The sequence below is a fragment of the Megascapheus bottae genome, chromosome 27 (genome assembly GCF_031878675.1).
Source record: "Megascapheus bottae isolate mThoBot1 chromosome 27, mThoBot2.hap1, whole genome shotgun sequence".
NCBI lineage: Eukaryota > Metazoa > Chordata > Mammalia > Rodentia > Geomyidae > Megascapheus > Megascapheus bottae.
Window position 1 is genome coordinate 7,644,967 of NC_143535.1, and position 72,089 is coordinate 7,717,055.

The window sequence follows — 72,089 nt, forward strand, 5'->3', positions numbered from 1 at the left end:
AGAAAGCCCAAAGACAGTGCCCAGGACCTGAGTTCAAGCCCCAGGGCTTGCAAAAACAAAAAAAAGAAAGAAAGAAAGCACTGACTTCTCAGATAACCACGAAGGCTATAACATATGAGGCACTGTGATAGGTGGACAATATCCATTCCTTTCCTCTGGGGGCTCATGGCTTAAGGAGCAAAGATAAGAAATGCATATAACGTGAATAGACTGTGACAAATGCTGTCAATGAGGTATGCACAAAAAGTAGCCTGGATATGTGAGTGAAAGGACAATTAATTTTTTTCTTCAAGGACTAAGGAACCATTAGATGAAGGAGATGGATTTGAACTTGAGTTGAGCCGCCTGCTCATCAGTTGAAGATGTCTGAATTGTCCTTACTACTAATTGGTTGTTGTTAAGTCCTTCACATTAGCTGTAGCGCTCACAAATTAATCTGTGCAGAGTTTTCAAGGGTATCCACACTACAGAAAGGTAGCCGGATCCTGAACGGGCTTCCAGAAACTTCTCTTCATAGCACTTATGGCCTTGTCTTCATAAAACTTACAGCCTTCCCATCCCCAGTCAGGGCTCAGAGTAAGTTAAGTCATTATGTCAAGGCCTCACGGGGGCCAGACCCCAAAAGGGCCTCCATGTATGTGTTCCTAAGCCTTAGAAGCTTACTGTGGGACTCTTTAGGGCTCACTTTGTCATGGCTGGTGTTGAGTGTGGTTCTGGATCTATAGCGTAAAGAATTGTTAAAGCTGGGCCAGCATGAGTGCTGGAGGCTGGCTGAAGGATGCTGAAAAGGCTTCTGTTGGCTGTCCCAGGTGTCCTTAAGAGTGAGCAAGAATATGCAGGTAGCATTGAATCTCTAGTGCCAGTATCTCCTCTCTCCCTCATTCTCTCTCTCCCTCTCTGTCTCACTGTGACAGCTCCTGGGGAGGCAATGTCACTTCAGAGGGGACTCTAATGCTCAGGGTCCTTCGTAGTCCTCGAAGGCCTGGTGTGTTTGTGTAGTCTCGCTGATCCACGGCGAGCTCTGGGAACCACATCACCTCTGATGTATTCATATTTACACTTTCATTTATCAGAGGATTTCACCCATGTTGTATAATTCGATTCTCACAGCAGCCTTATGAAGTAGAAAGATGGTAGTTTTTTCCCCCAATACAGTTGAAATAACAAAATGAATTCATATGTAATCTAACTATGTTTGTATGTTGGTACATCTTCCACTTATTTTTGTCCTAAGGCACAAATATACAAACAGATGCCAACTTATGAATCATTCTAGGCTTTAAGAGTCTCATCTAAGATTGGTTAAAATGCCTATTGAAGTATGTCTGAAAATTTCTAAAAGGGCTTATGGACTCCCTTTATCCCACAAAGTTGGAAGCTATGGAAACAAGCAAAAATGAAATAGAATCTATGGAGAGTTCAAATAGTGTAATTTTTTTGTCGGTCATGGGACTTGAATTCTGGGCCTGGGTGTTGTCCTTGAGCTCTTCAACTCAAGGCTACCACTCTACCCCTTGAGCCAAAGTGTCACTTCCTAACCTTTTAGAAAGAGGTTAAAACCCAACAAAATCAACACCAAGAAATGGATAGCTATAAGGAGACCTATAAGGAGGAGGAGGGTGTAGGGGAGAGGGGTGAGTGAAGGAAGGAAGGAAGTGTGTGCAGGGGCAGAATGCCGTCAAAATTCCAATTTATACCACAGAATTAAAACTACGGAAAAGGGTGGGTCAAAGGGGGTGAGAATGTTGAAGGTATGACACTGACCAAGATGTATTTTAGTCATAACTGCTTTTTATATATGGCACCTCTTTTGAACAACTGCTTAAAGATAAGAAAAATTTTTAAATGAGGGGGAAATACAGATATAATCGTATAAAGGATAGAAACCCGAATATCACAAAATAATCAATAGTTGAGTCCTACTGCCTTTATAATAAAGAAACATAAGTTGTTTTGGTTTTTTGGAGGGGGGAGGAGGTTTTTTTTCAATCCACTTGATTCAAATTCTAGAAACACTATCTGATAGCTCCAAAGTATATATGTATCCCTATACAGCTTGACTACAAAAAGACCAAACACCTAGCTTGACAAACCATCTAACATCTATCCAGTGAGGGACAGCTAGTGTCTCAAGCATGAAGGGGAATGTTAAGCATTACCTGTAAGTGGGAGGACAAAAACTCTACTCCAGGTTCACTTGTCTTAAGGATCTATCCATACAGGTGCCTTTAACCAGTAATCTATACAGGCTATCTTTTTGTATATATCTTTCCACAGGATGCTTTCTTTTCTTAATTGCACACTCCCACCAACTCTTTTTTATGAACATCTCAGCTTATACTTTTGCATTCTGAAATATCTTCCTTGACTTCTAATCAAATTATAGGATACATCCTTCTATTTTCCTCAAGGGAACCACATTGGTCTTCTTCTATGAGCTGACTGTTTCTTGAGAGCTTGAATACTGTTGATTTACAGGACCTAGCATAGATCTAACTGCCATTCACGTGGAAGATAACATCCAAACTATGGTGGATTGACTTGTCTCACATGAAAGCAATATCCTCAGAGAATTTGCCTGGAGGAGAAAAGAAAGAAGACAAAGAGAACTGGAATTGATCTCTGAGGACTAAAGACACATGTTTGGGGAGAGTGAAGAACAAGATCATTGGAAGAAGCATCGACCAGACAAAAGAAAACATTCATTCATACACACTGCCCGCCAAGTACCAAGGGCAAAACAGCTGGAGAGGATTCAATCAGTATGGGTATCTTTATAGAACTGGCCAAAGCATGTGTTATGTGGAGTCCAGGAGGCTGGCTTGTAGGGGAGCCCTTAGCAGAGGTGGTCAGTACTTAGAAGCCTAGATTTTGCATGCACTTTCATCTGCAGAAATCCAGGAATGTGGGGAATGGAAAAGGACACATGGACTTTGACAACATCAAGTACCAAAGATAATAGAGTTAAATTTTGTGGGAGCTGTATGATTCAATTTTTTTTTACACTATACCTGAGATCCTCACATCGCATGGGTGATAGGTCACCACCCAAGTTCAAATGCTGAACATTCTCAGGTAAAGAAATCACAGTTCACATTCCTGCTCATCAGGTGCCAGGCCCTGGGCGGAGCACTTTACACACACAGTGTCACTTAAATCCAGTGGGGGTAAAAAACAGCCAAACTTGGTTAATAGACATCGCACCCCCTCTTGGATTACTTCCTATCCCGACGTAGTTGTCTGAAAACTAGGCTTCCCAGGATGCTCTGCAGCTTCAAGTCTGGAGAGGGTTTTGGCTCATCCAGTCAGGTCTCCAAATTCAAATTCCTGGTTAAGGAGTGACGTATGGAACTGCCAGTGAGTTACCTACTTTCCAGATCCAACCAGGGGTGTAATTTGTATAACTGGGACCCCGAGGTTAGCATTTGCAGTAACAGGTTCCACAACACTGCATTTGTTCAGACATTTTTGGAGCCAATGATTCTGGTGTCTTCCTGATCCTTAAATTATACGGAGAGTGATGTAGCCCTGAATTTGGAGATTTGGATCCTGACATTCTATTTCCCAGCTTTCTGACTGACAGATGTAGGAGTTCTCTTAGTTGGAAGGAGGAGCAGTATTTTAGAACTTGTTTACAGAGCTTGAACCTACAACTTGGCCATCCTGTCTTTGCACAATTTCTAAGTTCCCGATTCCCTGCAGTCAGTCCTCTTCTGCTTAAAATACTTGGAGAAATTCATGTTATTTACAGCAGAACCCTGATTGAGCCAAGCAGTAGTTTTCCCATTTCATACATGAGAACACCGAGACAGAGAATAAATTCCTTTTTTTTTACAGTAATAATATTTATTTTTTTATTGTAATTAGTAAAAGGTTACATGATATTTGCCAGATAGAAGGTGCATTAATTCACATACATTGATACCCTTTCACATGTCTTGGTACCCATTTCCCTCCCCCCCCACACCCCCCACCCGTTTTGGTTTTCCCCCTTTCCCTATCAAATTTCAAATATCCAAATACAAATAAGTTCAATATATCAGATAACAAAGTGAGATACTATACCAATATGAGATAACCAAGGGACAGCAAAGGAGATGAGAGACAACATAGTACATTAAGGACAACAATCATTCATTATATGGCTTTTGTTTCACTATCCTGGAGGTCCTTTCAATTAGCTTCACATTATATGTCCTTATGTATCAAGATTTTGCTCTATTGCAAATCTCTGCTAGTAGAGCCCAAGGTTTCTACTGATTATGACGAATGAGGGAAACCATTGAGCCTAAGTTCCTTTGAGTCTGGCTTACTTCACTTAATATGATTTTTTCTAAGTCTTTCCATTTCCTAACAAATGGGGTGATGTCATTCTTTCTGACAGCAGCATAGAATTCCATTGTATACAAATACCACAACTTGTTGATCCACTCCTCAACTGAGGGACATCTAGGTTGGTTCCATATCTTTGCTATGGTGAATAGTGCTGCAATGAACATTGTTGTGCTAGTGGGTTTAGTATGTCCTTGTTTCTGGATGGTTGGGTAAATGCCAAGTAGTGGAATTGCTGGGTCATAGGGGAGTTCTATGTTTAGCCTTTTGAGGCACTGCCACACTGCTTTCCATAGTGGTTGAACAAGTTTGCACTCCCACCAACAGTGTAGTAGTGATCCCTCCTGGCCACATCCCCTCCAGCATCTGTTGTCATTCGTTTTCCTGATCTTGGCCATTCTAGCTGGAGTGAGGTGGAATCTTAGAGTTGTTTTGATTTGCATTTCTTTTATGACCAGAGATGTTGAGCATTTCTTCATGTGTCTATAGGCCATTTTTGTTTCTTCTTCAGAGAAGACTCTCTTTAAGTCTTTGGCCCATTTTTTAATGGGATGGTTGTTACTTTGGAGGTTAGTTTTGGAGTGATTCAATTTTTTGAGTTGTTGATATATTTTAGATATGAGGCCTTTGTCCGTTGTTTGGTTGGTGAAGATCTTCTCCCACTCTGTAGGCTTCCTGATTAGTTTACTAGCTATGTCCTTTGCCATACAAAAGCTCTGCAGTTTAATGCAGTCCCACTTATCCAGCCTTTCTCTGATTTGTTGTGATTCTTGGTCTTTATTAAGAAAGTTTCGACCTGTGCCAAGGAGGCCTAGTGTATCTCCTATTCCTTCCTGTAGAGTTTTCAGTGTGTCAGCTTTTACCTCCAGGTCTTTGATCCATTTGGAGTTAATTCTAGTGCAAGGTGACAAAGAAGGATCCAGCTTTAGTTTTCTGCAGGTGCTTAACCAGTTCTGCCAGCACAACTTGTTGAAGAGGCTGTCTTTCTTCCATTCTATTTTTTTGGCTCCCTTGTCAAAGATTACCTGGCCATAGGTCTGTGGTTTAATATCTGGGTCCTCAGTTCTATTCCATTGGTCTTCAGGCCTGTTCCTGTGCCAGTACCAAGCTATTTTGAGAATTATAGCTCTAAGATCATAGAACCATGAGGTGTGGACTTGGGTTTTGAATGTGCAAGTTAGCCTGGGCTTGAGATACCCATTGACACCATTCTATGCATTGATTGTTTCAGGTCCCACAATTATCTCTTAATACCTTCTGTGTGCCATGTAGTATGTAAATCTCAGGATGTTATGCTATAAAACAAACTGGAAAATTATTTGAGTTCTTCTCATTTGTAATAGAGAGCAAGACAGTTATAAGGATATTTAAATAACGATGTATTTTGCTACAGGCTTGTATTGGAAAGAGGCGCGTAGCATTTAAAAGCAGACAGTCTTCATCAAAAGCCAGTTGTAAAGGAGCTGGTTGCTGAAGTGATTTGATTCAAATTTGCATACAATTCAGTAAACACGATTGAGAAGAATGAAAAGACGAAGCTAGGAAGAATGGAAGGAATAAGTGAGTGGATCTTTTTTCTTTCATGAAGCTCTCAGATGGGTCCCCTGACTCCTTCCATCCCAGACCAGAAGCATTAAATAGCTTTATTGCTCTCATTCCCATTTGGGTTTCTGCCCCTATGGACAGGAAGAAGGTGAATGATGAGCAGGGAACTTGAAAGGAGTGAGCTTCCTCACACCCCCCACTGCCCGTCTCCCACCCCCCACCCCTGGAAATCCCTTTCTAGTGTTAAGATGGAGAGAACTCAGTGGCTGGGTCATAAGAAGCATCTGCTGACTGAGAAGGAAAAGATCTTCCCAGCAGAGGCATAATCTGCTGCTGGCAGAAGGAAGACTCCAGGGACATGAATGTCTAGAGGAGTCCCAACAGCTCCGGAGCTGTAAATAAGCCCCGAGAAGGAATTTTTTTGACTCCCAAGTTTCAACATTGAAAGTGACTTGAAAGAAATGTACTCAAGGTTAAGGATAAAATCCCAGGGAGAACTAATCAATAATAATGAATAATTAGAGACAGACCCAAAGTTTCCTAGGGGAATTTTTTATTTTCTTTAAAGCCTTGCACTTTTGGACTATCGATGCCTCTCTTCGCCATGTATTTATTTAAAGACTCATCTCTTACCAGAGTAAAGAGATATATCTAATTGGGTGTCCAGATGTGCAGGCCACACGTTTACCCCCTAAGGGAACGAGGAGACATTGAGTCCTAATTGCTGTGCAAGACCCTGGGAGGAAAAGAAGGTAACATGTGTTGGCTTTTGTGGCTCTATGTGGGGAAATGGCAACTATCCCACAGATTCTGCAGAAAAGTTTAAGGAAGATCTTGAGGCAAGTAAGAACTTGGAATATAGTCAAGGAAAGCATATGTGCCAGGTAGATGGCTTCATTTGTTTTAAGAAGCAAGGATCTATGAGCTTGGCTGTCAATTCATCTGTTGACATTCTCAGACACAAGCTATATATCATGAAGGAATTCTTCCACCAATCACTCTACGCAATGCAAAATGTAGAGCTGTGGTGAGCCCCTACTATCTATCAATCAACTATTTATTCACGTCCTACTGTGTGCTAGCTTCGAGGAGATATGTCAGTCAGATGACTTGACACTGGCAAGCAAACATAACTGAAGGTTGAGTGACTTAAACTTCTCATGCCCCACCCTTCCCTGAAGAATTGGTCTTTCTCTCCCCCACCCCCCATCACTCCCCATTTGAGCAATGAAATATAAGGGAAAGTGACATCCAGAAGGAAGTTTTAAGAGCTAGTTCTTGCTTTTTTTTCTTTACTCTCTTTCCTTTTGCTAAGATGCCTGTCATGTTACAGTAGTCTCTCCTTGGTCAACCTGATTCCTAGAGTAAAGCAACGTGGAACTGATTCCTACCTGTGTTATGAGAAATTTTTTGGCTTCGGTTACAAAAAAGAAGAAGAAAATAAAGTAATGTTTGAGGTCACGTCTTGCTATAGCATAATTTAGCCTAATCTGACTTATACAAGACAGCTCTATAAAACTAACATTTATTGAGTACTTGCTATATCCCCGGCATTGTGTTGAGGGCTTTATATGCATTATCTCATTGAAGTCTCATAAAAACCACCATCAGATCTATATTATATGACTTTGGTTTTATAGACGTTGAACTGTGTCCCAAAGCTAAGTGCAAACCATGCTGTTATTTAGAGCCAGGCTAGACTTTCAGAATCTGGTTGGCCTGCACACAGAACTAACACCCGAACGAAGCTATGTATCTTTGTTCATTTTGTGTTACCACGACCAAATATCTGATTCTGTGCAACATATATATATGTATATATATACATATATATAGAGAGAGAGGGGGTATTTGAATTATAGTTCTGGTACCTGGGAAGTCCAAAGAAAGGGTGGTACCACAAAATCTAACCCAATCAGAGATCGGTATGAATCCCTTCACCAGGGGTAGTCGGGGCCATTAGGCCCTGCCCCTTGAAGTTCCTACCATGTCAACATTCTCCCACCGGCAAAACCACGCTACACCAAGTATGCACACATAGCCATTAGGTAAGGAAACTACATCCAAATCATCACTTCTAGGCTGTATTATTGCAGGTCAAAAGGAATTTAGGAGGGAAGACAAGACCAAAAGCCTTCTGGGCAATTTAGAAGTGGGGTGTGCAAGGTGCTTTAGAAGTTCCTGGGCAGAGATTTATAGAACAGGTGAGAATTAAAGCCTGGGTAGATTGCAGAGAGGAGAAAAAGGAAGCTGTGATGTTCTCTGACCTTTGGGGGACGGGGAGGGAAAAGAAAGAGACCTCATCTGTCTGGGTGAAATAAAGTGATACAATGGATGTGCCAAAGCTGGAAATTGGTTTAGTCTGCTCTTAAGAACTTCCCAGTTTGATAAGGGGTTTACCCAAATTACTATCATAATTCAGGCAAGCTCCATTAGGAGGCCTGCTGGATTTCTCTATAACGTGTACAAAGATACACCAAAGCAATATGAAGCAGAAACCTCATCACCCATGCTGGATTTGTACTTGGGGAAAAGCAAAACAAAACAAACAAGAGGAAGCCTTCTGTAGAGAGGGAAGCTTAATGAGCCAGAGGTGGTCCCCCTGCCCACATCTCCTTCCCCAAACCAGAAAGTGTGAATGTGAAAATAACCTAACTTGACTGGTGCAAAATGGCAGAACTGGTTCTCTTAGTGTCAGTGACAATTCCCGGCCACACAAACCAAACCTGCCTCTGGGGTACTGACTCAGGCTGGAGGTTAAACGAAGCACTCCTGAGAGCCCCTATAGGGCACCACAGAGGAAAATATCTCTGGGTCCCTCTCCCGTCACCTCCAGAGAGACTGGTTTAGATCTGGAGTGGCACCCAAGCACTCATATGATTCCATCATCATTGCACCTCATTTGGAAAATCATTCAAGAATAACAACATTAAAGAAAACATTCTTTCCTGGAAGGGAAGGAAGGCGTGCGTTAAAATGAGCTCAAATACAAGGACTAATGTGCTGGATGCCTTCAAAGAAATGCATAAATGCTTTAAGAATTCAGTGATGGAAAGAAACAAGGAATTCACTGATGGGCAAAAGGGAATTGAAGAGAGGTGGTCCATGAACCTCTGAAATGGTATTCAAATGTTGTCTTTGCTCATTTGCATCTTGACTGGAGAAAAACTCAAGTGTTTGCATTAGCTTGCTCAAAGAGACCATACATAACTCAACATGCTTAAGAATCATTAAGTCTGAGGAAGGACCATTACCTGAACTCTGAGGGAGGCTGCAAGGGAAGTTTCAGCAGTGGTAATGATGTGAGCGGAGGGCCAGAGTCAGCCAAGCAGCACACCTGTTTGGCTGCAGTAAGTTTGGAATAAGGTGTGGAAAATACTACTGGAAAGCAAGCAGGAATGAGATCCCAGAGAGCCTTGAATGACAGATACTTGAATAAGTCACCAAGAAGCCATTGAAGGGTTGGGGGCCATTGATTTTGGTTTCAGAAGAATAAATCAGGTATGCAGAATGGATGAAGAATAGAAGTAGCCAGGGGATACTGGACAGCAGGAAGCCCTAGAAGAAGCTTGAATAAGGCTGACAGCAAGAATTCCATTGTGTACAAATACCACATCTTGTTGATCCACTCATGCTGCTGTCAGAAAGAACGACATCGCCCCATTTGTTAGGAAATGGAAAGACTTATAAAAAATCATATTAAGTGAAGTAAGCCAGACTCAAAGGAAGATAGGCTCAGTGGTTTCCCTCATTCGCCATAATCAGTAGAAACCTTGGGCTCTACTAGCAGAGCTTTGCCATAGAGCAAAACCTAGATACATAAGGCCATATAGTATGATGCTAAATGAAAGGACCTCTAGGATATAGAAACAAAAGCCATATAATGAGTGATTGTTGTCCTTAAGGTACTATATTATCTCTCATCTCTTTTGCTATCCCTTGATTATCTCATATTGTTACAGTATCTTACTTTGTTATCTGATATATTGGATATATTTGTATCTGGTTATTTGAAATTGGATAGGGAAGGGGGAAAAAGAAGATGAGGGGTGGGGGTGGGGGGGAGGGAAATGGGGACCAAGACATGAGAAAGGGTATCAATGTATGTGAATTAATGTACCTTCCATCTGGAAAATATAATGTAACCCTTCTATTAATTACAATAAAAATATATGAAAAAAAGAAAAAAAGGCTGACAGCAAGAAATAGAAGATACATTTTTTAAAAAGAATTGACAATACCTTTGCCCTCTACATTCTTGTGTTCCACATCCCCAAATTCAGCCAATCTCTGATGGGGGACAGGGGATATTATATGTATGTATTGAACATGGATATATTTCTGTTTCTTGGCATTATTCCCTAGATAATACAGCATGACAATGACCTGAATAACATTTCCATTGCATTAGGCGTTATAAATCATCTAAGGATGATTTAGTGTATACAAGATAATATGTAGGGTGTTTATAAATCATATACCAGTATATACAAAGAACTTAGACAATCTCAGATTTTCTTATCCACTGGAGTCCTAGGACCCCTATGTATGAAGAGACAATTTTAGTTAACCATAAATTGTATGTAAAGTTGAGGCAACTATAACCAGGAAAAGTTAAGTTAGTTGTGAAAGCAACTAACATCAGTCAGAACAAAATTATGTTCCAGACACCAAATGTGAGCTTTAAGCACCTTACTTTTTTATTTTTTATTGTATTTTATTGTCGGGATAATATATAGAGGGGTAACAGTTGCATTCATCATGTAGCGATTCCCCTTCTCATGTTTTTCGCCCCCTTTCCTTCCTCCCTCCCCCTCATAGTCACCTTGTTTTCCCCCTTCCCTTCCCTATTTCAAATAAACAAATAACTATATATAAAGGATACCAGATAACAAAATCAGATACAGTAACCACATGAGATTAACCATAAGTGGGGAAAAAAGAGAACAGAAATATCTTCACATGGTGTGTTAAGAACACCAGTCACAAAGATAAATCTCTTGTTTCCATAACCTAGAGTTCATTTCATTTAGTCTGCTCCTGTATGACCATATGTACATAGGTTTTGAGGTATTGTGATCCTCCGCTAGGAGAATCCTAGATGAAGTACCTTACTTTTTAAATCTTCTGAAGAGTCTCATGACATAGACACTTTTCCTTTTCTGACACACACACACACACACACACACACACACACACACACACACACGCACTTCTAAGGATCACACAGCTCAGACAGACTGAAGCTAAGCCTGGAACTCACACCTATAAAACTTGGGAAATATTTCCCTTAACCACTAGACTATGCTGTCTGAGTGGAAGTGAGCATAATTTAAACTTAGACCTATCCCAGTATATCCTTTGAACAGCAGCGAAGTGATGTCTGCAGGGCATTTGGGAAAAGGAAACTGGAATTTGATGCCATGATCAGAAACGGACTCAGTAGTTCCCGATACTTACAAGGTAGAAGCAAGAGGATCGTGGCCTGCGGTTGTTCTGAGCTGCAATTTGACAACCTATCTGAAAATTAAGTTAAAATTCAAAAGATTGCTGTTTGTGACTGTAGTGGCGGCACACTTGCTCTCTCTCACTATACAATGGTGGCAGTGAAACAGAAGGCAAGGAGTTACCTCTTCCTAAGGTACTAAGGCAGAAGTTAAGTCCTATTAGAGTGCTATTAAACACGGCTAAGGCACTACTAGTATTCACGAGAAGCCTTTATGGTAAGCATCTTTCTGAATGGTTACTTTTCCTTCAAGTGTGTAGAGATGTAGCACTGGGGAGACTTAACTCTTCATGGACAGGAACACACGAAGACCCAGGTTCAATTCCTCAGTACCACATACATAGAAAAATGCTGTAAAGTGGTGCTGAGGCTCAAGTGGTAGAACTCTAGCCTTGAGAAAGTCCAAGAACAGTGCTCAGGCCTTGAGCTCAAGCCCAGGACTGGCAAAAAAAAAGGCCTTGGTGTTTATAATCATCTAACATTTTTCTCCTCAAAGGTGCTTAATTCTCCACTGTTTTGCTGTAATAAATTCCTTAAAAACAGAATGCACAGATCTACTCTCTCTCAAGTCTGGAGTCCTCTTGAATGGGTTTTTCCTAGGCTTGTATAAAGGTATCAGCCAGGCTGGTTCTTATTTCTTACAGAAGCTCCTGGAGAGGATTTGCTTCCAGCCCCCTATTGTTTGACTGCATCTTGGGACGCATGGCTCTCTTCTTCCATCTTCCAAGCCAATAAGCAGACCATGCACCGAACTCTTCCCATATCTCTGCTTCTGCTGTCTCTACTTCTCTTCCCTCAACCTTACTATGAGGCATGCCTCAGATAAGCCAGGGTAATCCTCCTCTCAAGATCTTTACCTTAATCACCTAGACAAAGTCCCTGTAGCCATGTGAGGCCCACAGGAATGTCCACAGGAATCCAAACCTGGATGCCAGGGAACCTTACTCAGCCTGCCAAACAGAGAAAGGAATAAATATACACTGTGGCAGATACATGTCAATAAATCCATTAGCTGGCATGTATCAAACACCAAGTGCCAAGCTGTGACTGTGGGAGGGGTGGGAAACATCTATCAATGCAAGACATGTTCTCCTCAACAAGGACTGCACAATATTGTCGAGAAGAGGAAACGAACACTCACAGAGCAATTATATTCTGAATCCTGTCGTACGAACCATAAATGTCACGGGGCTACAGAAAACTCGCTTGAATGGTACAGGTTGGAGCAACCCATGAAATTTTCATGGGGGAAAATAATACAGAGACTTCAAATAGATATGAAGAATGTAGACGGAGCAGCAGGAGCCAGTGGGGAAGGAGAAGAAGCGTTTGAAATGGGCTGATGTGCTTGGGCCAAGTATGGCCGCAGGAATGGCATCAGGCTGAGAAACAGAGATTACGCAGATCCAGGGCCATGGGCCAGATTCAGTCCTTCATCTTTTCTTTTGAAATACAAATAAAATTGTTATTGGAAGAGCCATGCTGGGTGGCTACTTTGGTGCTAAATAGCATGGGTGAACAGTTCCAACAGAAATCAAATAGTCCATAAATCCAGAATATTTTATTGGATGGCCTTAACAGAAAAACAATATCCAGCCCTTCCCCAGAAGAAGAGTACCAACTCTGGCCCTTGAACAGGAAAGACACTAGAAACAACTCAAGGCAACAGATACCAGTGAGGAGACCCCTCCAGCCTAGGGCTCTTTCTTCTTTATTCAGAAAGCATACACTGTTTTCTCAAGACTTTGGGCACTAGAGTTTCTAGGTCCTCCTAAATTCCCTGAAATAGGGCTAATGGAGTTGCGCTCGGGAGACAGGGACACACAGGGCAGACATCTTGGGCAGGCATCTTGCAAGGCCAGCTCCTTGGACACCTGTACAAATAAATCATCCTGGAACTCTGAAACTCTGTGTCTCCTTATACCACAGAAGAGGGATCATGCCAACCCTTATCTTTTAGCCTGGCCTCTTAGGAAGGTCGTTGAGATGACAGGTATTTCTGACAGCGTCCTCTCAGTCAGTGGACTGTCACAGCTGGAGATAGAGTTTCATAGTTAATGCAAGAGCACAGATGGGTTTGTGTTTCGTCAGAGGTGAGTGTGTGCCTCCTTTCAGACTGAGGAGAATTTCCTCTCCCATTTCATTCCTCTCAATGTAACTTCTGTGCTCTTTATAATGGTCTTCTATATGTCCAAGGAAGAACTGGAGGAGAGGAAGGGCGTGGATCCGTCATCAGAAACGCTTTCGCTCCCAACATCTGAGTTCATATGTGTTTTTCACAGGCGTTCATTTGGCCCACAGATGATAGAGGAAATAGCAAGACTGCCCTCTGCCACTCCAGAAGCTATGAGACTGGTGGATAGGTCAGAACTAACCTACCAGGAAGAAATACGTGAGAGAAAAGCTCAGCAGTGTGTGGTAAACATGTCAAGGCGAGACAGAGAGAGAGAAAAATGGTGGGTGTGATAGGAGATGCTGCATGCAGAAAGAAGAAGACATATGTGAGGTGGAGGCAACAAAGCATGCAGAGAGATGTCCGGGAGAGGGAGGGGATGACCAGGGAACCACAATGGGTCTGATCTTGAGGGCTCAGTGACTTCGATTGGGAGAGTGGAAAGGAGCAGGGCAAGCACAGTCCTAGAATTCTCCATCTTCCAGTCCCAAAACTGTGTTTTCCAAGGGCGTAGAACTGCAAAGAGACCAGCATTCCTGCTGGTCTTTCTGTGACTGTAAAGTCAGCTCTGGCCGTGAAAATCACAGCCAGAGGCCAACGTGCAGTCATCATCAGATGGGTAACATCGACAGCACTTCCGTGAGAGGTCTTTCCCAGCTGGGATGGTCACAGTTCTGGTGGAATGTCGTTTTTTGTTTCACTGAAGGGTATTGTTGACAGGGAGTACTTGGTTTTTACTGATCACTATTGCTTCACTCTTACTGTGTACGGTAGACAGAGTTTCATAGATGTCTATACATTTTAAGTTTGTTACAGAATGGCTGAAAGAGTAAAGGGAGTTTGTGTTGGAATGAGAAAACAATTTAGGATGTGGGTGCTTGCAATAACAATTATTATTTGCAATCACAATGATTAGATATGCAAGCCTATGAAGAGTATATTATTTTGATTAGGCTGTGAGGAGATGAAATCAGGATCTCCAGATGAGATGGCAGACAGACTCTCTATTGGTGTTAAGTCCTTCCTCACACTTGAAATGTCTCAAGAAAAAATGGACAGTGGTGAGGAAACCATGCATTTCCAATCACCAGAGGTTTTTAAGCAGCGGCTTCATGACTACTTTGTAAGAATGTTGTGGAGAAAACTCACAGAGAATGTGGAGAGTATTAGAAGAAAATAGCTCTGTATAGTCCCTTCCAAACCCAGGGTCCTATGAATAGTTCATTTCATTTTAGGTGAGAGAATGTCAGTGTCTACTTGTTGAGCTATTGATGTCACTGGTGATAACTGTGAAGGAATGAATCTTTGTTAACTGGTGAAGCCTTGCCCTGAATCATCTTGTCAATTCAGTGGCCAGGACTCAATGATTAGAAAGAAATTAAGTAAGGCCAACATCAGAGCAAGGCCAAGGGTAAGTAAGTTAACTTTTATTTTTTTTAATATTTTTTCTTTTTGTTATTATTTTTAAGTACAAGAGGAGTTGCCCTTGAACAAAGCAGCTTGTGACTACAATATATCTGGATCAGTGTCACCCTTACAACATTCTCACCCGTCCCTCCCCTACCTACCCTCTCCTGACTCTTTTTAATTTTGCAGGATATAAATTGAATTCTTAACTGCATTTCCCCCATTCTCCTCGTCATTTGTCTATCCCTTTCCCCTTGATCCCATGCCACAGCTTTTAAGTTTAAGTTAAATTTTAATTGTGACTAGAAAGTCAGGGGGAATGTGGCCGCTAGACTCTCCTCTGGGCCAGTGGAAAGGAAGGGATGAGGTACCAACCTCTGAATCAACCAGCATGTTCTAGCCAGAAAGACAGCCCAGGGCTTCTGTGAAGGAACTGTGTCCTTGAGCTCACTAACAGAAAGAAATGAAAATAAAACCTCTTGGGGAACCTAGTTTTACACAAGTCAAGACACTTCAATACCCACCCACTTGAGAAGAGAAAGTTGGTCTGTGAGTTTCACTGTGCTGCTAGGAAAAGTACCCCAAATTGCATGGCTTCAAAGAGTAATGATTTATTATCCTTCCATTCTGGAGGCCACAGGTCTAAAATCCTGGTTTAAACAGGGCCATATTCCCTCCAAAGGCTTCAAGGGGGAAAAAATAAAACTCCTCTTTTTCTTCTAGCTTTTGATATTTGCCAGGAAGTCTTTGTGTGACTGCACCTCTGCAGTTTCTGTCTCCTCCTTCCTATGTCTCTGTCCACACACAGCCTTCTTATGGATTTACTTCATGAAGGTAGGACCATTCCCGTCCAGTAAGCAAAAATAATTCCATCTACAGAAACTCATTTCCCAATAAGCTTGCACTCTGAGTTTCTCAGTGGACATACAATGTGGAGAGATGCTATTCAATCCAGTACCCTTGGGAGTTTTAAATTCTGTTCAATTACACTTGAAACCAATCTACTGCCTCATACAAACTTAAGTTCTCATTTACTTAATGAATTCTCTTAGTATAGCTTCACAAGGTAGGTGTGATTTTTTACAAAAGAGGGAATGGAAACCAGGTACTGGTGGCTCACATCTGTAACCCTAGCTACTCAGGAGGCTGAGATCTGAGGATCAGGGTTGGAAGCTACCCAAAAAATCGAAAATGGAACTGTGGTTCAGTGGTACGGTAGGAGCTTGTGCAAAAGAGCTCAGGGACAGTGCCCAAGCCCTCCCTAGGTTCAGGTCCCAGGACGGTCACAAACAAATTAAGGAATGGAGGCTTTGAGAGGGGAGATGTCCTGCTTATTTTTACATCCACGGTAACTTCCATAAGGTCTCAAGCCAAGATGCGTGTGACTAAAAGGCTGGTGATTACTGATTAATACATATTTATATTGTTACCTCTCTGAAGTTATGTTTATATTAACATCCTAATTGAGTGCAATATATGCATCCCTCACAGGATTCACAGTTGTCTCTGCTAGGAAGGCAATGTATTCTTTCACAGGCTTGTAATTGGTCCAGCCCACAGTAACTATATATTGAGCTAGAATCACACTGCCTCAAGCATAAGACTGCACTGAAACGTGGGACTCCTTACGCGTGAGTCTTATTATTCCCACTATATTCAAATCATTATCATGGAAAATAGCACTTCCTCCCCCAGGGGGCCTTTGACAATTTTTGTGACAAACTGAGGGAAGATGTTCTCTTCTCTAGTGGGTGGAAGCCAGAAATGCAGTTAAACCTCCTACAGTATGCAGGAGAGCCCCCGCCCCAAACCCCAGCCCTTTCCACACTCACACTGCAAAGAACTCCATGGCCCCACATGTCAACAGTGCTGTGGCTGAGAACCCCTGGTGTAATAGACAGGAATAGAAGAAGAATGCCTCCCATGGGTCTCATTGATGAATACGGGGTCTCTTTTTCTCCAGCCTTTTTACATTTAATAGCATTTTCCATTTATCTTTATGCTTGTTCATGGCGATGGTTAATATTTTTGTTGTTATTATTGAGCTCTTATTAGCCACAAAATACACAGTCCCAGGCTAGCTCAGGCAAAAGCTTGAGACTCTACCTTCAGACTAAAAGCAAAATGACTGAGGGTGCCTCAGAAGAGTGTTTCAAGTGGTAGAGCTTGTCCGTGAGTCCCAGGCCCTGAATTCAATCCCGAGGACCACGAAAAAAAAAGAGAGAAAAGAGAGGGGGGGCTGTTATATACATCTACAAACACATCTATCTATAACTGTGTATCTATATCTATCTGTATGTATGGATATATGTATGGATGGATGTATCTGTCTATCTATCTACCTATTCCAGTGAGAATATGAAGAAGGGAGGCTAGGGAGGCTGTTGGTAGATGATCTCAATGGCACCCTTTTGCCCGCCCCCCCCCCCACACCCACTGCCATAACCATCCATTCCAGGCTAAAGGCTCAGCAGCAGTTGTGAAGTGAACTCTGAAACCCAGAAAGGAGCTTCACCTCCATCTGAACTTAAACAACAACAACAAAAAAAACTCGCACTGTTTTTGCATTCATACTATTTTGAGAGGACCAGCGTTATCGTTTTGTGTACATGGATGTGTGTGTGTGTGCGTGTGTGTGTGTAAGTATAATTATCCATCACTGATTAATCTTCAGACTGAGTCAAGCATTCATTGCAAATCCTTGAAACAAACAAGTCTATTTATATTTTGATTTTTTTTTTGGATTTCGGGTTGATTTGTCTTTCGTCTGCATATTTATGAAGCTGTCGATCCTATGGTAACCTTACCCTTACCTCATGTGAAGTGGAAGGAAGAGAAAGGGAAAAAGACAGAAACAGAGACACCAGCTTTGCCCCTCCTGTTCCCAGACGCCAGCATCCACCATTGCTCTAGAGAACGGAGAGGACAATCCACGAGCAGAGACGGCCTTGCTCAGTTATGGTATCATGAACTAGGACCCCCTCGCCCATGGCTGCCATTCTTCTGTAAAGGTAACCTCAGCTCTCGCTAGAATCTGATTCCACCTCCCTGTTACCATTATCCTCAAGTTTTGCACCTTTATGACACCTGTACTTCTCAAAAAACCCCAGTTTTCTTCCTAATATAACTCTTTCTACAAAATTTGACCAAAGGATTGGAATTACTGGAGAACTTGTGCCATTTTTTTTCTGTGTTCCATAATACACAACTTACAGATGTGAGCAAATACAGATGTGAGGTCAGGGGTACACCTAAACCTCCAGATTAGTAAGAGGCTCCTACTTCCAATGCCAGTCCACTAATGTACACCAGAATGGCGGCATGCATACAACTGGAACTGGTAGCTTAGAACTATGCTAACTCCTGCTTTGGGTTCAATTGTAGATTATTGTTCAACAAATATTCTCTCCTACCAACTTAACCACTATGGAGAAGTAATGGTTCCCCAACCCCTCCAGGTTGAGCCTGGCCATTTCACTTTCTTTAGCTTCAAGGTGGGAAAGGAGAACCATTTCCTATTTCCTATTGTATCCAAGGGGGACCTTAACAGATGTGACACACAAAGAAGAGTGCCCTGTCCTGTGCTTCCGACTGTCCCTGTGGAAAGACTGTGCTCTAGGAAGCTGTGGGTGTCCGAGGAGAATGTATCTTAGCCTGCAGATTCTCAGCCTTCAGCCAGGCTCCACTGAGCCTCTTCTAGATCAGCTGAGCTCTAGCTGACCAAAAGTACATCTCCAGGCAAGAAATGAATGCCTCGTCATTTTATGCAATTCGCATTGGCACATAGATTCAAAGTCTGATGGTCACAAAAATGACATATGATCTTGTTGCGTATTTTGGCTCACACTCACAAATCCCAGCAAGTTGGTAAGTGAAAAAATAGAAATTTAGCAAGGATCTATATTAAAAAAAAACCAACACCAAAAACAAAGGCAAGCCAGGCATAGTAATACATGCTTTTGATGCCAGCTACGCGAGGATGCATAAATAGGAAGATTAACATCAGAGGCTAACCTGGGCAAAAAAAATAAAATAACAACCTTTTTAGAAAACAAAGCTGGGGGCCTGGCTCAAGTGGAAGAGTGCCAATCTAGCAAGAACAAGTCTCCTATCCCCTTACTAAGTACTAGTTTTGACCAAAGGTCTCTGACAACATGTGGATGGAGAATTCCCTTCTGCTTCATGAGTCCTACTCAGAGTCAGCCAAAGCCTCTCTGCCTCATTGCTTAGGAGATGGGAGCTGACATCAGAGAACTTTCTTTATGAAAGATCACGAAGCACATCTTTAAGCTTGGAGGGCCATGCCATCTCTGCCACAACTACTCAAATAAGCACAGACAGTATGAAAACAGCTAGGGACAGTCTACAGATATGTAGGACAACGAAACCATGCTTAAGAAAGGCAGACAGGAGGCAGGGTTGAGCCACTGGCTGTAGTTTACCTACCACTGGGTTATAGAGAGATGGGAGCAGACTTGAAAACAAAGTCTGACACCAGTGCCCAAACGAATAATGAGTGTTTTCTTCCTTCTGTCCCTTCTTCATTCTTCTTTTCTCCTCCCTCTTTCTCCCTTACTTCCCCTATTCTTCTAGTCTTCTTTATTCCTTCCTTTCATCATTTTCTTTCCATTCACCTCTCCCTCTTTTATCCTCCTTCTATAATTTTTTTAAAGTTTTGGTCTTTCTTCCTACTTCTCACCCTTTCTTCCCTCCTACCAGCAAATATTTAGAATACCTTTATGCCAGACACTGGACAGATGGAAAGCAGGAGTCTCTACCTTTGCCCTGGGCTATGCTGCTTTTCCTTCTTGTTCCAGCTCCAGGTACCCAGAGGAGCAGAAGGGAGGGGGGCAGGCTGGGGGCAAGGGAGATTGGACAGTCGTGCAGGCAGAGGGGGGCTACTATGTGTCACCCTCTCCAGGAGGTAGTAAGGTACCGGGAGGGTGGGGGGCATCTGCTCCCAGACTCCATTTCAACACTCCTTTCATCTGGAATAAGACTCTTTAATTTGTAAACATTAATAACCATTATTATTATTAAAAAGGAAAGAAAGTGAGTAGCCCTGTAACTAATTACTTTAAGTGTTCTCAACAAGGCACAGTTCAACTCCTTTATAAAACCTCCTGCTGCGAAGACCAGATTGTCATTATGATCAGCTCCTTCCTTAGACCTATTAATTTTACCCAGAATAACAGCAGAACAGATGCAAGAAGAAGGCTAGTCTGATTAACATAATTCTTTTCAAAGACCATTTCCTCCCTAAGGGCCACCGTACTGAGTCTTCTATCTTGTCTCAGATCTAATTACATTCAGGAGAATTCAGACACTGACGGGTGATCTCAGCAGATGTCACTTCTCAGATTTTGAAGCACACTTCAGGATATGAAACCTTATCAGAAAATCAATTGAAATTAACAATTCTCTCTCTCCATCTCTCTTCCCTCAGCCCCTCCTTCTCTCTCTCTCTCTCTCTCTCTCTCTCTCTCTCTCTCTCTCTCTCTCTCTCTCTCTCTCTCTCTCTCTCTCTCCTCCCTCTCCCTCTTTTCTCTTTTCTTTGGCCAGATTAAAGTTGTTTCCAAATACCAACCCTTTCTCCAGAGAAGAGACAGCATTTCTAGGAATTCAATAAACCTGAAACTCAAAACCTAAGCTTACTTTTTGAAGTACTTCACTGCTTCTCTCTGTCTCAACATAATGAGGGTGTGTGTGTGTGTGTGTGTGTGTGTGTGTGTGTGTGTGTTATACTAGCAGTTCTTGAGGAGCTCTATAGGGCATAAAAATACGGTTAAAAAAAAAGAAAAAAGAAAACAGGAGGAACCAGGAGGGGGGTTTTCTGCTGCCCATTGAAAAGATACACACCATAAGCTGCTCTTAAGTATCTGATCTCTCATTGAAACCAGCACTGTTTTGGATCTTTGATGGACAAGAGCTGTGGGTTTACAATGGAATCTCTTGCTGCTTTTAATGAAGTATTTGACTTTTCGCCTGCTGCTTTCAATTGAGCTGTGGGAGCTTTGGCTAGAAACTCATGGGGGAACAGGGAATGAAATGGGGCGGGGGGGGGGGTTGAGGAGACTGGTGCCCGGTGCCTAGGTCAAGATATGGCAGACAAGGAGACCCAGTGGTTTCTACATCTCATATCCTTAGTTTCTCCCGGAACTCCACTGCCTGAGGCTCTGAGGATCTGAAAATGCACACAATGTCATCAGAACAACCAGTGACCTAAATACCATGCACACACTGTTCTGCTGCTCTACGTTTAGGCTCGATGGTAGCAGTCTAAGCCTGGGTCTGCGAAAATAACGTCAGAGACAGGACTGCAGGCAGAAATCATGGCCAAGAGAGATCTGTTTTACATATGGAGGGAGACAATGAAGAAGGACTTTGGGAGTGGGAGCACGCGGTTCTGCATTATGCATTGGCTTTTTGTGGGTTGCAGATGCTGTTCAGGGCCTTGCTGACAAGGAGCTCAAGGCAGCCTGGCCTCCCTGAAGTCCCATTGCAACAGCTGCTCTTGCCTGGCGAGGCCTGGCTCTCATCTCTGTGCTGGTATACCTCTGGGTGGCCAGCTGGGTGTTCTCTTCAGATAGCCCAAAGCCTTGGCACAGGCCCTCAGGGAAGCTGCCAAAAGAAGGGCATTGAAATGGGATAGATACCTTTCGTACTAGGAAAGTTTAAGCTGGAAGAGGGGAATTCAGGGAGGAGAAGGAAGAGGAGGAGGGGAGGGAGCAGAAAAAAAATTATGGAACCCAGGACATCTTTGTCATTTCCTGGTTCGTGTTGTGCATCTTGCTTATTACCCCATAGACAGTGCGGGAGAATTTGACTTTTAAATACCTATCAGTGCTATATGGCCCGTCCATGGTCTGGCCCTGGGAATGACACTTGCAGTGTATGTAATTAATGAGTGAGGAGACCACTGGCTCTAGAGACATGGCTGTGTCTCAGGCTTTGCACCAAGAGTATTTCTAAGATGGTTTAGACTTATGCAGTTATTAGGACAATAAAACAGGAGGAAATATCATCACTATAGTCTGCTCTTGTAGAAGAGAAGGGAAGCTCCTGATGGGGTAGGCAGGCCTGTGGTATGCCGGGGAATTCTTAGCAGTGGGTAGTTTCCTGTACCCTCTGTGCCACCACAAAGCCTGCAGGCAAACAAATGTGTTCAGGTTGGTGCCACTTAAGCCTGGTTGGGCCAGTTAGGTGTCCTTGAGGACAAGGGTGGATCCAGGGCTCAGAGAGAGCCTCAGAAGTCCAGCCTGACTCCAACCTGACTTCTCAAAGTGGTGTGGGATGGAGGCTGAGTTCTCCCGAAAGAGCTTAGGCCTCATGGTGGCTCCGTGGAGAGGCAGTGGAACTTTGTGGGAGGTGAGATATGGAGGTAGTTCTGCAAAGGAACAACGTGGCTCCATCTGTTGTGGTTCAAGATAAGGCTGTCACTATATGTGTTCCCACCATGACTTGTCACTGTGTCAGCTTTTGATAGTGTGGCAAAATACCCAACATGAACAGCTTAATAGATAAATTTTGGTCCACGGTCCTTGGCTCTGTGGGCTCAAAGGGCTAATCCTAGGAATGGAATTATTATGTCTAAATCTATGGGTAATACGAGACAAGTGGTAAGCCCATCTTAGGGGGTTTAAGATTTCCCTTAGCTCTTACCATATTAGGGAGAAGAGGAATAATGCCATGGTCTAGAAATTGTTAGAGCAAAATTATCTCCTAGAAAACTTGTAGGCAGAATATTTAGGAACTGAAAGGCACATACAAAGCTGTGGATTTGTTTGGCTATAGCCAAAGTCTCAAAACACATATAGGCAAACCAAACCTAACTCAAAGTCTCTTTGTAGGCAATGGTTCTAGGCTTCACAGAAGTCTCAATAACAATTTCTTCAAGATCAGTAAATAAAACACACCGAAAAATATCAAATTATGAAGTGCAAAGCATCAAGCAGGGAAGTCAGCCAGCTTCAACAACAGACAATAAAAACAGGCTCAGGGAAACATAATACATTGAGTTACCAGAAGCATTTTGGAATACCTACCTTTATTTAGAGAAAAATAATTATTTAAAAATATCTTCATGGACCAACATAAAGAAACAACTGAGAAACAAATACAATTTCCAGAAATAAACAATTACAGCTTTAGAGACTCAGTGAATGAATTTAATGGCAGACTTGTCAATAAAAGAGAGTCAGGGGCCAGTGGCATGGCCTAGTGGTAGAGTGCTTGCCTAGCATGCACAAAGCCCTGAGCTTGATTCCTGAGTACCACATACACAGAAAAAAACTAGAAGTGGTGCTGGAACACAGCCTTGAATAAAAGTGCTCAATGACAGTGCCCAAGCTCTGAGTTCAAGCCGAGAAAGAGGAGGGAGGGTGGAAGGGGGTGAGGGAGGGAGGGAAGGAGAGAGAGAGAGAGAGAGAGAGAGAGAGAGAGAGAGAGAGAGAGAGAGAGAGAACACTAAAAAGTTATAATGTCCAGAAAGCAGTAGAGAAATGATAAGAAAGGAATAAATAAAAGAAACTAAGAAGATGGAATAAGATCTGATATTTGTTTAATTTAGTTCTAAGTGAAGAGTAGAAATAAGATAAAGTATAGAAAATTTGAAGAAATAAAGGCTGAAAATTTTTTGGAAGTATTTAAAGACAGATTCAAGAGTCTCTAACAACCAACACATAATAAACAAAAAGAAATCTATTCTCCAATACATCATAGTGAATTTCAGGATATCCAGATGGTGAGAAAAATCCTAGAGGAAAAAAATATGTTATCATCAAAGGAGAGGCAGTCATAATGACAGCCAAAAAAGAAAATAAAATCTGCATTTGTAATAAAAATCCTAATTCCTTAGTTTAATTCTAAGATTTTACATGCTCTCCGTCTGGCCTCTTCTGTCTTCCACTGTGCTTCTCTCTCCCTTCTCATTTTCTCTGTGTTGGCCAGACTTTTCTCATTTCCATGGATACCTCACAAACCTTCTCTCTTGGTCTGCACATGGCTCCATCAGTGTAGAGCTTTCATCTACCATTTTCCACAGACCTTCCATCATATGGAATCCTTATTTAGCTCTGCACCAAAATGATACCTCATCAATACAGCCTTCCCCAATTACTCAATCGAGAGTAACTATTCTTTCTTATATGATTTAAGTTTTTTCTTCTCAATTTTGTGCATTTCTTTGAGCTAGAACCACAACCGTTTTGTGTGCCTCTGCTGTTCCTAGCATTCCAAAGAATTCCTCATGAACAATAATTAGGAAATCTTTGTGAGAAAGTATTCTAGTATAAATACTTCTTGTCTTTTCATCGTATGTTCAACTTACAATGGTTCTATATTATTTTCATTTTTAATTTTTACACAGAAAGCGGCATGAGTTTCTTAGGTTTCTGTTTTAAATTTGTCAGTACAACAAGCTATTTCCCACATGGATAAAGTTGGTTTCTGATACATACATGATAGTTCCTTATGGAAACATCATCATCTATTCAACCCACCCACTGTTAATAAATGTTTAGATGAATCAATCATCTTTTCTTATGACCCGAGTCAAAACACAAAGGGGGAAAATACAGGCTTTAGTGCTGAGAAGTCTCTTTCATATATCCACGCCTTAGGAGTTAGTTTCACTACATTAGAGTGTTAACTGTTACCTGGTTTAATATACATATCATTTTGACAGAAAATATGGGAAGTCTAGCCAGACTGGTGGTTAGAACTACTAAGCAGGCAGAGATCTGACAACTGCAGTTCAAAGCCACCCCGGGCAAGAAAGTGTGAGACTAAAGTTTAAAAACCAAAACAAAGAACAAAAAGCCTGGAAGTGGAGCTGTGGCTCAAGTGGTAGAGCACTAGACTTGAGCAAAGCAAGCTCAGGGACAGTGCCCAAGCCCTGAGTTTAATCCCCAGTAGCAACACACACACACACACACACACACACACACACACACACACACACAAACGCTCCTACACATACCCCATACCCTGTGGTGGTAGAGAGTTGGGGCAGGGACAAGAACTTTATCATCAAATTTTCTTTTCCTTCCATATGCTGTGTTTTAATAAATCCAATTTATCCCTAAATTGTCATTGTCACTTACTCGGTTGTTTTTTTTTTCCCATTGAGCAGTATGTCTTATGCATTGCGTAGATTACTGACATAACTTTTAGGTGTTGCATAATGTTGTACTTGTGTAATACATTTGTATTATAAGTAAATTTAATCAGTGTCCTATCATTGGGCAAAGATAAAGTAAATTCCTAGATGTGGCATTTCATAGTTAATTTATCATCCTCAGGGTGTAACTTTTTTTTTTTAATTTCAATGGAGCTTTCCAGCAACACAGAGAAGTGTTATGTCTCCTGACACTTCCAACATTAATACCAGATTTTCAGATGCTCACCCATCTGATCCATGAAAAAATGGTGTCTTATCGCTTCATTTCCTGTGTCTGTTATTATCAATTGTAACCTGGTGCCCTGTTTGTTTGTTGAAGTGCCTTTTATATTTCCTTTTCTTTAAAACTGTTCATATAATCCTCCATTTCCTAGTGGAATAGTGTTCTTTCCCTATTGATTTGTAGGTGCTCTTTACCTGTGAAAGCTCTCATTTGCTTAGATACAACTGTCTGGAACTAAGAAGTTTGGGAAATTGAATTTGGTATAAACTCCACCTAGACTGATATGAAGTTTTTAATCTATTTTATTCAGTGGGGATCCTGCACCTTTTGCCTGTAGTAATAATGTATCTGGCTACAAAATACTGGCCCAGATGCTACAAGAGGCATTCCAGAGCATACAATATATTCACAGTGCTATCTTCCCAATAAAATTAAAAGCCTAAAGCTTCCTGATAAAAACTGGTGAACACTGAGAAAAATTATCACTTTGTTTTTCCAAGTTAGTACTCCTTCTTGCTGCCCTCCACATAGTAAGAGGCAAAATAAACCAGCCAGGTATTGGTGGTTCACACTTATAATCCTGACTCCTCAGAATGCTGAGATCAGAGGACTGTGGTTTGAAGCCATCCTGGGAAGAAAAGTCATGAGACTATTATCTTCACCTAACCAGCACAAAGCTGAAGTATGTGGCTCAAATGGTAAAGCACCAGCCTTGAATGGAAAAAAACAAAAGTGTAAGGCTCTGCATTCAAGCCCCAGTATTAGCACACCACCCCTGAAAAAAGGCAGAGAAAAGTGGCCTGGCATCCAGAGGCTAGTCCATTTTTTGGTGTGGGCTCATAACCTTCCTGTATTATGGCATGTGTATCCATCAAAGTCAGAACAAAGCAGCTGACAGATCCCACAGAAGCCTGTAGACGAAGCTGCTCACAGACATGTTAGTTCGTTATCACCAATGTGGGCTGAATGTGACATGATAATATTTGCCTTGCCTTTTATCACCTAATAAATCATGTATTTACGGAAACAAAATTACAAGACATCATAGCAGAAAGGCTTTCCTTGCTGTGGGATTATAAATGATGCTTCTTGTGTTTTCTCATAGTACTCTTATGGGTTCCTTTTTCAGGTCTGTCTGTTTGAGCCATTTGGAATTTATTTTGGTGTTTGAGATGAGACAAGGGAACAAACTTAATATATAATCAGGTGACTAATGTGTTGTCCCAAATATATCTATTGGATAATTCATCTGCCACTCCATTAATTTGAAATGTCATCTTCATCCCATGCTAAATTGTTAGGTATATTTAAGTCTATTTCTGGGTTTTCTCCATCTGTCCTGTTCGTTGGTCTTTTAGTTGGAACGGCGAGCCTGTGGATTCATATTTGTTCTGTTGCTCTCTGGGAAGAGTCTAACAGTTTACACTAACAATAGCATGTGAGTATCTTGTCATTGGCAACAGCCTTGAAACAGTCTTAAGTCACATCTTAAGCCTCCTTTATTTTGGAAAATAAAGACTAATAGTTGGTTTTATTTGCATTTTTATTACTATCAGGAGCTGCCATTTGTTCTTGTGTATGTAGGTGTTTGGCTTGTGGAATGCCCCATTCTTTTTCCCTTCTTTTGTAAATTAGATATTTGTGTCTTTTGCTCATATTTCTTTCTCTATTTTGCCAGTCCTGGGCTTGAGCTCAGGGCCTGAGCACTGTCCTTGGACTTTCTCAAGGCTAGCACTCTACCACTTGAGCCTAAGCACCACTTCCAGCTTTTTTCTACGTATGCGGTACCAAGGAATCGAACCCGGGTCTTCATGCATGCTAGGCAAGCACTCTACCACGAGGCTAAACTCCCATTTTGCTCATATTTCTATGGAAACACTTACCTTTCTCTCAATGCTAAGTGTATCCTTTTGAAATCTTTCCCCGAGGGGCAACTGAAGTTAAGAACTGACATTAGAAAAGCAGGCTGTGTGAATAGACCCAGTATAAGATGTATCTTTAAGAGAATGTCTACGGTCCGATAGTTTTTCAGATAAGGATGGGAGGGAAGATAGAAATGCTTGCGCTGAGCTCAGTGATTGTGTTGCCTAAATGTGTCTGGGGGAATCTAGTTCCCAATACAATGGTGTTTAAAAGTAAGTACCCTCAAAGGGAAATAAATCATGAGAGATGGGGCTGCATTAGGGTCCCTGAACAAAAAGGGACACTGAGGGCTTGTTTCTTCTGTCTCTGATGTCCCTGCATGGCACACAGCAAGACCAGGGCCTCCTACAATTCAGGAAAACGAAGCTCACCAGAATTTGACCATTCCAGGCTCCTGACCATGGACTTACCATGTCTCCAGAACTGCGAGAAATACATGTTTTTTGTTCATGTGACTCTCTCCTTCGTGTTATCTATGCAACTTGTTTATCGTTCTAACTTACTGGCAAGAGCAGCTAGCATGGACTGACCCTTCCTGTGCCAGTACCGCTCAGCACGTGTTTCTATTCATTTTGTGTCAGATAGAGCTCCCTGAGTCAGGCATTAGCATTATCCCCATTTTCGTGGATAAGGTGACTATAGATTGGTTTTTTAAAATAAGAAACCAAGTGACACAGGACCGTGCCAGGTGACAATGAAGACCCAACCCTTTAACGCTGCAGAGTTCTCCATGTCTGCAACAATGGACTCTGGTCCTACAGTAGCTTCATCTGGTGGAAAAGTCAGATCTATACATCCACAACAGAGTGACATAGACAGTTTGTCTGCAGTGGACTGGGTTCTGTGTCTGTCACCCAGACAGACAGGTGTCTTGTGAAATGCCACCCCATCCCTTCCAGTGTCCCTGTCCTGCTGCTCTCCCTGCGTGATCCAAGTCCTGGCCCATGACACTTATTGGGCCTGTTCCTCAGTCGTAATGGCCTCTGCTGTGTACATATCCTTGAACCCTTCCCTGGTCCCTTCCTCAGAATGCCCCTGGCCTTTGAACTAGAAGCCATGGTTTCTACTAATTGACTCAACCAAATTGGACAGCGTTTTTAATGAATGCCGATGAATTAATTGAAAACTCCCACAGAAGCGAGAGAGGAGAAAGGTGAAGAAACGATTGACCAGCGTTTGCCAGCCAAGCGGTAAACATGAACGTGGGTTTCTAGCTGTGTGGGTTGTCATTCCCTAGGAATTCTTTAAAGGAGAAAAAGAAAACCTTGGCTCCATGTGAAACTGGAAAAAGAGGAAGAAACAACCTGAGGAGTCCGATGGTCGTTGGCAAATGGGTATGCTAAGACTCTCCAGTCTGGCTTTATTATAGCAGGCTTTGGTATCTAAGTCTTCGGACCCACCAAGATCCCTGGCCAGCTCGTGAGAAGGTGGTAGAGGGTAGACTGTTCCCAAAGTGCAAGGACTTCCAATAAGACAGTACACCAAAAGACAAAGCAGAGAGCATCCGAGAGACATATATATGAGAAAGATTTTCGTAGCCGTGCATTCACACGCACAATTTACAACCTCCCCAACTTCAAGACAGGCCTCACTTAAAGCAAGTCTAGATTGCTCCTGCAACTTGGTCACAGAGAGAAAGAAGAAGCTGGACACAAATTAGGGGGCACTCCCGCCTGTCCCACCTCAAATGGCTCTTCCTCTGTAGGAGGACGGAGGGGAGGGCAAAGTGAGTGGTGATCTCTCTATTTCACAATTAGCAAGGATAATCCAGTGCTTTCAGAGATGTTTGCTCAAGGCTCCAGGTTTATTCTCCAGACTTCTTGCCTCTGATCATGAGAGACGCCTGTGAGGTCTGCACGACGCACAGTTCTGAATCCATTACCGACACAGCAGCTTCTAGACATGAAGTGAGAATCTAAAGATGAGCTCTGGGGTCCTCTCCAGCCAGCTGCTTCTGCAATTGCATCTGACTTCAGCTCAAGTGATGAACTGCTTTCAGAATAGAGAATGAGAAAGGATTAATTAGGCTCAATTGAATACAAACATCATAAAGCATCGCCACTTACATTTTTTTTCCCTTAGGACTGTGCCTTTTTGCCCTCTTGAGGTGCTATAAAAATTTCAAGGCTCTCCTAGGTTAAAATACCCATACCATTAGTACCTGAAATGGGTAAGAAGTGTACTGCTCCCGCTTCTTCTCACAGAAGAGGAAACTGAGGCTTGGGGAAGCCCAAGAGTTTGACCAGAAACCCAACAAAAGTCCCTGGTGAGAAGCCATTTCCTCTGGATTGGCTGCTTTCCCCCACTAAAACCCTGTCTACCAGAGTGGGTTTCTTCTCCAAGCCTCATTTAGAAGACAAATACTGGGACTGGCAGGTAGATTTCCATTAATAAAGAAAAGATACAAATGAAGCCCTTCTCTTGGTGATTCTAGAACAAGATTCGCTCCCTCTTCCCCCACCCGCTAGGAATCCAAGAGCACATTTTTTTCCAACAACCAAAGAAAATTGAGTACCTGATGCAGTTAGCACTAGCCCCCATGGGGGCTGAGGAGACCAGGGGAAAAAAGAGCCTATTATTTAATTTTTTTACACCTGTTCTGTGCAATAGCTGATTGTGCAGCAGTATTTACTTAAAAGGCAGAGGAGGAAACCATTATTTGCTCTTAGTCCTGTGATTCCCATGGCTACGCTCTTTGAAGGAAGTATTTTATTTTATATTTCTTATTTCCCCTTCTCCCATGCTTGAGTTGCAAGAGGTAAAAGTGGCAGTGCCTGGTGAATAAGATATGGAGATTCAGTACCAAGGCCAGGATGGGAGCTTAGCAGATGCTGGCTCTGTTTGCCTTTCATGTCTGGACCGCTAAGAAGGGAAATGAGCTCAAAGAAAAAGCTACTCTCTCTCTCTCTCTCTCTCTCTCTCTCTCTCTCTCTCTCTCTCTCTCTCTCTCTCTCTCTCTCTCTCTTCCTTCCTCTCCATGTATCTCAGGGCTGCATGTACACCTTATACACACCCTAGACAGAGCACGCAGACATTAGCTACATATGTATTCTTAGATACACATACCTTCTTATAAACAAGTACATGTATGACACCCATTATATGAACATGTTTTTACTTTACTATATCACGAAGCATACACATAAACATACTCCCTTCCTCCCATGTAGAAGAGCTAAGGAACACCAAAAATGATTAAAAACATACAACTTGGGGCAAATAAAGAAAAGCAAAAGCCCCCATTTTAAATGTTCTAAGTATCCTCCGGTTACTAATGTCTTTCCCTCTAAATGGCTGTGTTTCTCCAGCTGGAAATTGGCAGCAATCAGCTTCACAAGTGTTGGGGAAAGATTTATTTGGGCAGATGAAAGAAAATTATCCCCTCCTAAATGCTGTCACCCGCTACAGATAATGTGGCACTCTCCTGGCTTGGCAGAGGGCAGTGCATTTCGAAGGAGCTTGTTTTCTTGGAAAAATATAGTCATTGGATAGGGAGGACAAAAATATGAGCAGGCTGGTAAAAATGCTATTGTTAGAGGTAATAAGATGTTAAAGGCAGTGCTTTAAAAGTAGAGAGCTTTTTCTAAGCTTTGAGGACAGGATGGGCCAAGGGATAAATGGTGTTGGTAGAGACAGAGTTGAGGTTGGACTGGCTGATTTGTCTTTACTTGGTATATGTTCTTTGCATTCTGGAGAATGTCAGCGCAGAAAGATTCAGCCCATACTTCTTGTCCCAACTCCCTCGGCCCTTGTTTTATACCAGAGAGGAGAGAGAGCCCATGTCAGAGAGCAGGAAGAGGTATGGCTGGGCTTGGACTTGTCCACATCCAGCCTCAGGCAGTTTTTGTTCAGCTCACAGTATGAAGCTCCCTGCTCTGACCTACTCTAGCAATCTCAACCTGCTGGATTCCAGGAGCTTCCAGAGGAGAAGAGGAAAGCAAGAAGCCAGCTATTTGGGGCCCAAACCAGTTTCTATAGGAGCAATAATACCCCAGTTTGTTGAAACTACCAGTCCCCTCAAGATGACATTATAAAAACAAAATAAAAAATAGAGCCTCTGACTAGGCTCTGGAGGCTCATGCCTGTAATCCTAGAAACTCAAAAGGCTGAGATCTGACAATTGCAGTTAAAAATCCAGTCCAGGCAAGAAAGTCTATGAGACTCCTATCTCCAAGTAAGCACCCAAGTAAGCTGGAATTGGAGCTATACCTCAACTGGCAGAGCATTAGTCTTGAACAAAAGCAGCTCAGGGGAGTGCCAGTGGTTCACATCTGTAATCAGACTTCTGCCCAGATAGAAGGTTTGTGAGACTCTAATTCCCATTACCTACTCAGAAAATAAACTATTCAGAAAAAGCCCGAAGCGGTGCTGTGGCTCAAGTGGCAGAGTCCTAGCCTTGAACACAAAGAGGCTCAGGGACAGAGCCAAGGCCCTGAGTTCAAGGCCCAGGACACAGAGGTGGGGGGTGGCTAGGAAGGGGCAAAGAGGATCTGGTTAAAAAGAATATAAAAGCCAAAGCTTTACTGGGCATTTCCTTCTACCATACCCTATCACATCTATGGGGCTTTGCCCTTTCTGACGCCTGTGGTTTCTGATTTGAACCACTCTCCTTGACTTCCACTTGCTACCAGATTGCTAATTTATCAGATTTTTGACCTTCCTGCTTTCTTCTTGCTTTTCTGCCCTCGTGCTCCATCTTCTCTGGGTTCCTTCGGGTCACGTTCAACAGTGGATCCCTCGTGGCAATAGAAGAAGCTCTGAGCCATTACTCTAGTTCACGTCCCCTTGTGCTGCCTGAGCTGTCAGCGGCCGCCTTGGGTGACTTCCCCCGAATTGAATTTATGAGGTCCTCTATAATCTATCTGCTGCTGAATCCCACATCTATTTCTGCAGCCCCCATTACTGGCCCAGGTTTCAGGCTGCATCTGCAAACATCTGGCATGTCTTTGTGGGCATGCTCAGTGTCCCAGCCTTTCCTCCTCAAACTCATTGCCACATCTGTCTTAAAAAAAAAAAAAAAGAAAGAAGGAACCTCTAGGAAGACTGTCACCCATGCCAGAATCTACACAAGAGAATCAATCTTATTCCACACCCAAGCAATGCCAGATCTTGCTGATTTTTGCCTTCCCCCCTCAATTCTTCTCTTTATTCTCTTGTTTTCACGACCATCACACTTCATTATCTCATCCTAGTCACAACGACCTCCTCACCCACCCAGGGCTGTTGTCTCCACTGTCTTTCTCATGTGTTCTTTGTACACATATAAGGTTGAAGCTCCTTACCAAGGAGCCTGACGCACTCCAGCACGCTGTGAACCAGCTCCAGCCTGCCCACCCCCCCCCTCTGTCTCTCTGTCTCTCTGTCTCTCCTTTTCACCCTAACAAATTAAACCTGGTGCATTCATCATGGTGCGTATTTCCTCTCCTCAGTCTCACTTTTAAATGTTCATCACCACCTGATGGGGCCAAGGGATAGACAAGGAAATAGCAAGCAAGGATGATGCGGGGCCCCTCCGAGGAAAATGTCCCATAGGTAGCAAATGTGAGGCATGCGCATTGATTCAGAATGCTGGACTAAATGAAGATGGGAAATCTGCGATGCAAGACATCTAGTACCAGCACGAAGGGTTTGCTTTTCCTCTGCAAGCACCGGGAGCCATCCAAGACTTGTGAGCAGGGAGTACTTGCCTCCATCGTACAGAAGACAGCAGTCACAAATGACAGTCACATGTACATGTAATGGCTGTTCACGCTATTTGTCAGTGTGAATGATTCACATTTATCTACTTGGTTCATTTTATTCATCTAAATGCCCAGGGTTTATAGCTTGAACTTTAGAATCTCCGGGACAAATCTTTCTGCGTGTTCTTATTTTTTTTTTCCTCTTAAATCCTAAGAATCCAAACTCCTGACGGGGGGAAGGGAGAAAACTCAGTCCTCTCTGCAGCACTTTACTTTTTGTCTCTAGGTGGTGACTAGGAGCCAAGAGCCCAAATGAGCCAGGCTGGGGGTTTCTTGTGGAATAAGAGCTTGTGTGCTTTGAACACTCTGCTTTGGACACAGTGTAGAGCTCGCCATGGTACCCAGCTCCACGCTTTGATCCTCGGCTGCTGGGAGCTTTGATGAGTATGGATGACTGGAAGTAGCCATTGGGGATAATTACAGCTTATTTTTCATAATAAGAGCTGATTCATTCCATACACATTACAGAGATCGTGAACCATCTAGGGTGATCAAAACGTGTGTGCTATGTGGTAAGCAGAGGGGAAAATCTGTTTTAAATCTGAGCTCTTATTCTTGATTAGTATAGGAAGGCAGAAGCCGGGGTTAAAAATCTAGAGAAGAGATCAGAATAGCTCTCCTGACGTCAGATATCACAACGGCTAGTAAAATGTACCTGAGGATCCAACAGACCCTTAAATCTGACAATAAAGCCCCAGAAAGTCTGGAGATATTTTGTCTCTTCCTCTCATTCCATAGATTGGAAGCCTCAGATTCAGAGAGAAGTAACTTTCCCAGGACCAACTTTGGATTGTACCAGGAAATGAATGTTCTTGGATTCTTGCCAAATCATGGTATAATGTTGACTTCTTTTGTCGTGCTGTGTGATGCTCTTTTTTAAAATTATTACTTATTTCTAGACAAAGTCTCACTTCAGTTCACTCTGTCACTTACCCTAGTCTTCAGCCTCCTTTCTCTACCTCCCAAGTGCTAATAGTATAGCCCTTTGATTCCACATTTTGGCAGCTTGTGTGGTGTTTTAAACTCTTTGTAGTCATTCTCTCACTAGTTCTTCTGCCTATCCTGTGAGCCAACTGTTCCTTTCATAAAAATCCAGATCTCAGCCTGGGCAGTAGGAGCTCACACCTGGAATCCTAGCCACTTGGGAGACTGAAATGATAGGATCATAGTTCAAGACCATCCCAAGCAGGAAAAAGTTCAAAAGACACTTTCATAATAAAGAGTTGGGTTGGATGTGTTATACTCACTATCAGAAAGCCTAACACTGATGGATGGAGCCCAGATTCGTATCCAGACAGGAAACGAGACCCCATCTGAAAATTTATCAACAAAAAAGTCAAGACCAGAGTAGTGAGATTCAATACTAAAAAGGGTCAACTTGGCAAGCTTGAGGCTCAGAGTTCAAACACCAAATAATAATCATCCAGATTTCAGAGTGGTTCAATGTTTGCCTGGAGTCGCACAGCACCTCAGAAGACCTGAGAAACATGAGCAACCCCAGGCTCTTCCATTGTCCTTGCCCAGCTCTTCCTTGCACCCATCTCTGATTCCACCATGCATTAAACACTAGCTGAGAACCAGGGGGCCTAGACCCAATAAAAGACTGTTTTCCTCTGCCTCCCCAGCCACTTGCCTCCACATCCCAGCTGCTTTTGTGGAGATAATTAAACTTCATTTACCCATAGAAAGAAGAGCATGGTCAGGCTAGAGGTGGTAGGAAAATATCATCCATCAGCAGAGTGGGAAAGACAGCTGGGTGAGAGGTGGAACATGGAGATTTCCCGGCTAGTGGAGGATCCCTAGAAGACAGAAAAACCTGCCCCAGATAGACAAGGTGGCTTTGAGAGAGCACTCAAAGAGGCATGTGGTGGTTGAGACAAAGAGCAATCCGAGGAAGCATAAGATGTAGTTCAGTCACTAGGTCATAGGTAGGTCCTGATAGCGTTTGCTGTTAGGAGCTAAAGGTGGCTGTGAGCCACTGAGGCAGAAAATGTCTCCTAATTACACATGTCTACAGTCAGTGAGAGAGAGGATGCAGGTGTCTGCGGGGCATCAGTGACAGTGGCCCATGAATGGTGTGACACTGGACAAGAGGGGAAGCTCATGAGGTGGCTTGAAGGCAGGGGGAGGTGAGCTGGTCATTCGGATGCAGGCTACTGATGAATAAGGTGAGGGTTGTGGTGAAGGCCACAGCGTCGCTGGCTCTGCCCAGAGGTCTCTGCTGGATCATCATAGTGGAGAGTCAGAGAGAGGCATAGTGGGAGTGAGCCAGAGCTGACATCTTGGAGCAGAGAGAGAGACAGAGACAAAGAGAAAGAAAGAAAAAATATAAAGAAGGAAAGAGAGAGAGATAGAAACAGAGACAGGGAGAAAGAAAACACAGAGGAACAGGAGAGAGGAATAGAAAGAGAAACAAGAGAGCAAAACAGAGAAACAAGAGAGAGAGAGAGAGAGAGAGAGAGAGACTGATAGAGAAACAGAGGTCTACAATGCCCTCTAAGGGCCCCAGTAACCCAATAACCCCTCCCCCCCCGCATCTCAGCTTCCTCTCAGAACCACCAGCTTGAGATCCAAACCTTCCATCACAAGGAACCCTCGGGGGCCACTTTAGCCACAACCAAACCATAGCTCGTGGGTTGGGAGGGAGAGGTATCCTCACTTTCTGCCACAAAGTGACCACTGCTGAAAAGTTCTGGACTCAGATTCCAGTCTCAGTTCTTCCAATCAACTCAGCCAGGCTTAAGTCACTTGCCTCAGCCCATAGCGTCCTCTGGAACAAGGGTAGAATATCCACACATCCCGCACGTCCCTCCGTCGCCACCAGCCTGAGCTGTGAGTCACACAGAGAGTCGAGGACATGACAGGGACTCCCAACTCATCCCCATCCTCTCACAGATGACTCTGTTTCCTGGATGTGGCTAAGGGGACCCTGGGGCTCCATAAAATCCTGCCTCCCCTTGTCCTTCTTTCATTGGCTTCTCTCGCATCCACCAGGACCCAGCCACTTCCCCAGCCTCTACTTCTCCAGCTCTGTCCTCTGCCCCAGGCTTTATTACTCAGTGAGTGATTTCTGCCTGGAAACACTTTCTTTATGACTTATTAATAACAACAACAACAAAAGCGAGAAGGGAGAAATGGAAGAAACACAAGGTAAGAGAGTGAGATTGTATCTAAGTAAAACACTTTTCAAAGTGTCAAAAGGTCTTTGGGGGACTAGGAAAGGAAAAACTAAACGAGTCCGAGTGTGAAGGGAGGGAGAGGGGAGGAACTGGCTTCGGGAAATGAGCCTTCAGTCACAGCAGTCTGAACTAAAGGAAAAACAAAATCCGGCCAAATGGAAACCAATAATAATCACTGTCATATTCTTCTGCATTGTCACCTGCAGCACAACGCCCGTGTTGACAAAGTATTCAGAGACTGGATTGATCTGAAAAATGACCGAGTCGCACAAGAGTGATGTGACAAGGTCAATGAAGATGGAAAGCGAACCCAGATAGAACAGGGCAGCCAAAGCCAGCCCTGGGCCTTCCTGGGCCCACATAGATGGCAGACCCCAGTCCCATGGGGACAGAGACCTCTCCATTGGGGTGGGGGAATAAGAACTCAGATTGGGCTTTATTTTAGCATCCACAGTTCCCATGGCCCCTGGAAGTGTCTCTGTGTCTCTTCAATGTTGAAACATAAGCAGGTAGCAACCAAGGGTCACAAATTCCTGTCCTTGCATGCGAGGAGGAAGGCTGGATGCTCTGTGAACCTTTGAGGCTCTTTGTAAGTTTCAGAGAGCTCAAGGCAACCTCCCAGAGTTCTCCCACCCAGCAAGGGCAGTTTCCAGTGCCACGTCTTCTGAGGCTTTGTTGAAAAGAAAATGCTGCTGCTTCCTTATCTCTTACCCCATCCCACCCCATCTCTGGAAGTTCCTACCTTCTGCCACTGCCCTCCTTGCCCTAGCATCTGGGGGTGTGAGCCAGCCTGGAGGGTATTATGATTATCTGTGCCCATTCTGGGGCTTGAATCAGGGCCTGGGCGCATTGTCTCTGAGCTTTTGTGCTCAAGGCTAGTGCTCTACCACTTGAGCCATGGTTTCACTTCTAGCTTTTTGGCTGGGTTTTTTTTTTTGCCAGTCCTGGGCTTGAGCTCAGGGCCTGAGCACTGTCCTTGGGTTTTCTCAAGGCTAGAGCTCTACCACTTGAGCCTCAGCACCACTTCTGGTATTTTTTCTATGTATGTGGTACCGAGGAATCGAACCTGGGTCTTCATGCATGCTAGGCAAGCACTTTAACCAGTAGGCCAAACTCCCGGCCAGCTTTTTGGCTGTTAATTGGACATAAGAGTCTAGTGGATTCCTGCCATGGGCCAGCTTTGAATCGTGACACTCAGATCTCAACTTCCTGAGTAGCTAGGGTTATAGGCATGAGCCACTAGGGTATTTCTCACCATTACTTTGTTTTGTGGGTTTGCACAAAGCATGCTTTTGTCCATGCTGATTCCCTTCCCTAGATCCTCCCTCGCACCCCTTCCCACCCCCCCCGCTTGCAATCATACTCAAAGAAACACAACCCCATGCTTCCAATTGTCAGTGATTTCTCTTCCTTTGCTCTACATTTTATTCTGCATGTCACATTCATGCATATTTTATGAATATTTGTACACATTCAGGACTTATCTTCCCTGCTAGAGTACAAACTCCCCAAGAGAGGGGACCTTGTCTTATTTATCTGAATAATGTTCAGAACAGAGAGCTAGAATGTTTTCCCAGCATGTGGAATCAGAGCTCAGCACACTGAACTAAATGCTCTAATTCCTCCCCATCCTTCAAGGCCCTATTCAATGCCACGCTGTTCGAAAAGCCTTACAAAGCATTTTCACTAGAAAGTGGGTTCTTCCCGGATTTCCTGTGAAAGGCATGAGTGTCACCCCAAACATTTCAGCACACATTCCTTCTGGATCTCAGGTCTACTTGTGAGTTCCTTGGCTTCCTTTTGAAGTTGTGTGGGAACATATGACTTGCTTTGAGCAATAAAATAAAAAAAGAATTTATTTGTGTCACTTCAGAGTGGACCCATTAAGAGTCACTTTCTCCGGTTCTCCTGCCTTAGCAATCAAGAGGCAGGGAGCGGGAATCTCCTCTAGGCTGGGGTTCTTAAATAATAATTCCATAGGGCAGGCTGGCTCTACAGGACTGTGAACAAGATATAATGGGAGCAAGAAATAAACCTATGGTTCTTATAAGCCACTGAGAGCTGGGAGCTGTTTATTACAACAGCGTAACACGACCTTTCCCATTTGATATGCGCACCATAATACGTTCCAATATTATATTATTTGGGCAAATGTTGTCTCCCTAATAAGTTGAGTGTTTCTCCATCTGTTCATTCATTTTCTCAGGCTCTGGCTGATCCAACATTTATAGAGAATCACCAAATGTTAGGCGCTAGTTGTAACTGTGTAAGATATGCCTATGTTGGTACAATTAGCAAAGTGCGCTATCTGTCCTCATACACTACTGATCCAGGCAAATGTGAGAGCAACTAGAAGGAGCCCATGTAGCGGATTCAAGGTGTGGGGAAGGCGACAGCAGCACACAGCTAGAGCAGGGCGAATGGGAAGGTTGGGAGGATTAGGGAAAGATTTCTGGAGACATTCCCATTTGGGCAGAAACCTGAAACAAATAGGAGTCACCCAGATGAAAATAAAAGTCAATCAGGCAAAGGGTATAGCCTAAGTAAAGGCAGGGTGGGTAAGGAAAGCCAGTAAAGTTTCCAGAATTACCAGTCACACAGGATGGGCTGAAAATGGAGCCTGAGATGAGATGGAGCCTGAGAGAACTAGAGGAGCAAAGTTGGTGTGTAGGAGAGAGCCCTGCATACCAACCTGAAGATATGTAGTTAGACGTAAGCAGCAAGGCCACAGAGAACCGTTTGAAGTTTGAATGTGAGCCACATCCTTGTATCTGTGTTTTGGGATTCTCTACATCATTTGTAGCAACACAAGGAGGTGGGATTGGAGGAAGGCAGGAGCAGAGCCCCTAGAGGGGGAAAGGGTCTGACTTAACTTGGTGACCCTCCCCACCTCTGTCTCACCAAGCCTGGCATGGTCTGAGCATTCCGGAAATACTGCTTGGATGAAGAGATGCCAATGACACCCGTTTTCAGGTCTGTCGCAACACATCCAGACTCACTCACAAATGGCAGCCTCAGAGGTGCCATTGGAAAAGGCGCAGTGGTTTAAGGTGCCAAAATTCTGTCTTGAGCAACCTGAGCACAGCTCCATTATCTAAATAATAGCAAGCTGGGCCTGGGTCTTCCTGGAGCACCAGAGACCCACAGAGATGAGAGTAGCCACACAACTGACAGCTCGACGGAGAAGGGGCTCTAAGTGAGCTCACGAGACTGCGCCACACTCTGCCTTGATCTCACTGCAGACTGTGCGGTTCCCGGAAGACACCTAAAGCCACAGTGGAATCACATGGAAAAGGAGATTTTTAGTTAGACTCTGCAAGCCAGGGTGGACGGAGACTGTGCAGAAGCAAGCTTGGCTCTTTCAGGCAGGGTTGCATTGCATCTCCCTGGGAGCTGGGCTGAAGGCCCAGCCAGGTGCTACTGAGCAGGAGGCCTGACTCACGCTCCAAGAACCAGGCCGGCAGTTCCAGAAGGCAAAACTTCAGTGTATTCCAATTTTCCAAAATAGAAAGAATAAAACAAATCAGAGCAGATGTTCCAACATGTAATTATCAACTAATCAGTTTGGACTTTTTTTTTAATGGGGGGAGATTTCAAAATAGCTCCCAGATTTCCTCAGTGGCAGGACTGATGGAAGGAAGGGAGTGACTGCAGCGGGGTGCAGGTGTCCAGGTGGTGGAGGAAGGTGGGGGGCTGGGGGTGGACAGGTGCTTCTAATGCCTGAGCTGCTGCTGTTTCTGGGTTCAGCAAAAGAGGCAGAGAGCCACTGAAGGCTGCAGGTGCCAGGCGGAGGCAGCTGGGCTTCAAAATAAGCAATTTCCCCTTACAGGAATGCTGGGAGCTAGGATGAGTCAACTCTGTGCCTCATCCTGCCCCTCGACCTGTGATCGAAGCTCACTGTTGACTCAGCTCTCGTGGAAGGACATGACTTAACTCTTTCAATGCCTTGGCCAAACCCCATCCTCCACACCCGCTGTGTCCTATCAATCATGCAGGATATGGGCAAGAAATAGGTTCTGGGCACACTCAGGCATCAAGTCCATGTCTGGTGCATTGGGTTCTAGACTTGGTTCCGGAATCTACAGATGCCACATGTTCCGCTCAGATGCTGGTAGGGCCTTTGAGTGACTCCTTAGAAGTCTGCAAGAAGAGGGAGGTAGCAAAGGAAACAGGGGGAGGGAAAAAGGAAGATGCAGAGAGGAAGGTGGGGGAGGAAGAAGGTAAAAGAGGGGAGGCTCCAACAGATGGAGACCCCAGGGCACAAATCACAGACTTAGATACTGGCGATCGAGAGTCAGAGGTGTCAGGCATTGTTTAGGTACAAACTTGGTCTTTCCACTGATCAGTGCTCTGTAAGCATAACTGCGGCCCTACAGATTATCTGAACTTAAAGCATGTTTGATTTGCCGGAATGAGGACCCAGTGTTATCAGCACATAGATTTTATAGCTTCCAGGTTTCTTAACCCATTGGACAACCCACGGCTTTGTTCCTCACAGCATTGTTTCGGCCCTCTTTCCAGCAAGGTCAGGATGGAACAGCCCTTCTAAGGACCTGCTCCTCCTAAGGAGCCACTTTCCAAACTGCACAGAGGTGGCAGAACAGGCGAGGGGCATCACCAGGGGGTATCGGGTGGCCCAGGAGAAGTTCTTTCTGCTCTCATAGTCCAGGGGCTTTGGATGCTGGAGTATTTTTTTTTTCCTTGACCTTTTGATGGGAATAATGGCACAGACTTTATTCACACTCCTGTGCACTTGTATCTGAGAGCAAACCAGCACCGAGTGATTAGAAACAAGAGCTCAGCTGGGTGCTGGTGGCTCCCGCCTGTAATCCTAGCTACTCAAGAGGCTGAGATCTGAGGACTGTGGTTCAAAGCCAGTCCAGGCAGGAAAGTCCATGAGATTCATATGTTCAATTAAGTACCAAAAAGACAGAAGTGGAGGTATGGCTCAAAATGGTAGAGTACTAGCCTTGAACAAAAGAAAAGCAAAGTAAAAGCTGGAAACAGTGCCCAGACATCCCAACAGATGGAAGGAAGGGAGGGAGGGAGGAAGGGAGGGAGGGAAGGAGGGAGAGAGGGAGGGAGGGAGGGAGGGAGGGAGGGAGGGAGGGAGGGAGGGAGGGAGGAAGGAAGGAAGGAAGGAAAAGGAAAGGAAGGCAGGCCTAATTAGAATGGATGTATACTGAAAAAAATAGCATTTAAGTAAACAGTCTCAGGGTGGGGAGGTTGGGGCCATCAAGCAAGAGTTAAGGAGGAAGATGAATGAGGGTGAATATTGTTTGTGTGTATAAAAACAAAACAATGACACCTGTTGAGGTTTCTTTAGGAAGACAGAGTGAGGGTAAAGTAGACTGGTAGAGGGGGTGAGCCTGATGTGGGGTACATTGCATGCACGGGTGGACAAGTCCCAGTGCAACTTCCCTTCTAGATAGCTAACGCAGAATAATAAAAATAAAGCCCTGGAATCAGCTTGCCTGGCATTTGCTCCCAGCTCCCAGCATTCCTGTGGCACATCCCTTCTGTGCCTGTCCCTCAACTCTGAAATGTGGCAAGAAATGGCTCCACCTCCTGAAGGCTGAAGCAGAGATGCAACAGGACACACATAAACCATTGCAGTGCGCATGGCACGCAGTAACCCCTAAAATGAGTATCAGCCATAATTCTACCTCCCAGAGACCACACCCCAGAATCCGTCAGGCAAGACACCACGGGCATAGAGAAAAGAAAGTCAGACTCGTGTTCAAGTTCTAATCTTCACCTACCTATTCTACAACTCAATGACTCCAGCTTCCCTGAGCACTAATGCCTCAGGTACGGTATCTGCACACTGTGATTTGAAGGTTGGTGGTTCCTAAAAGCTGTATTTTCAAAAGCCTTTAATACTCTGGAGGAGGAACAGGCACAAGAAAGAGATGTAAAATACCCTCCATGCTAATTCTGTGTATCATTTGCCTGCCTATGAATCTTCTGTGTCCCCTCCTTCCTTTCTCTTCACTTTTATTGCCATGGTGATTCTCTCTCTCCCTCTCCCTCTCTCCCTCCCTCTCTCCCTCCCTCTCTCTCTCCCTTTCTTCCTCCCTCTCCCTCTCTTTCTCTCTCCCTCTCTCTCCCCCCCACACACACATACAAGCATGCATGCACACACACACACACACACACACACACACACACACACACACACACACACACACACACACGGGATCCTGATTCCTTATTGTTTTTTAGGCCCTTCCTTGTCTGGCCCTTGGTTCCTCAGGCAGGAAAGCTCAGGATTACCAGCCCTGGGCAGGGTGGAAGCAGAAAGGGCTGTGCCCATTGCTTCGTGGGTTACCTCCAGTGCTGAGATGGCTGCTGGGGATTAAGCTTTATTAGATAGATCTGCGCCCTGGCTTTCTATGGGCTGAGCTGGCCCCAATACATCCAGAACTCTGTGGGCTTGACAAGTAGTCAGGGCACTGGAGTAAAAATGAAAAAGGGATTTGGTTTCTACTTTTTTAATAAATGATAAAGAAGAAAGAGAAAATTAATACTCTCCAGGTCCCTCCCCTCCCGCACCTACTACCTCTCCTGGCACACTCTGTGCACTGGGGCAGAGAGGCTGGCTGTCCTGTCCTGAATGGCAGGGAATGAGGTGTCCCCTCTGAGTCCTCTGGCCTGTTCCTCACTTAGAGGCAGCAAAAGCTCTGAAAGCTGGCTAGAGGCTGTTCAAGGGTTGTTCTTTTCTGTCTCAGATCCTTTCTGTCTCTTTCTCACCCTGCTCTTGTCTTTCCGTAGCTTTCTCTCTCTCTGTCTCTCTCTGTCTGTCTGTCTCTGTCTGTCTCTCTGTCTGTCTCTCTCTCTATCTATCTCTCTCTGTCTCCCTCTCCCTCCCTCTCCCTCCCTCTCCCTCTCCCTCCCTCTCTCCCTCCCTCTCCCTCCCTCTCCCTCCCTCTCCCTCCCTCTCCCTCTGTCTCTCTCTCTGTCTCTCTCTCTGTCTCTCCCTCCCTCCCTCCCTCCCTCCCTCTCCCTCCCTCTCCCCCTCTCTCTCTCTCTCTCTCTCTCTCTCTCTCTCTCTCTCTCTCTCTCTCTCTCTCTCTCTCTCTCTCTCTCTCTCTCTCTCTCTCTCTCTCCCTTTCTCTTCCTTCCCAACCTTCACTGAGGGCTCCAATTAAAACAGAAATGGCAGTCTGGCTCCTGAGCACTGACAACTCTGTTGCTACAGAAACTTTCTCAATTGACAGAATCCCTTGACTCTCTTGCCTCCTTATGTGCTGTGTGAGAGAAGAGAAAAAGAAAGAAAGAAAGAAAGAAAGAAAGAAAGAAAGAAAGAAAGAAAGAAAGAAAGACAATTACCCCAACCCCTTCCTGTCCTCCCCACCTCCTCCTCTTCCTTGCCCAGCCCCTGCTCACCCTGGCTCTTTTCCCGACCCAGTGCCCAGTGGCCCCTGGCCAGCTCTTGCACAGCACCGGGCTTCTCCACAGGTGGGAGCACCTCGCATGCTGTGGTCCTGGGAGCCTCCTTCCCCTGCCTGCCTGCTTTTAGGAAATGACACGTTTTGCACTTCCGTGTTCCCCAGCACTGTTCAGGAGTGCTTCCACTGGGTGAAGATGGCCTGGAAGAGCCATCTGATCACCCGCATCTCCCTGGAGCCGGGCATCTTTGTGGGCTTCCTTCCAGAGCCCGGGCACCGGGCTCAGCCACATCCCCGCCCATCTATGCTTCCACCAGGACTGCCGCTCACCAGCTCACCCCAACGCACCCCAGGGCAAGCTCATTACCTTCTCCTCACTGAGTTCTCAGCCCACACTCCCATCAACCCCTTCTTCCTCCCAAGTGACAATGTCACCTTTCTCTTAGTAGCCAACAGTTGATTCAGGTCTCGTAGTAAGCACGGTGTCCCTGCCCTGCTTGCAGAGAAGCCCCTGGGGACCTTTCACATCCTCCTCTTCTCCTCTGCTCTCCCGTCTTCTGCCTTGTCACCGTTGTCTAGGCCTCTGCTACAGCCCGGCCTCAGACCCCATGTCACCTCAAGTCACCATTCCTTCTATGTCTGGGAGATTTCTGTTCTGTCATGCAGGCTATTCTTGCCCAGCCCGTCCTCAAGAACGATTGCTTGTAGAGTCCCAAGCCCTTTTCAGTCTTCCATCTCACTGTGGCACTGTGCCCACCGGACATGCCTTTGCACTACACCCCAACTTTCCTTTTGGTCTAGGAGCTCCCCAGCTGCCAGCAGGCCTGCCTCGGCCTGGATTTTCCTTTTCCCCTCTGCTTGTCATTATACTTGGTCTGGCAATTTATGCAAATGTGAAATCTGGCCTGTGAGAGACCCTTCAGCACTGCGTAGAGATGGGCAGGCTTGAATGTTACAATTCAGGACGCGCCCATGTGCCTAATCCACCGCAGGGCTGCTGTGGTGCTGGCTCTGTGCTAGACGCTGAAGAGACACGGGTAGGTAAGACTAAGCCAAGGTTCCACGTTAGAGGGAAGCATGACCTGGATAAACAAATCCTCACTTATTAAAGTCTCTTCTCTGTCAGGAGTTGTGCTGAATTCTAAAAATAGAGCTGGCTGTCGTGCCCAGCCTTAATCAAGGGTTTCAGAAGGGTTGATGACTGAGCAGGGCGTGGAGAGAAGCTGGAGGGAATGGCTAGAGACAGGAAAACCAGTAAGAACAGAGGGCATAACGCTAGGGAAAGAGCTACCACCACGGAAGAAGGCAGAGAATGGGCAGGCCTTTGTCAAGACATCCAGGTTTGATCTGCAGTTTAGATAGCAGGATAAGGCTGTCCAATCCATAAGTCCTTTAGAATCATGACTTCATGATGGCCCTCCTTCATTCATTCATTCATTCATTCCTCTGTGGATCCATGCAAAGTATATTGTCTACATACTGGACATTGTGGGGAGGGTGAGATTGGAGATTGGATTCCATTAAGAAGTTGTAGCAGAATTCAAGGCAGTGTTCTGAGATAAAGAGATGCAGGAGAGGTAGAACAGGTGGAGGGTAGAGGGCATATTGGAGAGAGCTTGCACACATCAGAGCTGGGGGAGGGTAATGCGGCTATTTCAGGGTGACAGCTGATAGTAGTCACTGCTAGCATATAGTGGACCTTCTTGTGTGCTAGGCATGATTTTAACCACTCTACCTACATTAGCATATTTAATTCTCATGAGAAACTTAAGAGGTGGGCTCTATCCTCAGCCTATCCTTTGCAGAATGTTTCCCCACCGGGATAGGGGAGACATGGACATGGCTGAGAACATAGAGGAGAAAACATCCATCTCATCAACCTTCGTAATTTTAAACACATTAAAGCCAAGCAAGGTATCACAGAGCCTCGGGGGCTTGGCATTTAGTTCTGGTGACTTCTCTCCCAAGCCAAAATGGCCAACAATCCAAATTGAGAAAAGTTAATCCGTAAACACTGAACCAAATTGTGGGTCTTGGCAAGACTTGAGGCTGTTCAAAGAGTCTAACTTTTCCCTGGACTCAAAACTATCTGATCTAGCATGAAAGGATTTTTTTCTTTGTTGGATGGACCATTGAAGAGACATGTCCTTTGGGACTGAATGATTCTTAAGACCTTTGGCTCCTTGCCTTCCTACAGGGAAGCATGCTTCTACACTGAGTCTCATCTACTCTCCCGCATATCTGTGGAAACAAGACAGGTGCATGTATGGTCTTGAAATGATACTCTTGCATAGAATGTAAGCAGGGTGATGGATGTGGTACATGTATGTGCCCAGATGAATTACATCATGTGTGGGGTGCAGTGAAAATTTAAAATGAAAGCCTTCTCGTAGCAGGGATGTGTATATCAAAGGTAAGTGATTTGCTTAGTTAATTACTGCTAATAAGGGATAATATCTGGTTGGGTTGCTGCTTCAAAGCTCATACATCTCTCCTTCTTCAGTGGTACTGGCATTTGAATTTAGGGCCTTGAACATGTAAGGAAAGCATTTTTACACTTCAGTCATGACACCTATCTTTTTCTTTAGTTATGTTTTTCCACATAGAGTCGAATCATTTTGCCCAGCTTGGCCTCAGATCATAATCCTTTCATCTATGACATCCGTATAACTGGGATTACAGTCTCACACTAGCACATCCAACTTATTGGTTGAAATGATGTCCCATCTTGCGGTTTACCTCAGCTGTCTTCAAACTGTGATCTTCTTCATCTTGGCTACCACATAACTGAGATTCGAGGCATGAGCCACCCCACCTAAAGCCTATGTATTTTTGTAATATGCCCCTCACACATGCACGAGAGAGAGAGAGAGAGAGAGAGAGAGAGAGAGAGAGAGAGAGAGAGAGAGAGAGAGAGAGAGAGAAACACTAAGCTAGAAACATGATGTGGTACAGAGATAAGCTGAATGATTTACCAGGAGGAAGCTGAGAGCAAGCTAGGGGGAGGATGCCCTCAGACAAACAGCTTCTAGAAAGCAAGAGATAGCAGAGGGTGGGTCTCCAGGCAGCTCCTGGGCAGACCCTGTGATTACACTTCCAGGATTCTAACTACAGGATGGATAAAGCAGCTTTGTCTCGTGTAGTTACAGTGATGAGTACAATAATTAGAGCTGATCAGGGCACAAACTGCCACTGAGATATTCCACGGTGCTGGAAACTGGTGTTAATAAGGAAGAGAATGACAGAGAGAGAAAGAGAGGGGAGGGGGGATCCTGATCCCCAGGACACATGAGCAAGGCACTAGCCAGCACTTCTCCCCAGAGTGCAGCCCTAAGACCTGGAGTTTGGCTATTTATAGACAGGTTCTGAGATCTCCGGTGATTACCTTTCAGATTGCAAGTGTAAAGTCAACTTTATGGAAATAGCATGGTACAAACAAACTAACTGCAGGTTTCTATTTCTTGCCTCCCCCCCCCCACCACCACCATTTCCTCTTCTCTTGCCACCTCCCTTTGCGTTCTCTGTACCTCTATAACTCACTTTTTTATAAAGATAAGAAGTATTGCCAACTCCACTGTTTCCTTCCCCAAACTTTCCCAACAACTTTTTAGCCCTTTGTACTAAATGTGGCATGATTCCAAGCATGCTCGCTATTTTTTTTGGGGGGGGAGTGGATCATGGGGCTTGAACTTTGTCTGGGTGCTGTCCCAGAGCTCTGCAGCTCAAGGCTACTCTGCCCTACCATTGAGCGAAGCCCCACTTCCATTTTCTAGAGGTTAATTGGAGATAAGAGTCTCAGGTCCTTTTGTGCCCTGGCTGACTTTGAACCTTGATCCTCAGATCTCAGCCTCCTGAGTAGCTAGGATTGCAGATGTGAGCCACTGTGCCAGCTCTAAGCATGCTTTCTTAGTATTTCTACTTTGACAGCACCTTGTACTTAAACTTCTCCAGTCCCTCTGCCTATTCAAAGTTCTGTGATTCCATCTTTTCCTAGAATACTTCTGAGAAGGAAAACTTTCTCCTTTCCACTTCCATCTTGTCCAGACTTACAATAATTCTCACTATTAGAAAGTCTTCACTTTGAAATGTAATTTGCTGTTTCTGGGTAAACATGAAACTAGTCCTATCTCTTCTTACCTGGGATCCTGAAATCCACACATTGATGGCTGAGAGACTGGAAAGCCCAGCCTTTGCTTCCAGCTCTGCCATCCTCCTTTCTTCCTAGCTGGGGGGAATTTATCCTTACCTTGGGTCTCACTTCTACTCTAGACACTGAAACTAGTCTTGCCCTGAAGAAGAAAGCGTGAAGACCCTCAGATCCAATTGTGTGGACTTAAATATCAATTTGCTTTCCATGCTACTCAGATTGATATGGTTCTTTTGTTCTGACTAATATGGCAATTGCTTATTGTCTCATCGTCATAATGGCTATCATTTCTTTACTATATCCTATGTGCCAGACACAGTGCTAAGTATGTCATTGCTTAATTGTGCTCGCTTCTCTAAGATGGACCTTACTTAGTTTACAGATGAGGAAACTGCAGCTTAGTGGGGTAGAGTGGTTTCCCCAAGTGGAGGAGCTGAGGATGCAACCCAGGCCAGCTCCATTCTGTGAGCTTATGCTAGCTTCAGAAACACAATGCATTCCAGCCTGGCCCAATTTTGTATGTTCTCAGTTTGGGTGTCTGCCTGACCCCATTAATACCCTGTATCCTTCTCTGCTTCTCTAAATGCAGAGTGTGCCCTTTTTCGTTGTCATTACTGAGACTGGAATGGTACCTGACTCCTAACTTAGAGAGGACTCTGCCATCTGCCTAATTAGACTTTAAGCATAAAGACCCATAGAAGGCCTGAGCTATCCGTTGGTACGTGACAGGGCAGACATGTGATGCTTTTTGTCAGCTGCATGTGGCCCATCTGCCTGTATTAAAAGCTTCATATGTCCCATCCTAGTATTATAAATATCCAAATTACATTTGGCAGAAATAAAAGTTCCCCTCCCTTGCTATAGAAGTTTCCCTGGCACTGCCAGTCCACTAGACTTGCTTGGTTCTATAAGTCTTGCATGCCTGGAAATTTTCTCATCATTTTCTTTCCAACCTGGTTGTTGTACTTTCTTTTCTTCATGATCATAATGGTAAGGCTTTTGGCAAAACAGTCTCTTCTTCTTTTCAAAAATTTACTATGATTCCCCCCCCCCATAAAGACACCTTATGGTTGTTTACCTGTGGAAAAGACTCCTAGACATCGTGCTAGGAAAGTATTAGGTCATCTCACACCTAGGGTGCCTGCTCTGACTATGTGAGCAAGACTCACTGCCTGGAATCCCCACTGCAAAGAAGATAGAAACATACGTAAAAGATGGTACCCCCCTCCCCCAGGGATTTTTTAAGGGAGCCCACACTTCTGCATTCCTCTGCACCTACGGATCTGATTCATTGGCTGGGGAAGCTTAGGGATTATGGGGCTAGCTGAACTTTTCGAGCTGTCTATTCAAAACTTTTGTTAAAGAAGCCATGGTTTTCTTCTTCCAGCCATGTCCCTGAGTCAAGAGCATTTTCTTACAAGGACACAAGAACATCAAACTCTTTGTTCAGGAAGGAAGAAGAATAGCCCAGTGGCTCACTCTGTAATTACCTTGTTGACCCCAATCTGAACTGATTCCTATTCTTCATCTTGGTTCTACTATACAGATGGTTTCTTTCTAAAAGCAACCATTTTCAGGAGCAAATAAAAAGTGACAACACAAATATGCTAACTACTAACAAAAGAAACACCATCAATGATCAAAATGAACAAAAACTTAGAAAAAATGGCCTCTGAATATACCATACACATGATTGTGTTGAGATAAAGAGCCAGCCCACAACAAATGGATGGCAATTTAATTCTGGGGGGCCAGTCCTGGGCTTGAGCTCAGGGCCTGAGCACTGTCCTTGGGCTTTCTCAAGGCTAGAGCACTACCACTTGAGCTTCAGCACCACTTCTGGCTTTTTTCAAGGTATGTGGTATCAAGGAATCGAACCCAGGTCTTCGTGCATGCTAGGCAAGTTACTCTACCACTAGGCCAAACTCCCGGCCCAGCAATTTAATTGTTTTGTTCATGTTGCCTCCTTCTACCTCTTAGTAGACAGGAATTTGACTGGCCCTTTATGATTCCAGATCTTAGGGTCATTCTATAGATGATAACCAGGCTTTCTGGCAGGACACTCTGGGTCGTCAGGTTAGAAGAAGAGAATGCATCCAGACTGGGTTAGTCCAGTCTTTCTTCATGTTTTTGGCATTTTGTTTGGTCATATGCTCAGGATTAGGGGTCACTTAGGAGTTTTCCTTTAAATAACCCGAGCCAAGAATCACAGAGATGGCAGATCCCAATCCTGTGCATTACAGAGATCATCTTGGGAATGCCACGTGGTTAGCAGGTATGAAGGGCAGTTTTGGTTTGATTTTGGGTCCACCACCAGTCATGTGTTGAAACCTGAACTCCAATAGGACAGATTTCAGAGGTGGGACCTTTCCTCACGATGCTACCACCTCATGGCACCAGTGACTCCCTTCTGTAATCCTGGCTACTCAGGAGGCTGAGATCTGCGGATAGAGGATCCAAAGCCAGCCCCGACAGGAAAATACATGAGACTCTGATTGGCAATTAAGCACAGGAAAACCAGAAGTGGAGCTGTGGCTCCAAGTGGAAGCACGCTAGCCTTGAGCAGAAGAGTTCAGGAAAGATGCCCAAGGCCCTGAGTTCAAGCAAGAGGAATTGGCAAGAGCTAACCACCCCCTGCCTCTGGTCTTCACTCAGCCTATTAGGGGAAGGAGTGCTTTGTGAGAAGGCACTATAAAAAAAAGTGCTCATCTAATGTTCTCCAATATATGCTAATCTGCAGAGAAGGCCTTCTGGATCTGAACACTCAGCTTTGATCTGTCTGGGAATACACAGCCTCAGGAATAAGGAACCGGGTGGTTCTTGGACTGCAGACAATCCCTGGCCTTCTGGTTCTCTGTCCTCCTTTCTTTCAAGATCCACTCTATTTTCCAGTGTAAAATTTGGATGTATCAATTCCAGTTCCAGATAAGTACAAAATTATTTATTTGAACTTAATTAAAGATATCAAACAAGAAAAACTAAAACCCAAGTCATCATGTCATACTATATTTGCAGATATGGACAGATGCCTCAAGTTTATAATTAGGAAAAAAACCCAAATTGAAAAATGCTGCCAGCTCAGTCATTCCAAGAGCAGCTGCAAAAATGTGCTATACTCTCTGCTAGGAAGAAAGTTTATGCCAGACCTCAAGAAGCACATGACCAGCCTGGACCACTCAATAACCACCTCTGTTTTCCTGGCCTGTGATTAGTTCCACGGAAGATCATGTGGCCCAAGCCAGGCCAAATCAAGTGACCTTCCTCAAAAATACATGGAAGGAATTTGTTGACTTCTTTTATATGGCTAACATGGAATGGAGAGCTGCTTGTGCTATTTTCTTTCAAGACCATAAGATAGAATTAGGCTGAAGGAAAGATTCACCAGGAGACAGACAGTAGGAGAGACCGCAGTGCTGTGAAGGACAGAACCTCGATGGCACTCCAGACCTAGACTCATTTGATTCCCGAGGTCAGTCTCCCTCTTGTCCAAACTGGGTTATTTATGAGCCTAATGAATTTCCTTTTTATTAGAGTGTCCTCTTCTAATTGACTTCTAAATCTTAGCTGCCCAAATGTCCCATACGAAACCATTTTCTTGTGTTTATCTAATCCCTATCTTGGTGATCTCATCGAGTCCCGTGACTTTAAATACCATGGGCGCTGGACAATGCATCAATTTAGAGCTCTACTGCTTGACTTCTCCACCATCTATCTGGTTGCCTGCTCAACAAGGCCTCTTGGTTGCGTGGCAGTCATTTTCATCAGCCACCTAAACCTACAGCACTCATCCCTTGAATTACTTACTCATGACGCTCTAGAGGAAGAGAGCCAACAGAATCCATACATAATTACAAAAGGGGACTTATTAGATTGGGTTACATGCCTGGAGACTAGGTCATCCCACAGTGGCTGTCTACAGAGCTACAGTACAGCGCTGGCCACTATGTGCAAGCTGCTCGTGCATTAGCTGCTGGTTCCAGGCACTTAGAAGCTTTGGAACAAAGGGGATTAATGAGGCAGTCTTCATCCAAGACAGCAGGCCTGGAAGTTACCTGAAGAATTGCTGTGTGAGTCCATGTTGGAAAAAAAAAAAGATGGAAGAAACTAGAGTCTTGTGTCTGCCGACATAGGCAAGAATAATAGATGTGCTTGCTGAGAAAGAAAAGAGCTGGCTTCCTTCTTCTATCTATCCTCCATCCTCTCTGTCCAGATTCAGAGCTGACCTTTTCCCCTCAGATACTATACCACATGCCAATCATCTTTAGACACACCCTCAAGGACACACCAGGACGTGTGCTGTGCAATATCCTAGATGCCTTTCAATCCAGTCCAAGGCAAGGTAAACTTCCATACCTTTCTCCCGCCTTCCTTGCCTCCTGAAGCTAGTAAATGCTAAATTAGTCATGGTTGTGGTTGTTACAATGTTGCTTTATAGTCTATTAAATGGTTAACTGTCAAACTTCTAAGTAAACGTATAATCAAGGCTTTAAATGATTAGCAACTATTTGGTATCTCTTGCCTCCAACCCACCTTCACCATCATAGAAAGTTGTATCCTTGATGCATCCCTATCTTGCACCCTCAGTCATTCCCCAAATCCTCTCTGTTCCCTTTCCACCTCGTGTCTCTATTTCTTCCTGTCTCCTCTTTCCCTATGTGTCTACCAGAAGAGCCTCCTAACTGGTTTCTCTGCTTATTTTCCTCCATCTCCACTCCTTTTCGGGGATCTGAATGAGATAATGTCACTCTGGTATTTAATTTTGTACAATTGCTTCCACAATAATTAATGAAATCTAGACTTCTCATCATAGTCCACAAAACTGCACGATCTGGCTCCTGTCCATCTCTCCAGCTCATCTTCTTCCTTAATTAAGTCTTCTCCCTCAAAGCTGTCAGGTTTGCTCTCTGCCTTCAGGCCTTCATGTTAGCTCCTCTCTGCCCAGAATGTTTGCATGTCTGGTTTCTTTTCATCATCTCAATGCCTCAGAGAAGCCTGCTCTGTCCCCCAAGTCCGAATTATCTTTGATTTCTTAGTAACATGGTTGAGGCATCTTATCACAATCTGGAATTTTCTTATTCCTCCTTTATGTCTATTCTCTCTCTCTACTAGATTATAAGCATCACAAACCAAGGACTTTGTTCACTGTTGTAACCTCAGAGAAATGTTTGTCAAATGAATGCATAAAAGCTATTGAGTTGAGTTGTTCTCACTTGTCAGAAGAAGATCCCAAGAGAGCCAAAAGACTTCCTTGTAATTCCATCCACACATAAATAATAAGTTTGACAGTTATATAAGCTAATAAGTTATAAAGCTCTGCTGAATGCCATTAACAGTAGGACTAAGGATACTTAATGACTTACTAAGCGTTTATTATGGTCCAGCCACAAGATTTTACATTAGGTAAGTATAGTACTCACAGAAAGCCTGTTAGGTAGCTACGTTTATCCTCTTCTCAACAGCATCAGAATCTGAGACTCAGAGAGATTACATGACTTGTCCAAGACTACAGGAACGAGTCAAATCGGGCTTTGAACTTGAACTTGGTAAATCTGATTCCAGTGTCCGTATTTCATCCTGACATCATGCTACCTCTGTAAAGGGAGAGTAATAAGAGTATGAGAGATAAAGATTTGACAAAGCCAACATCTTGATTCTTACCAGGCATGAGGATTTTCAATAGCATGCTAGATAGAAACCTCACTGCTGAAGACAATTGCTGAGAAAGCACTTGGTGGGAGAATTTAAGAAAATCAGTTAACAAACATTCTTTGAATCATCGCTGAATGGCAGAGCTCTAAAGTTCATTGTCTGCCTCACATGTTAACATAGTGTCACCTTATCAGAAGTAAAATATCTACTTTAGCATTTCATAGCAATGTTGAAGCTCTGTGAAAGCATTCTGAGTAAGAAAAATGGCATTGTGCACCTATGACGCTTTGTTTGGGGGTTGTTTCACACTTCATTCCCAGGGACAAATGTCAAGCCACCCAAGGAGCTCTCAATCATTATGGTCAGCACAACCACAAACTAATCATGACTCATTAAACAGAACGAATGAAAACACTTTGAATCTGTGAACATTGGGAATTGCATTGGATAAAAAGTCACACACCACGGGACTCTGTTGTGATTTTTGAAAATGAGAAAGAAAGAGGAAATAGGAAGAGGGGTAGGAAGGAAAAGAGATGGGGGGAAGGGTAAAGGGGAGAGGAAGAAAGGAAGGGATGGTGGGGGGAAGAGGGAAGGAAGGGAAGAAAGGAGGGAGGGAAGCTATGTACCTTTATCTACCCTGGCCCATTCCAGATTCCTTTTCTCTGAACCTTCTCAGAAGCTCCGTTGGCTGCTGAGTCTTTGCCAGATCTTCCTTCTGTCTCAGAGACTGGGAAGAACGATTGCAAGCAACGCAACATACACATGGACCCACCCCTCTCCCATGCAGCGGACATATTATTGGGTGCAGCTTCATCTTGACTACATACATTTATTTTCTCCTTGGTTCCTGCACCCCTCCAGGCATCCACCAGTTCTAATGGTCTTATTTCATCACCATCTCATTTATCTGTGGGCTTCCCTCCCCAGGACTACTCTATCCTCTGATATGTTTGATGAAACTCTTATCTTCCTTGACTCTTCTCCAAACTATAACTCAGCCAGTATTTTTGCCAACCTTATCTGTTCCCAGCAGTCTTAACTGAAGCAGCCAATCTTTTTTTTTTTTTTCACTCCATTCCTTCTCATCATCTCCATTTCTAGGACAGATGTTTCCTTCTCTCCTTATTAATTATCACAAATACCCAAATAAAACCTAAATGCAGACTAACTTACTTGCTTTTCTCAATCAGTAGGGATTAAAGTACTGCTATCTGTTCCTTCCTGTCACTAAGAAAATCCCTGGGAAAAAAAATGAAAATAAAAACACTGAAATTACCCATTTATTTAATTACAAGGCACTTGCTTTCACAAGCCACATTTTCACCGCTGAGAAGATTCTGATTTGGCAACAAAAGGCAAAAGCTATTTCTGGGGAGAACGGCAAGGAGTCCATGTTAGGAATGAGCCAGTGGGAAGAAAGCATGTGGAGTAGCTTTAATGGCTTTCTATCTTGGAAGGAGGGGCACCCGGGAGGTAGGGGACAGAGTCAGAAGGTATAGACAGAGAGGGATGGCTACAGTGAAGGCAGAAAGATCAAGGGCTGGATGAAACATTAGAAAAGGCTAGAGCAACACAAAGAAACGTCCCCAGAGTCAGAGACAGATTGGAGAGTCAAGGGAGAGATGTGGGAAGTGAACTATGGTTAAGCAGTGAGTGGTAGAAACAGTGGGAAACCCAAAGCTAGAGACAGACGGAGGTTGCAAGGCACGGTCATTAAAAGTTGGTCAGATTTCCTGGGGCCAAGAGTTGTCATTCAGGTAATTGTCACCTAATAATGTTGATCATTTATAAGCTGCCACTTATATCATGGAGAGTCTCAAAGCTGAATACGGAAGATTCAAGTATTGCTTGATATGTTCCTAATGAAATTGCTTTTTATTAAAACAGGAGCGGGCATCAGGCCAGTATTCTCTCTTTTACACTAAAAGTAACAAATCATATTAATAGATCCAGGGTCCAGGCAGAGGATAACCTCGGCACAATTGCAATCTGATGACAAAGTGTACTCTAGCTTTGGCTTGTCCCTCGACTTCTGTGCAAATAAACAAAACTGGCTTTGTAGACACTGAGCAGTAGATCCAAGCTGTCGCTGGGGAATATTTTAGGGACCTGTATCATTTTGATGCTATCTGCTGGAGTCTCTGGGCCTCAGAACTTCCATGAAACTTCATGGGTTTGGCATGGAAACCTTTCATCACAAAATTACTGTCTAAGCATGATTCATACCAAAGCTCCTGGACCTTAAGTAGTAAAGTTGCTGGAAGGAGATTGCTTCTTTGTCTTGTGACTGACTTCATAGACTATGTGACCCTTTACCCTGAATCTACTCAGCTCTATAGGATGGGTAAACTTGATCTCAAGAGCAAATTCTGGCTAAGGAGCAGCTCCAGCGCATCTTCAGGGAAAGACGTGTTGCAGAGTACGCACTTGAAGAAAGAACAGTGAATGTGGTGAGCCTTGTATCCCATAGGTAGATGTGGGAGTGTTGGGAGTTCAGTGAGGGACCTTGAGGATTGGCTGGAGCTACAGCACCACCCTTTATTTTAGCATCTCCTTGAGAAGTCTGAGGGGGTTCCTTTCTTCTGCAGGCCCAGAACAGTAAGCCATGAGGGGTGAACACCAGTCTTCTACACACTCACTCTCTGTGAACCATTGCTTTCTAGAGATCTTTTTTTTTCTTTTGGTTGTACGGCTTGAACTCAGGGCCTAAATGCTATTCCTGAGCCCTTGGCTCAAGGCCAGCATCCTACCACTTTGAGAGCCACAGTGTCACTTAGTTGGTTGTTTTTCTTGGAGGTGAGAGTCTCCTGGACACTTTTCTGCCTGGGCTGGCTTCTAACCTGGGTCCTTAGATCTCAGCCTCCTAGCTTGTAATCAGCTAGGATTACAAGCATAAGCCATGGGTGCCCAGCTCCAAAGGTCTTTTATTATTTTTTCCTAAATGTCTTCATGTGGCACCAGAGCCTGTTAACACAGATTCTATTCACTCATCCCGCATTATTTCCTTCCCACCCTGGGCTCTGTCTGCATTGAATAATGTTCCATTTCTCAAATGAGTTATGTTCTGAGTCCCTTACATATTGTCATCATATTCAGTCTACCAAGCTCAGTCTTCTCTCTCTTCCCATCCTTTACCCACCTGCCTGCTCTGCTCACTGCGGCTAACACAGGCTTGGCCCAGAAAGTGTTTTCTGAGCTGACTTGCCTAGCCTATACAGTCTTTTATCTGTTTCCATGCCATATGCCACTTGGTTTATCCAGGCATTATCACATAATATTACAAGCGACGTGTTACCTGCTTGTTTCTGCCAGTAGACTGCTTGCTCGATGAGGACAGAATGTGTGGCCATTACATCCCTAGCAAGCGCCAGAAATCCCAACACACATTAGGTCCTTATGACGGGGCATTTGCTATGTAAGTCGGCCAACAGAAGCTGTGCACAGATAATTCACTGTCTTCAGTGTGCTATTGCTGGATTGTGCATGCAAAAAAATAAATTAAAGATTATTAAAGTTTATTTTCTAATCAAGAAGGGAAGATTAACCACTTCTTCATCTCAGTAAGTTCAATGCTCTCCTCCCCCTCCAAGTCTCACAATTTGTTTTTCTCTTCCTTCCTTCGTTCCTTCCTCCCTCCCTCCCTCCTTTCCTTCCTTCCTTCCTTCCTTTCTTTTTGTCCATTGTGGGACTTGAACTCAAGGCCTAGGTGCTCGTCCCAAAGCTTCTTTGTGTTCAAGGTTAGCACACTGTCACTTGAGCCATGGCAGTACTTTCAGTATTGGAGTGGTTAATTGGAGATAAGAGTCTCACAGGGACTTTTCAGCTCAGGTTGGCTTCAAGCTGCAGTCCTCAGATCTCAGATTCCTGAGTAGCTAGGATGACAGGCCATGGACATCAGGCTATTTGTTCTTTTTCTTTTATTTTTTAAGGCAAGGTCTCTGTATAGCCAGGCTGTCCTCAAACTTACTCTAATACCCCAGGCTAAATTTGAACTCACAGCTCTCCTGCTTCAATGTCCTAAGTGCTAAGATGGCAGGTGTGTGCCACCACACTTGGCCAGTACTTTAAATTCTTTTCTAATCCTTAACTTTCACACATGCAAAAGACCAAATGAAGTTATATAGAACCAATCCTGCTGTGTCAGGATTCCCCCTGCGCTTGGGACCTTTAAGCCCTATGACTCTGATAGGGACCAACTCAAATGGGAAGTCTGGATACTGACATGGAACCCAGCGGAAGGATTTGCAAGCTGGATGAATTCAGAGGCGGGGCATCCGTGCCTACCTATAAATGAAGCCCATCGCTAAGGTCTCCAGAGTCTTTCTTTTACCTGTGCTCACCTGCAAAGTGTAGATCCAGTCTTCATCTGTTTCCTACTTCCATCCATTTGCAAACTTGGAAGGTTTTTCTTTCCCTTTCTTCAGCTTCTGGGATTGATAGCACGTAAAAGCTTTCGGGGCTATTTTCTTCCCCCCACCCTTCCAGCATCCAATCTTTTGTCTCTTGATGAGATTGGCATGGATGATAGACTCGCCAAATGAAAGCTTCGGGACACCTAAGTGAGCAATTATTATCAGGCCCACAATGCTGGAGATTGTTTATCAGGGATCATCTCAAGTACTCTGACAACTGTCTGTTGAGCTTTCTTTTACCATTCTGCGTCCTAAGGATGGTGCTATGTGCTCTGACTCCTGCATTTTCAGAGTTCACAGCAGAGGGTTAATCTGCAGAATCCACGCAAGGCTATTCATTCATCCATTCCCCTGCCTTGGGGAAGACTGTACCACATCGATTGACAAGGCTGAGGACTTTAGAGAGATGGGAACTGGAGATCCCATAATTTAAAGTTTCTCTAGGAAATGGAAGTCTTTCTGCCATGGTGGGAATATTGGGAGCACTGGTCAAGTCCACTCTTACAGTACTGGCTGTACCCAGAACAAGTTGCCCCTGTGCCATCACCTTCTCTGTGGCCCCTGAAGCCCAATGTCTGTGCTTTACGTTTGTCTTCTACTTATATTCCAATCCTAGTTCATCGGCTGGGGTCCAGGTGAATTCCAGAGTCAAATCAAGATAAGATGGACAGTTTGGTTTCTGTGTTTCTTTTTGCCCAATGTGCTCCTTGCCCACCCCATATACTGGGCACTCACACATGCCGTGAGATCATCTGGAAATGGAAGGTTCTCAATCTAGCATGGGAAAACCAAGAAAGTATCCCCAGAAGCCATGCTAAGCTGACTCTGGAAGGAAATTATTGCATGGTAAGAAAGGGAGAGGGCTGTTCATGCAGAATGAGCAAGAAATGCAAAGGGGAAGAAGGGGAAGAAGATGTGGCATGATCAAACAACCCAAAGGGTCTTGGAATTGCTTAGTCCTGGGTTCACAGGGGGAGTTGTTGGAAATGAAGGAAATGGGAACTTTTTGCTCTGAGATGATGGAAAGCCACAGGAGAGACTGAACTTAGAGTGAGTCTGCTGTATTTGGCAGATACACACAGAAGCAGCACAGGAAACTGTTGGGGCAGGAGAGAGATGGGTACCTCAGAGTAATGCAGGGTAGGAAACTGTAGAATTACAGCACTTGCCAAGCAGAGTTGGATACAGGCAAAGGCAAAGATAATGGAGGTGGCCCAATTGAAATCGACAGAGATGGAAAAGCCAGCTGGGGGTAAATTGGAATGGTGGCCAAAATTAGCATTGGTGCCCTGCAGAAAAATATTGGGCCTGTGAAAGTGAGGTATGTCTCAAGCTAAAGGAAATGCCCTTAAAAATAACCTCCTTCTAATTAGGAAGCCTACAGAATGGGAGAAGATCTTCACCAACCACACAACGGATAAAGGCCTCATATCTAAAATATATCAACAGCTCAAAAAATTGAACCACCCCAAAACTAATCTCCAAAGAAACAACCATCCCATTAAAAGATGGGCCAAAGACTTAAAGAGAGTCTTCTTTGAAGAAGAAACAAAAATGGCCTATAGACACATGAAGAAATGCTCAATATCTCTGGTCATAAAAGAAATGCAAATCAAAACAACTCTAAGATTCCACCTCACTCCAGTTAGAATGGCCAGGATCAGGAAAACTAATAACAACAGATGCTGGAGGGGATGTGGCCAGGAGGGATCACTACTACACTGCTGGTGGGAGTGCAAACTTGTTCAACCACTATGGAAAGCAGTATGGCAGTGCCTCAAGAGACTAAACATAGAACTCCTCTATGACCCAGCAATTCCACTACTAGGCATTTACCCAATTGTCCAGAAACAAGGACAGACTAAATCCACTAGCACAACGATGTTCATTGCAGCACTATTTACCATAGCAAAGATATGGGACCAACCCAGATGTCCCTCAGTTGATGAGTGGATCAACAAGATGTGGTATTTGTACACAATGGAATTCTGTGCTGCAGTCAGAAAGAATGACATTGCCCCATTTGTTAGGAAATGGAAAGACTTAGAAAAAATCATATTAAGTGAAGTAAGCCAGACTCAAAGGAACTTAGGCTCAATGGTTTCCCTCATTTGTCATAATCAGTAGAAACCTTGGGTTCTCCTAGCAGAGATTTGCAACAGAGCAAAACCTAAATACATAAGTCCATATAGTATGATGCTAAATGAAAGGACCTCTAGGATATAGAAACAAAAGCCATATAATGAGTGATTGTTGTCCTTAATGTACTATGTTATCTCTCATCTCTTTTGCTATCCCTTGATTATCTCATATTGTTACAGTATCTTACTTTGTTATCTGATATATTGGATATATTTGTATTTGGTTATTTGAAATTGGATAGGGAAGGGGGGAAAACAAGATGAGGGGTGGGGGTTGGGGGGAGGGAAATGGGAACCAAGACATGAGAAAGGGTATCAATGTATGTGAATTAATGTACCTTCTATCTGGCAAATATAATGTAACCCTTCTATTAATTACAATAAAAATATATGAGAAAAAATGCTAAAAAAAGATGATTATAAGGAAGAATCAGATTTATGTAGGAAATCAATTACAAGTGTAAAGCTACAAGTTGCAGCCAATGTGGTCTATGCAATAACTACAAATTTACAACAAATTTTTGTAGCCTAGGAGAGTATCCCAGCATTTGTTATATTGATAGAAACAGTGGGACAAAAGATGAACGAATTCAGAGTGATACTCACGGACATTCTGTTGAAAATGAACTTTACAAAAATGGGGTGGTGGTGGGGAAGTGAAGAAGGGCAGGAAGAGAAAAGATTCGGGAAAATGAGGGAGGAGATAACAGTATTCAAAAAGAAGTATACTCATCAACGGACTAAGTAACTGTAACCTCTCTGTACATCACCTTAACAATAAAATTTAACATAAAAAAATAACCTCCTTCTCCTCTTATGATATCGTAACAAACACTAAATCCTATAACTCCATGGTTAAGATGTCCCTAACTCTTCTCTCATCTGGTCTTTCACTCCTTTTAAAAAATGTTATTCATTGTTATTATCATGGTGATGTATAGAAGGGTCACAGTTATGTAAGTCAGGTAATGAGTATATTTCTTCTTTTTTTTTTTGTTAGTCATGGGGACTGAACTCGGCCTGAGCACTGTCCTTGGGCTTTCTCAAGGCTAGAACTCTACCACTTGAGCCACAGAATTACTTCCAGCTTTTTCTATGTATGTGGTACTGAGGAATCGAACCCGGGTCTTCTTGCATGCTAGGCAAGCACTCTACCATTAGGCCAAATTCCCGGCCCCATAAGTATATTTCTTTTTGAACAATGTCACCCCTTCCCTCGCTGTCTCCAAGCTTTGCCCTCCAGTCCCACTCCTACATTGTATAGTTCATTTTCAACATAGTGTCTAGTGAGTACCACTGTTCAGTGAACAAACAAGAAGACAAAAGGAAAACAAAACCAGCAACAAAGAGAAAGAACAAAAAACAAAACTCTTGCTTCCATTCCCGAGAGTTCATCTTAATAAGTCTTATTTTATATGGTCAAAAGCACATAGTTATTGTGCCTACGTGATCCTCTCCTAAGAATATCCTTCTTTGGTCCCACTCAATGTGAATGCCTGAAGACCTGTATAATTTATCATGTCCCTGTATACTTTTTTCTTCCACCATCGAATGTGTTCCCCATTTTCATGGCCCACATATTTTCACTCGGAGCTATTGTGCAATCCTCAGCACCTCTGCAGTTTGCCATCCAGATAACCTCCATTCAACTGATGTCAGGCTAAGCCACAAGCCTTCCCTGACAACTGTTTCTTCTTACTAGTTATTTTTTTCTGTTTCATACAAGAAACAGTGTATATACTGCCTTCTTGTCTCTTATCCAAGAAAACAAGCAGTTTTTCACTTGTGGGCAAGGACCTTGTCTTGTAAGTCTTTTAATTAGCCTGTGAAATTTAACACGAGAGAGAGAGAGAGAGATGAAAAAAATGATAGCAACACAGAAAATACAATAGAATAGGTAATTTGTGTTTACAATATGATTCTTAAGGCCCTTCTGAGAATTTCATGCTGGAAGGCAAATGAGCAATCAGGTACCACCAAGAGCATTCATATGGGGGAAAAGTTGAACTCTGGAGTATTTTGCAAATTTCAAGAAAAACATGGGAGATATGGTATTTGGGGAGCTGTCGGGTGGCTGAGGGATCAGTGAACTTGTTTTAATCTTCCCATGGTATAAAACTGGTGAAATGGAGAAAAAATATATGCAGAGGGCAGTGAGAGGTACCTTGTTAAGTTCCATACTGCCCAAAGGCTGGATACGTGGCTCCTACCTATAATCCTGTCTAACCAGGGGGCTCAAGATCAAGGTTGAAAGCCAGCCCAGTCAGTACAGTACATGAGACATTCATCTCCAAGTCATGATAATAACAACCTCTGCCTCACAAAACTGATGTGAGGAGATGACACACATGAAGTGATTAGCAGAATGAAGGAATGTTTGATTGTTATTTTGAGATAATTGCCATATCTGGGTTTGTATGCCAAATGGGAAGTACATGCCAATTGGATATTTGCAGTCAGTCATGTGGGCTCTACAGTGGAAGAGATGGAGAGTTACTCACTGGTGAACTTGGATTTACAGAGATCTTACCACCCAGGGAGGGCTGACATCACATGGCCTCCACTTCCTCCTCAAATTAGGATGATTCCATGGGGCTCAGAATAGTAGCAAGGAAAGAAAGATTCACTGGAACAATATAGGACCTAGAAATGCTGAACTGTTGCTAGGAGCTGAGCATTATTAAAAGACAGATCCAGGCACAAAATCAGAAATCAAAGTTACTAAGCTGAAAACCCAAATTCAGTAATAGATACGCAGGTCTGAATCCAGACTGGCAAGACATGTTTTAAAAGGCATCTAGAAAGAAGAGTTTGTAAGAGAACAAATGGGAAGGCCACATAAAGGGGTCTCATGGAGTGAGCAACCATCATTAAGATCCACATTTCAATAAGCAGCACAATCTACTTCCCCCAGAGCTAAAAGGCCATTTCTTGGTGGAATGCAGCTCCAGATACCAGGCCTAGCTGCCTGAAGGTCAGGCTATTCCAATGCTGTCCAGCACATGGCGCTGCTGAGCTGTCACCTGAATCTGTCCCTTCATCTTCCTTCTACCAAGCAGTGGGATGTGGATTTTGCTCCATCCTGGTTTTTCCAGGTTACCCTTGATGGCATCTCACATGCTGTTTACCATTGGGTCTAAGGTCCACTCTCACCCACCCTTAATGCTTTTAGCTTTGATAATTAGTGATTAGCCTTCTGCAACCTGACCTTGACTTGACCTCTGACATCTTATAAGGGTGTGACCTATTTCTTTGCCTGGGTGACAGCTACCCATGCAGGGGTCCAGGGAGACTTTCATTCAGCCTGTGACTAGATCATGTGCAGCAACAGCTTGGGAACTGAGAGTCTGGCAAAGCATTATATCTGATTGGTCCACTGGCATTCCATAACTTCTAGGCAGCAGAACCTTCTAGAAGCATCTTCCCCTAGGGGGATCTCCTTTCAGCTAGAAGAGTAGTTTGGACTTGCACTGCACATGGACCTTTTTCTTTCAAAGACAGGTCTCTGGAAGATTGCACGCGAACACAAGGGAATCTGTATTCAATACTCATTGATATGTGAACCCTGTTCATAGCCCAAGGTTTAATTCCACCCACCCACCCACCTCTACCTTCTCTCATTTTATTTTTTTTAAGTGAAATCATTCTGTTGTCGACATTGGTGAGGGTTAAGCTGCATTTGACTGATGCAGTAATTTGACAAGACGTGTCTTTGCTGTCACTCAAAGTGTGCCACAGAGCTCTTCACACACGCAGGGTTTGTTCTTGCTGCCACCTCCTCCATCTCCTCCTTGTGAAACTCTACCTTCCCCTTGGAGATACGCCTCCTTAGAGATTAAGGAGAAAGAAAGAGAAAAAGAAGAAGACGAAGCACGTGCCACTCAGGGGGTCAGGAGGTCATGTGCTTACATTTCCAATGAGGTGGTATTTACGATTCAAAGGGAGGTTAATGTCATTGTGGGAATCATCAGGGACCAGGAGGGACCAGAGAGACAGACACTGGGGCTCTGCTGGCAGAAGCTCCTGCGCGTCTCCATACATCAACCCCATTGAGTTAATTCCTCACAGAGGATGATGGATGAAAGCCTCTGAGACCTGGCACCAGGCTAGGCTTGGTGAGGGGCCAGGATGCTCAGATGTCTGCCTGACTTGTCCCAGTGGTTTGTGGGACAGCTTTCCAAACCAGGAAAGACTCCTGCGTGCGTGGCTGGCCCTGGGTCTACCCAGGCTGCCAGATTTCCCCCAGATAAACACACCTGCCTCCTGACACTGCAGGAAACTGGGGCCTGCCAAGATCTGGATTTCCTTCTTCCTTTTTGTACTGATAAAACTGAGTGATTAAGAGGATGAAACTTTAGAATAAGACACACCTGGAATTTTAGAGTGTCACCTGGAGTCAGGCTTATTATTTCTCCATCTGTAAAATGGGGGTGCTGAGATCTATCTCAGAATGCTCTTAGCGTAAGTATACACAAGGGGACAATGGTGGGGTCTGCCAGGGTTTATGTAAGGATACACTGACTTTTTTTTAAAATCAGGAAATGGCAAAGGGACACATCTGTTGACTCTTATTTAGAATTAAATTCCACGTGGCTCTCATCTTCCCAGATGTTCAGCCCAGTCCTTGGCTTGGGCCCTCTGCTCCTGGGTCCTGGCAAATGCTGAAGACCTCTGGGGAATCTTCAGAGCCTGGTACCTGTGGGACTCTGGGAAGTCTTGGAGTTTCAGATGAAATACTTCTCATCAATTTCTCTAGCATCTTCATCAGCAAGTTATTGGAGCACAGCAGTGTGCTGGTCTACTGGGTACCACTCCAGATGCCGGGTTCCAAAGGGAAAGAAAATGTGACCGCCCCCCAGTGACCCACCCAGAGGAATGCTACACTGCATGTGAGCAGAATGCAGGATGACAAGTGATGCCTACCTGACCCCAAGAAGCCTCTACCAGACCATCGGCTCCACGTTCCAAGCCCACCTCATCCTACCACCCAGCTTCACAAGGGAAGGTTTCTGTTTGCTTTAGTTTATTTTCCTCCAGAATTAAAAGTAAATTCAGATTAGATGAAACAGGATGATATTTGTACAGTACCTTGAATATAGTTGGTGCTAAATAAATGCTCATTTCTTTTTATTATCTTCTTCTTTGTTGGTAATGTCTATACCATAGATTGGGATGCTTGATAGGAAGATACCATTTTTATAGCTCTAAACTGGGGTTAGATTTATGATATTCTATGGTTCATGTCAACATTACATACATGCGTTTTCTTTTCTGATTAACAAAAGTTATATATATGCATATATTGTAAAATGGCTACATCATGTTATGCATCCCCCCTGCAGATTTTTGTTTTATGTGTTAAGAAAACCTTTAAAAACCTTAGGAGCATTATATTGTATGTCACCAAGATATACAATCGATCTTTCGAACTTATTCCTCCTGTCTGTCAAGTTAATATTTTATTCATTGACCCAACATTGATTGATGGATTAATTGACTTAGCCTAGAAGAAAACATTTCTTACTGGTAATGACTAAGAGAAGCTGAGAGGTCTTGCTCTGAAGATTCAGCCTATTTTGGACACCAACTATGTACTAGGAACTCAGAAAGGAGCTGAGGGCGGAGACCACAATCATTGTCTTCAAGGAGTGGCTAAGCCAGGAAGAGGCAGGCAAGAAAGCTGAGGCTCGGCACAGTGATTAGTATTGTGAAAATCCACACTGGAGGGGTAAGGAGGGGTGATGAACTTAGTTTGTAGAAGGTGACCTCGGGACCAACCCAGAAGGCCTCAGAGAAACCCTTCACGAAGCCAGGAATTCTAGCCAAAAGAGAACCACAAAACCAGAAAGACGTGAGAGACGCATACAGAAGTTTTCAGGAGCCAGTGGGGACAAGGTCTCCAGAACAAAACACAGGTCCTGTGCTCATTCTGAGCAGTGCCCTGGGAGGGGATGTGTGTTGTTGTGCAAACAGCACAGAGTGTGTGTTTCACACGCCAGTGAGTCTGCAGCAGCATCCAGTGATGCAGTCTTACAGAATCATCACCAGATGTGTAGCCCATCGCTGACCAAAACACCCTTGTGCAACACAGAACAGAACGCCCAGCCAGAGCGTCTAAAGAAAAGCTGTGCTCCTCGCTGGAGAAATGTTTATTGGGAAGATGATTAGGATTTGCTTGGAGAAATCTTTTCCTAGCCCCCGTGCAGAGTCTCCACAGCCACCTATTCCATGCCAATCTTGGTGTTCTACTTTGCCCTCCTATGGTGGCCCTCTCTATCCGTGACTGGAACTCTTCCTCTCTCCACAGAGTTGGGCACCCCTTGACCTGCCTGGTAACTGCAAGCCATCATCTCCGTTCTGCCAGGAAGAGGCTGCAACTTGTCCTTCCTCTCAGGGCCACATTGTAAGGCCCATGCTGGGGGCAGCTGCTCTATTGACGTTATTGACACTGCCAGGGGCTGGGAGGCAGGGGACTGATGATGCTCGGTCAGACACATGTGCTAGATACATCGCTCAATACTGCATGGGGCTCTGTCCCCCCTTCCTGTCACCTGCCACCGACAAGTCCCTCCCTCTCAATGTGCAGAGGCCAGGTCCTATTTCCTGAGCTGAGGAGGCAGAACCTCCAGAGGGGGATAGGAAAGCCATGGACGGGACAAGGGTGAGGCATAGAGGTGCCCGGCAAGTATTAAAGAACATTCTCGGTACCTGGGAAAGGAGCAGAGCTAAGGAGGGACATGAAGGATGAGACAGGCCACATAGCACAAGTTGCTTCTCTTTTGGTGATTCTTGGAATTTTATGAAGAACGGGAGAAGATAACACATGATAGGTAGGTAGATAGATAGATAGATAGATAGATAGATAGATAGATAGATAGATAGATAGATAAATAGATGATAGTTTCATACTCACATGATAGAGCCATACGTACATCATACATACCTAGTAGAAAGATACTACATCTATTAGACAGACAGACAGATAGGTAGATGATAGATTCATACATACAAGATAGATTCATACATCATGATAAAAAACATACATACTAATATATAATCGAAGGATACTACATATATTAGACATTCAGACAGATAGGCAGATAATAAGTACATAGACCAGCTAGACTGTGTAGGCATGTGTTTATATGATACCGCCTGTGTTTCCCCCAATTAAGCTTATTTCATAAAAGAGATTTAGAAAGAACGCGGGAAGTCTCGGGCTTGCAGCCCCTTCTCTCCCTGCCTCCCCATCCCAGATTAATATTTCATCAGGGTGCCTGCGCTCTCAGTAAATATACCAGAATCAATTGTTTGATATAGGCCCTGTTCAAATCCGTCTTAGATGGTAATATTTCCAAGTTGATTAGATCTTAACATTGTTAAGAGGTCCCGGGTGTCTTGACTTTGCTGGCCTTCTCAGCTCTGCCGTTATCTTCCCAACCAATCTCCTACCAAAGCAGGCAGAACGCTCCCCTGCCCGGCAGCTCAGAGGGAGCAACACCAAGCGCCCAGGGGAGGCTCACGTGAGAATCCAGAGATGGTGAAGAATGAGGGCGCCAGTCCCAGCCAGCTCCTGTGACCTTGAGAGTGCAAGAGTGTGTCCTTGTGGCACCATGGGAGGCTTCGGGACTTCCCCCTTCTCTCTCTCCTTTCTTTGTTTTCTTTCTTTCTTTTTTTAATATGTCCATTGACAGTGTCATCTCTCAACCTGATAAACTTGTCAGAGGGAGCACCGATAAAGTGGGACACTGAGGTTGGAATGATTGCTGACTGTGCCAAAAGCAAAGGCTGGGGAGTTGCAAGAGGCAAGGAGACATTAGCCCCAGGCCAGGCAGATGTTCTAGTGTGTTGGTGGCTCTTGGGCACACACTGTACCCCACGGTGCAGTGTCAGCAGACCAGGAGGAAGGAAGAGGAGCTTCTTGGACAACAGCATGATGGATGCTAAGGGAGATGTGAGTGGATAGTGGCAGTTCACAGACCAGGGGAGACTGCGTGTGAATAACTACCCTGCAAGCTGGGAGGGGCTCGAACAGTGGGTTCCTCCTGCAGTAGGCAAGTAGTGCAGAGAGCATGCAGGGCAGGTGAAGGACAAAGGACCGAGAGCTTCCACGTTCTCCTCATAAGGCATACTGGAAACTGACTTGGCCATTTCTTTCTCTGAAAGACCTTTGGTAGTTGTTTATATGGAATCCATAATCATGAATGTTTACATTAAAAATTCTCTTCATTTTTTTTAATGTCAGTCATGGGGCTTGAGCTCAGGACCTGGGTGCTGTCCCTGAGCTCTCTTGCTCCAGGATAACACTCTATCACTTTCAGCCACAACTCCACTTCCACTTTCCTAGTGGTTAATTGGAGATGAGAGTCTCGTGAATGTCCTATCCAGTCTGGTTTTGAACTGCAATCCTCAGATCTCAGCCTCTTAGGATTCCAGGCATGAGCTCCCAGTACCCAACTTGAGCTTGCTGGATGGGTTGGTGCTTCCTCTCCATGGTGCTGCCATTCTGTTGCTATTATCCCAACAAGTGTAGAGTCAATGAATAAGAAACCCAGAACCTAAGCTCTGCCTGATCCAATATGCTAAGGAGTGGAGGGAAAAAAGTCCACATTAATGGACCTGATGGGGAATTAGGAACAACTAAATTAGAATATTGGCTGTACCAGATTGTCCTTTCCAAATCCTCAATATGAAAGCCAGAAAAAAAAATGCATTATAGACAGTATCATTAAGAATTTGAACCTTGCTCCCCCAATCCAAAATGCTGCCATGGAGACCTGAGGAACCTGAGCAATAGTACAAGAGCCTTAGTCTCCCCAACAGTGATGGATGGGCTTGAGAAGGGCTTCCAACACTCTGTCCTTCCCCTCTCCCATGCTCACAACCAGCCGCACCTCCACTTTCCTGTCTGGAAAGAAGCACTTGGCAGCCAGCCAGGTGAACAGGTGTTTTCTTTTCCCCAGACCATCTACTAGTATAATAATCTTCTGCCCCGGTGCCTCGGAGTGATTAGAACACATCTCATGTCTTCAGCTCTCATGAAGTGAGGAGGCCAAGAGATTCACCTCACCTGGGAAGTGCAATAATTGCTTTATGGTACCCTGCCTAGAGTGTGATATTTATATTATAAAATAGGATGGAGGTTCTAAAAATAAAGGAAGTTGTCAGAGCTCAGGATTATTGATACAAGTGTGAATGACAACACTGACAGCTAATGTGCAAAGCTCCAGTGGTGTTCAGGTTTCGCAACTGGGAGGGAGGTGAAATTAATAAATGTGGTCACTGGCATCACTCGGCCCAGGCATGGAGAGAAGGGCGGGGAAGGTGTTCAGGGGAGGGAGGAGAGGATCCTTCCAGCTCACCTTTGTAGCCTTCTAAGTGAAAACGACAGACTCACCCAACACGTCAGGGTAGGAAGTCTTCGCGTCAATCATATTTTACAAAGCCATTGATGAGTTTCATTCCATCAACTACATACAGGAAACAAAGGCAAACCCATCGTCATTCATATTCAAATTACAACCCTCATCTGGGTCAAGGAGACATTCACTGGAACCCCTTCAGAGGGGGAGGGGGGTTCATGAGCTTGGGGCCTGTTTTCCTCAGCTGCACAATGAGGATAGGCAGCTCTTGAATGAAGGGCCCATCCGGTCTTTATCGGTAGAGCACCAGCTTCAGGCCTTTGCAGTGTTCTGGTAGCCATTTCGAATCTCAGCAACCTTCCTTATTCAGAACAATGCTTGCTCCCAGAGGCCTGGTTAATACAAGGGCCCTACAGGGCCCTACAAGGCCGGCAGCTGTCACGTTCTTCAATTCCTTGGCCCTTCTCTCCTTGGAGAGCTAAACAAAACTAGTCAGTTTTATTTCCTTTTTCTTTTCCCCCCCTGATTTTTACCTACACCTCCAGTGGAGATTTCAGGGGCGGGGTGATGGGGGGCGGCGGGGGGTATCTTGTTGTTATTTCATTTACTTTCACTGCAGGCTTCAAACATCCCTGCCCCAGAAAACAGTATCCTCTAAGCCTGTTGCATAAAAGAAGAGCAAAGCTTCAAATTGGCTCTGCCTACTTGAAGGTTTTTGGAAACTTTTGGGTGTTTTTTTTTTTGTTGTTGTTGTTGTTGCTTTAAATCATTGAGGGTCTACAAAACCTAAATTTGGGGCCTGTATTTTTTGGCCTCTACCTTAGAGAAATGTTCTAGCTGGTCCCTATTTCAAAGCACTCAGGTCTACACAAATGCTCTCGAAGCAAGCTTTTCTTCCCCTCCCAAGGCAAAAATTCAGGTCTGCCACCAGGAACGAAGAGAGTTGTGGAGGGTTTTTTCCCTTCATGTGGAAATCTTCTTCATGCTGGTTATAAAGCCACTCACATCTCAGTATGAACGCTGCCTAACTCGCTCCGTTGTCTTTGTGAGTGAGAAGCAACATCCACACAAAGGTATAAAGACCTGATCCATATAAAGATCTCTCTCTGGGTTTCCATTGGGCAGCAGCTCTGGGGAAATGACTGCTTCTTTGCTGTGGACAGCTGTGTAGTTGAGACAACAGCAGGTCTCCAGATGTACTGGAGCTTGCTAGGCAACAGCCTTATGAAATTTGGCCAAATCAGCCCCAGGTAATCACCAGAGAATGGCATCAGGGGAGAAGCAGGCCTCTACTAGTCCTGAGTCTTTGTGTAATTCAGGAGCTGAGAAGATGAACTCAGGACAGACTGAACAAGATGGCATGTCAGGTCCACGTTTCCTTAGTTATTTAAAAAACAAAAACAAAAAAACCTCTCACAGATGTGAAGAGCTACAAGTGCCACCCCAAGAGAGGAGTAACCTTGCAAAAGAGCCCAGGCTTATGGGTTCCCCTCAACCCCAAATTGAATCTTGAGTTTACCTCTGATGAACTGTGTGCTTTTGAGGCTACTTTGTAGCGCTTAGACCTCTAAGACCTGGAACATTCCACCACAGCTGTCCCTTCCTTCACAAGACGGGGTTTGACCAGCAGCAAGGCCTTGTGACTCGGTGAGGATGAGATAGTGGAGTGCTAAGTTGGAAGAAAGCTTTGTTCAGGGATACAGCCCTGCAATCTCAGCTACTCAGGAGGCAGAGGGAGCCTAGGAAAAGTGAATAAGCCTCTAGTTCAAAACCAAAATAAGACATACAAGGGCTGTGGGCATAACTCAAATGGTAGAACACTCATCTAGGGGTGGGGTGAGGTGAGGCCCTGAGTTCAAATCCTAGTACCTACACACACACACACACACACACACACACACACACACACACACACACACACACACAAGACTCACCTGATTGCATCTTTACATCTGAAACCTGAATATTAATCAGATGTCTCAAATGAGCCTTCACATGGGGAATCTAAACTGAAAAAAGACACTGACTGCACCACAGAATCAAGGAAGAAATCGTATAAAGCTAAGCCCTTGTTCCTTATGTTATCTTCTCCCTGCATACAGAATGGAAAAGCAGAACCAACCACGGACCACAGAGTTAATAATGAATCTGAGTAGTACCTGGTGATGATTTTTGAGAACAGAAAATATCCAACTTTTCATGGAAAGTTAGACCAGAAAAAGCCCCATGATCCTCTACTGTATCCATCCCTCTAACAAGAATGGCTGGGAAGGCTCATAATGGTTCTCTCTCTCGGGCACATTTTCAGCAAGATCTGGCTGCTCTGAGATAATGTGGCCATTTTTTGGAATTTGCTAGAAATCGGGGAGCTATTGTGGCTGGCACAATCTAGGCTTTCAAAGGGGAATGCAGACAGAAAAGTCCCTTCTGGTGCAAACAGTTGCATAGCAGATGGTAGGAATCATTTTTCTTTTGGGGGAAGAGGGTGTCTCTTGAACATCAAGGCCCTGGAAACTTTTTTTTTAACTTTGGGGTTTTATGGTTACTTTGGGCCACTGCAAAGTATAACATCACTGTCTCAGCAGTTACGCCTGGAGACGGAAAAAAACGTGTGTCCTCAAGCATTTAGGGACAAAGGCGGGTGGCTGCAGATAGACTGCAGGTTCCGAAATGGAAAAACCCATTGTCGTTTTAGACTTTGCAGGGAGCCCAGAGTAAATAATACTTGTCCTATGGCTCCAGCCTTGCGTTATCTTAATTGCAATCTCTCGTGTG

General features: G+C 44.1%; 1 long non-coding RNA gene across 1 annotated transcript; it reads right to left on the bottom strand.

Moving 5' to 3' along the window:
• Positions 1–29,222: 29,222 nt before the first annotated feature.
• LOC150045545 (uncharacterized) lies at positions 29,223–56,907 on the bottom strand. Its single transcript, XR_016532884.1, has 3 exons — positions 56,695–56,907; positions 53,165–53,338; positions 29,223–29,278 (listed from the first exon to the last, which is right to left on the bottom strand). It is a non-coding gene; the product is annotated as an uncharacterized LOC150045545 (long non-coding RNA).
• Between the last annotated feature and the right edge of the window lie 15,182 nt (positions 56,908–72,089).